Raw genomic sequence first — 72,089 nt, forward strand, 5'->3', positions numbered from 1 at the left:
ACTCTCTCGTTTACTTTCTCAGAATTCAGATTGTTTTGTAGAAGATTGAAACTAGAAGGCCATTTAACCGACATGTGATGATCGAAGGGATCGCTGTGTTAAAATGAAATCTACGGATACCTGCCACTGAATGCTGGCCCCAGTTTTGACTGGACAATACGTGGGATCCGTCCACCACGTCGGCCAGGAGGCCCGAAGATGACGTAATGCAGCGCTAAAACTGGTTGCTGAAATAAAATAACAACTGGAAAATTAGACGACTGAATGTTTGTGATTCGGCATTTTACCTTGAACAGCCGAGGTCCCGCAACCATCTGTATAAAGATAGACTTACAGAATGAACATCATGTCTCGGTCTGGGTAACAAACATTGGCAAAGACTTCTGTCACATCGGCAAGTACCAACATTGCCGAAAATGTGAAACAGCATTTCCAAGAGGAAAAAATGTTCTGAGCTTAATTACGCTTTCCCATAGACAATGGCTATTCACCTGCTTTAAAACAGACGTGCAGCACACTTGAAGTATATGGTAGAACATCCATACACCAATATTGAAATCGAAATAGTGAAATCTATTTAACCAAGTATGTCAGAAAACATATGTAATAGAATCATGTCAGGTTGTAACTCAAAGAGCTGCACGTCTGAACCAGACTTCGTGTTAGCGAACATTCCACATGTAAGTCTCTCTATTCAAAGTTAGCGAAGTTATCTGAAGATCCATTATTATGACAAGGTGATTACGTGATGTTACAAACTTCCAGGGATTATGCTGCAGGGTAAACGTATCAACCTGAAGTAAGGCACCCTGATCTGGGACGACCAAGTCGAAAATTATAAAGAAAATCGTTCTAATATTTTTGTGACAAAGTTATGCATCTACTGGTATTGTTGTGGTTACGATAGCGTGGCAGTCAGTCCCGATTAGGTGTGGAAGTTGGGATGATAGCCTAACTGAGCTAATCCAGTGCAGCTGGCATGAGAAATCTTTGTGTACAATGTCTGTGCTGTGGCATACTGCAGGTTGTGTTTACAAGTTGAATTTATTACAATCTAAAGTAGTAACGTCGATCACGCCAACAAAGTGGAATTGTTCCCGGTGACTCAATTTGCAGATATTATTTTCTTGCATGGGCAAGCAACCGGATAAGCAGAGCAGCGAGAAAGTTGTACAGGACAAATACCCCCGTAGAAGACACCCGGATCACATCAGGTTTCCAAGACTGTTCCAGTCATTAAGTGAAACAGTGAAATTGATAGCACAGTATAACAACCTAGGAGCATGAGGAACCACAGGACTCCCGACTTAGAAGATACACAATTTACTTAGTATGAGGCACCTGCAATTAGCACTCGACGAGTTGCACGCGAAATGAATGTGTAGCGAAATATTGTGGGAAATGCAGCTACACCACTACCATCCTGTCAGCAAACACATGCTTTGATGCTGCTGACTTCAGATATCGTTTCGTGCTCAGTCAGTGGTTATTGCAGCGTTTTGCAGTCGATCCTCACTTTCCTGTGTATGTACTTTTCACGATTGAAGCCTGTTTCACCAGTGAGTGAAAGCTAAATTGTCACTATAGCAAGAAAGAGGTGTAGTCTTTCCCGCCACTGTTCAATCTATACATGGAAGAAGCAATGATGAAAATAAAAGGAAGATTCAGGATTGAGATTAAAATTCAAGGTGAGAGGATGTCAATGATACGATTCGCTGATGACAATGCTTTCCAGAGTGAAACTGAAGAAGTACTGCATGATCTGCTGAATGGAATGAGCAGTCTAATGGGAACAGAATGTAGACTGTGAGTGACTTTGTGACCAAAGTAGATGCAGTTAAGGAATTCTACTACCTAGGCAGGAAAATAACCAGTGACGGACGGAGCAAGGAGGACATTAAAAGCATACTAGCACTGGCAAAAGGCATTCCTGGCCAAGAGATGTCTACTGGTATGAAACATAGCCTTTCATTTGAGGAAGAAATATCTGACAATGTACGTTTGGAGCACAGCATTGTATGGTAGTGAAACATGGACAGTGAAAACCGCAACACAAGAGAATCGAAGCATTTGAGATGTGCTAAAGACGAATATTGAAAATTAGATTGGCTGATAATGTAAGGGATAAGGAGATTCTGCACAGAATCGGAGAAGAAAGAAATATGTGGACACACTGACAAGGAGAAGGAACAGGATGTTAGGACAACTGTTAAGACATCAGGGAATGACTTCCGTGGCACGAGAGGGTGCTGTAGAGGACAAAGTGTAGAGGAAGACAGAGATTGGAATACATCCAGCAGATAATTGAGGACGTAGGTCACAAATGCTACTCTGAGATGAAGAGCTTGGCACAGGAGAGGAATTCGCGGCGGGCCGTATCAAAACAGCCACAAGACTGATGGTTCAAATGGCTCTGAGCACTATGGGACTCAAATGCTGAGGCCATTAGTCCCCTAGAACTTAGAACTAGTTAAACCTAACTAATCTAAGGACATCACAAACATCCATGCCCGAGGCAGGATTCGAACCTGCGACCGTAGCGGTCTTGCGGTTCCAGACTGCAGCGCCTTTAACCGCACGGCCACTTCGGCCGGCTCAAGACTGATGACAAAAAAAAAAGTGTGGGCGGGAATATTCAGTGATTACATACTTGGCCCATTTTTTCTTCCTGCCCTCTTAAATACACCGCAGTACACTGTGTTGATAGAGACATATAACGTTGGTTTTTGGAATATATCAGATTTGTTCTTCGCCAACGGATATTGTTCCAACATGACGGAGTTCCCTCTCACTTTGGACTGAGGGTAAGTGAATGTCTGAACAAGGCATTCCCTAGAAAGAACATAGGCTGAGGAGATTCTCTTTTTTGGCCAGAATTTTTACCTGATCGAGCCACTTTATTTCTTGTTGTATGGCAATGTGGAAGGTCTTGGGTACGAAACGCACGTCGATACTGAAGAGGATCCCCTGACAAGAACTGTCGCTGCCTCTGACACTCAGGAGATATTAATGGAGGTACGTCAGATTTTTGTGCGACGATGCCGTGTTTGCATGAATCTGGGGGACGCCATTTTAAGCAACTGTTGTAAGAGTAGCAACTTGGCAGGTAAATGTAATTCGTAATACCTGTAGCGTTGACCATGGATTTTCGGTCTCTCTGATATCCAGGTACACGTGTCGTTACTAGTTCATCAATACACGGGATTATATGAGGGTACTGGAGAGCATACAGTGGAAATTATCCACGTTATGATCCGTATTAGGAAACTGAGGTCCTAAGTTTGAGCTCTGCCTTAGACTAAGATGGAACATGAATAGATTTTCGCTTACAGTTTTTTACTTTGTCGTTTCCGCACTAGGGTTGCTTAACTCAAATTGATACAATTACCCTTCTCCGTCTGGTAAGAAGCAGGTAAATTGAGCTGTAAGATGCTGGGTGCATTACACCCACAAAACATAATTCAACACCCTTTATTAATACATTAACTAGGGTATACTTGACGGAAAATACCACAGGATTAATTAAGACAGAAAATTTGTTGCCTGTATCAGTGTTGAAATCTTGGAAGTAATTATTTTATAACTCACTAGACAAAATGTTAATTACAGTGTAAATGCACACGTTCAACAAACAACGCTGACGGTGTAACAATTCTGCCTGTAGATTGATTCACCTGTGATGCGTTGTTAACACTTCACAACCTTTGAAAAGAAAGGAACACAATGTTGTGCGAACAAGTCAGGAGGAGGAAAACGTACCTTAGTGAAGCTTGTAATGGCAAACACATTCAATAATAATAATAATAATAATAATAATAATAATAATAATAATAATAATAAAAGTACAGCACATACACATGAGCCGGCCGCGGTAGTCTAGCGGTTCTAGGCGCTCAGTCCGGAAACGTGCGACTGCTACGGCCGCAGGTTCGAATCCTGCCTCGGGCATGGATGTGTGTGATGTCCTTAGGTTAGTTAGGTTTAAGTAGTTCTAAGTTCTAGGGGACTGATGTCAGATGTTCAGTCCCATAGTGCTTAGAGCCATTTGAACCATACACGTGAAAACACAGTCCCTGAGTTTAGTGACGCAAATTAGCTGGCAATTTATCTTAAAATCCAAGTATGGACTACCAGAAAATAAACAAGAGCAAGTAACAGTAAATGCTACAAAAAGGTTCACTTTTGAGATAGCGGCAACGGCAACAGGAAAAAGATGGGAAACGGACAGTTAGCAAATGGTTCAAATGGCTCTGAGCACTATGGGTCTTAACACCTGAGGACATCAGTCCCCTAAAACTTCGAACTACTTAAACCTAACTAACCTAAGGACATCACACACATCCATGACCGAGGCAGGATATGGACCTGCGACCGTAGCAATCGCGCGGTTACGGACTGAAGCGCCTAGAACCGCTCGGCCACCGTGTCCGGTTCTGACAATTAGCAAGTCCACTCATTAGACACCGTCTAAATCCACGAGTCTATCATTCACCAGAAAGTGCAGTGCAGTCGTCAACGAATCCCCTGTGCATCCGCTCAACGAACCTTACTTGAAACTAGAGAGCCTCAACAGACAGTGTAGTTTCCAGTCTCGAACGCCGCCCTCGGTTGTGCTCAGCCGAACGTATAAAGATCCCATGCCACGGTCTTGCTCTCGCGGTCGAGCGCCACCTCAGACGTTTACCTTAACATCTCCGGTCCAGCTCCAGCAATCCTTACTCGACCCGCGCATTCAAACATAAAATCTCCTTTCTCCGCCAAATGTTCTGACCTCTCGCGGTCGGCCATCCGCCACAGATATTCCAGCCTGCGGCTATATAGCCAAGACCTCCAAAGGGATCGACAAAGTTGGCGCAGAGCATACTATCATCCCTAACAATTTGTAACCGCATCACCGAGACACCCTGTAAATAAAACAATCCTGACATATTTGACATTGGAATTTGACGTTATATAAATAAATATAGCAAAATTTATTGATTTGTAACACCTCTTAACACAAATCTATTACACATAATTCGTATTTTTATGTTGTTGTTACGGTCTTCAGTCCAGAGACTGGTTTGATGCACCTCTACATGCAACTCTATCCTGTGCAAGCTTCTTCATCTCCGACTAACTACGGCAAGCTACATCCTTCTGTATCTGCTTAGTGTATTCATCTCTTGGTCTCCCTCTACGATTTTTACCCTCTACGCTTTTCTCCAATAATAAATTTGTGATCCCCTGATGCTTCAGAATGTGTCCTACCAACTGATCCCTTCTTCTAGTTAAATTGAGCCACAAATTCTTCTTCTCCTCAGTTCTATTCAGCGCCTCCTCATCAGTTACGTGATCTACCCATTTAATGTTCAGCATTGTTCTGTGGTACCACATTTCGAAAGCTTCTATTCGCTTCTTGTCTAAACTATTTATCGTCCATGTTTCACCTTCATACACATGCTTTCAGAAAAGACTTCCTGAAACTAAAATCTATACTAGAAGTTCACTAATTTCTCTTTTCTTCAGAAACGCTTTTCTTGCCATAAACAGTCTACATTTTATATCCTCTTTACTTGGACCGTCAACAGCTATTTTGCCCCTCAAATAGCAAAACTCATCTACTATTTAGGTGTTGTTGTTGTTGTGGTGGTTTTCAGTCCTGATACTGGTTTGATGCAGCTCTCCATGCTACTCTATCCTGTGCAAGATTCTTCATCTCCCAGTACCTACTGCAACATACATCCTTCAGAATCTGCTTAGTGTATTCATCTCTTGGTCTCCCCCTACGATTTTTACCCTCCACGCTGCCCTCCAATACTAAATTGGTGATCCCTTGATGCCTCAGAACATGTCCTACCAACCGATCCCTTCTTCTGGTCAAGTTGTGCCACAAACTTCTCTTCTCCCCAATCCTATTCAATACCTCCTCATTAGTTATGTGATCTACCCATCTAATCTTCAGCATTGTTCTGTAGCACCACATTTCGAAAGCTTCTATTCTCTTCTTGTCCAAACTATTTACCGTCCATGTCTCACTTCCATACATGGCTACACTCCATATAAATACTTTCAGAAATGACTTCCTGACACTTAAATCTATACTCGATGTTAACAAATTTCTCTTCTTCAGAAACGCTTTCCTTGCCATTGCCAGTCTACATTTTATATTCCCTCTACTTCGACCATCATCAGTTATTTTGCTCCCCAAATAGCAAAACTCCTTTACTACTTTAAGTGTCTCATTTCCTAATCTAATTCCCTCAGCATCACCCGACTTAATTCCACTACATTCCATTATCCTCGTTTTGCTTTTGTTGATGTTCAACTTATATCCTCCCTTCAAGATACCATCCATTCCGTTCAACTGCTCTTCCAAGTCCTTTGCTGTCTCTGACAGAATTACAATGTCATGGCAAATCTCAAAGTTTTTATTTCTTCTCCATGGATTTTACTTCCTACTCCGAATTTTTCTTTTGTTTCCTTTACTGCTTTCTCAATATACAGATTGAATAATATCGGGGAGAGGCTACAACCCTGTCTTACTCCCTTCCCCACCGCTGCTTCCCTTTCATGTCCCTCGACTCTTATAACTGCCATCTGGTTTCTGTACAAATTGTAAATAGCCTTTCGCTCCCTGTATTTTACCCCTGCCACCTTTAGAATTTGAAAGAGAGTATTCCAGTCAACATTATCAAAAGCTTTCTCTAAGTCTACAAATGCTAGAAACGTAGGTTTGCCTTTCCTTAATCTTTCTTCTAAGATAAGTCGTAAGGTCAGTATTGCCTCACGTGTTCCAGTATTTCTACGGAATCCAAACTGATCTTCCCCGAGGTTGGCTTCTACTAGTTTTTCTATTCGTCTGTAAAGAATTCGTGTTAGTATTTTGCAGCTGTGGCTTATTAAACTGATTGTTCGGTAATTTTCACATCTGTCAACACCTGCTTTCTTTGGGATTGGAATTATTATATTCTTCTTGAGGTCTTCTGTTTCATACATCTTGCTCACCAGATGGTAGAGTTTTGTCAGGACTGGCTCTCCCAAGGCCGTCAGTAGTTCCAATGGAATGTTGTCTACTCCGGGGGCCTTGTTTCGACTCAGGTCTTTCAGTGCTCTGTCAAACTCTTCACGCAGTATCGTATCTCCCATTTCATCTTCATCTACATCCTCTCCCATTTCCATAATATTGTCCTCAAGTACATCGCCCTTGTATAGACCCTCTATATACTCCTTCCACCTTTCTGCTTTCCCTTCTTTGCTTAGAACTGGGTTTCCATCTGAGCTCTTGATGTTCATACAAGTGGTTCTCTTATCTCCAAAGGTTTCTTTAATTTTCCTGTAGGCAGTATCTATCTTACCCCTAGTGAGATAAGCTTCTACATCCTTATTTAGGTGTATCGTTTCCTAATCTAATTCCCTCAGCATCACCTGATTTAATTCATTCTATTATCCTCGTTTTGCTTTTGTTGACGTTCATCTTACATCCTCCTTTGAAGACATTGTCCATTTCGTTAATTGCTCTTCCACGTCATTTGCCGTCTCTGACAGAATTACAGTGTCGTCAGCAAACCTCAAAGCTTTAATTCTTCTCCATAGATTTTAATTCCTATTCCAAATTTTTCTTTAGCTTCCTTTACTGCTTGCTGAATATACAGACTGAATAACATCGGGGATAGGCTACAACCCTGTCTCACTCGCTTCTCAACCACTGCTTCCTTTTCATGCACCTCGATACTTACCATCCGGTTTCTGTACAAATTGTAAATAGCCTTTCGCTCCCTGTATTTTACCCCTGCCACCTTCAGAATTTGAAAGAGAGTATTCAAGTTCAAGTCAACTTGGTTAAAAGTTTTCTCTAAGTCTACAAATGGTGGGAACGTAGGTTTGACTTTCCGTAATCTGTCTTCTAAGATAAGTCGTAGGGTCAGTGTTGCTATGTGTATTCCGATATTTATACAAAATCCAAACGAATCTTCCCCGAGATCGGCTTCCACCACCTTTTCCAATCGTCTGTAACGAATTCATGTAAATGTTTTGCGGCCGTGGCTTGTTAAAGTGACATTCGATAATTTGCAAGCCTGGCAACACATGCTTTCTTTCGCCGGCCGGTGTGGCCGTGCGGTTCTAGGCGACTCAGTCTGGAACCGCGTGACCGCTACGGTCGCAGGTTCGAATGCTGCCTCGGGCATGGATGTGTGTGATGTCCTTAGGTTAGTTAGGTTTAAGTAGTTCTAAGTTCTAGGGGACTGATGACCTCAGAAGTTAAGTCTCATAGTGCTCAGAGCCATTTTTTAACCTGCTTTCTTTTGGATTGGAATTAGTATGGTATTCTTGAAGTCTAAGGGTATTTCGCCTGTCTCATACATCTTGCTCACTATACTATTTGTATATTTCGGCTAGAATAAAAGATATACGCTGATGAACAAAGACGTTACGGCGACTTTCTTAAGAATGGGTTGGTCCACATCTGAAACCTGAATTCGACAATTCGTTGGTATTTCTGAAAGTATGTGACACCAGATGTCTGCACACAGTTCACGGGGTTAGTGGGTACGGAGCCGCGCCTAATGTATTCCATGGCAAACAGATCAAGCCAATTTTGTGAGCAAAAAATCAGTATGAGTTTGCTTTCACACTCTTCAAACTGCTTTAGCACGATTCTTCGCTTCTTTTGACACGGACAGTTATGCAGCTGAAAGATTTGTTAGCATCAGGGATGACGTCAAGTAAGGAAGGACGCAGCTGATGCGCTATAATGTTCACATACTCTACTGCAGGGATGGTGCCGACGGTTATTACCACGTGTCCCATGGAAACCCAGGAGAATTTCCCCATCGGACTGCATCCATAGTGTGGTGAATGTTTCGAGCAGCAGTTCGCTTATTCAGGACGTGATTCCTCCCACCAGGTGAGATGTCTCTATTGATCCCATCTCGGTGATCCAGTGTCAACCGCAATCGTAATTTACAATGTCGTTGAGTCGTCTGCTGCAGAGCCCGAAGTTAAAAAACGTGTGATGGACGATATACTTAGAGACACTTCTCCCTGCATCAGTCCTATACTCTGTCGTCAGATTTGCAACAGGTCGCTTCCTATATTGTAGTACAGAGCGGGAATACCGCAGACCTCCGTGTTATGTCACGACGTTCGGACGTCCAACACATTTTGTCCTACTTGGAGTTCCACCGCCTAGATGTTTACGTCAACACCGTGTGACCAGACGACTAGCTTCGCCGTTTCCGATATGCCCTTTGTTGGAGTTATTTCCCATTCGTCTGTGTGTCGCTTACATCCTTTCCTCACCGTGGCACGTGCCGAGCTCGCCATCAAGCATTCAGTTTTGCGATGGGAAATGATCGTAATATAAATGATGAAAACCGCATCAGCTAATCCAAATGATATACAGAGTTAATCGCGACCAGCCTCAAGACATTATAGACACATCTTCAAGGAACATATCGTCGACCTTTTAATACCTAACGTCCTTAAAATCTTCGTAAGAGTAAAAAATAGAAGTCCCCTATCTCCCAGCATAATATTAGCGTCACTTAGCACGCAACCGTTATGAGTAAAATAACCAGTGGAACTAGATAAAGTTCAACAGCTTATCACCTGAAGATGAGACTATAATATCATGAAGCCAGTCGTGGTTAACAGATGATTTTGATGCAGTTGTTGCGGTTTTCATCATTTGACGTGTATCATCATAGCAGTTTCCCCTCATACCAAATGGTTTGTAAGTAGTCGTGAAGGGTTTGATCATCGGAGTGCATCGAACGTGCAATACACTACACTTGGACAATATACTCTATAAATAAACTCAATAAATGACATAAGTGTAAAAGGTAATTCAATCTGAAATTTTCTGAATCGAAACAATGAAAGTTATTAACATGCTATTATGTTACATCCTATGTAAATACAAGAAGACAGTTAGCCTGAAATGTCATACGTTAGTAGAAAAATAGATAGAAAAGAATCTTATCCTAAGCCATGGCAAAAACAATAAAGCTGAAAAGTATAAAAGTGAAGGCTCTGAGCACTATGGGACTAAACATCTGAGGTCATCAGTCCCCTAGAACTTAGAACTACTTAAACCTAACTAACCTAAGGACATCACACACACACATCCATGGCCAAGGCAGGATTCGAGCCTGCGACCGTAGCGGTCAGACTGAAGTGCGTAGAACCGCTCGGCTACACCGGCCGGCTATAAAAGTAAAGAATCATCATCAGTATCTCACATACATCCTGCATCATCCATGTCACACCTCACGAGTCCTGAATTTCATCTTCACTTCTAAAATTTCACAAACATCTAACCTGATGGACAATATTGTTATGACATTGTTTCATACATATGTAAAGTTTAACTGTTAGACAAAGAAAAGTGAGATTAGTTCCACAGGCATCAGTAGAAGTTAAAACTCCCGTGCATGTCGCTAAAGACAAATCAAAAATACGATATAAATCAGTATAAACAAGAAAATAGACACTACCACAAAGACAAATCATAAAAAGTTCAGTGTGGTACCATTCGCTAAGACAGTGTCACAGTACAGAGTAGCAATCAGTGCTCAGCCAGATCCTTGTAAAACATTTTTCGTGCTCAGATGGAGACAAAAATGTACGCTGCTCGAATTACTGTCAAATTTGAATAATATTACATGTTGTGTTGTTTTGATGAAAAAAACGATATTGTATGTTTAGTAAAAGCTTGAATAACTTGCATCAGATAATCATAAACTTCACATCCAAGAAATACCTTTGTATTCTCAAGTCACGTTACGTACATTCACTGTTGTCACCTATCCACATCTTTTAAAAAGCTTAGCCGGCCGCTGTAACCGAGCGGTTGTAGGTGCTTCAGGCCGGAACCGCGCTGCCGCTACGGCTTCAGGTTCGAATCCTGCCTCGTGCATGGATGTGTGTGATGTCCTTAGGTTAGTTAGATTTAAGTAGTGCTAAGTCTAGGGGACTGATGATCTCAGATGTTAAGTCCCATAGTGCTTAGAGCCATTTGAACCAGTTTTGAAAAACTTACCTTTCACGACTATAAATGCGAAATGCGTCCACATGGTACAAACATTGACTATAACCATTACCCATTTACTCTTTCTTTTCATTAATCTTCACAATCATTGCTTCGGTCTGTCACAGCGTCCATCATCAATCTCATAATTATCTCGTGTACTTAATAAACATAAATCTCATTATCTGATTGCAACAATAGCCGTTTTCACTGACTTCGTGTCAATATATAGTTCAAAGTATAATTCCCTGCTCTGCTCTAGCCCACTTATTTTCACATAAAAGACCCCTTATGGCTGTAATTGTAACTATTTCACTGCAGTGAACACAACTTCGCTGCCTCACAATAGATTCTGAAAGACTCCTCTTTCGAGACAATACCATTACCACAATTTCCATCCTAACAGTCAGTATACATCATCAAAAGTGGTACGAAATGGTTGTGCCTCTCTGTATTATCTTCATTGTATGTAGCCAAAAACTATTTCTCGAGTGAACAACACATGCTTGATAACTCGTGTATGCTCTCAGAACTGTCAAAAATACTGTCATTGTTTATTTTATTAGAAATTACTTGTTCTTATTCAGATTATAGCTGCAGTTTAGAAGTTCACAATAGTTTGTTTAGCGTGCGCGTCGTGGAACAAAACCTCTCGATTTGTTGCAGGATAAATGAAGCTTGTTGCGCGACAAAAGTCTCTCGATTCTTGTCAAAAGTTGCCCGCCGCGCGACAGGAGTTGCTCTGGCATGCGATGCAGTTGCATTGTTTATCGCTAAACGTTGCTGTGCGATGTAACATTTTAGAATTAGGTAACATTTTGTTGTACCCTGTGGGTACAGCCTTACTAAATAGAATCAAAACGCACAAATTTCAAAGTTTCGGTAGCGGTGTGTTTTGTGTGATCCAAATTATTGTTTTCAGCCGGAGTCGAGAGTCATTGTACTGTAGTGCTTCCTTGGCGTTGACTATCTCGTTAATTTTGTGATTGGACTTCAATTATTTCTCTCTGTTGCGTTGGACTTGTCCGTTGCAGAATTTCGCCGATGTGAATTATGGTGTTGATTACTGTTACTGTGTTCGATGCTGTTTGCATAACTGTTGTTGTGCCTGTATTTTTTGGATTTGATATAGCTTAATTGTTCCCATGAGAATATCCATGATTATCATGGCACCGATAGAGGTACTAAAAGTACCCTCCGCCACACACCGTCGGGTGGCTTGGGGAGTATGGATGTAGATGTAGATCATGTGAGCTAGAGTACTGTCTGTGATTATTTTGATTGTTGTGATAGTTATGACTACGCCTGTCCTCATTGCCGTAATTCTTATAACGTGTGTTATGTTCATAGTCAGAGCTCCGGAAATTACTTCGGTCACAATAGTCATTAGTCAACTGCGAGAATTGTACGTCATACGGACTTTGTAGGTACATCCATCTGTAGTTTTTTCTGTGGTTGTGCTTCTTATACGGGTTCACAAAGTTTTTGTTTTCACACGTTGCAAATACATCTTGCGTGTAATACTTCCTGTTGCAATTTTTACCATGTTTACTCGTTAAGCTGTTCTCACTCCAATACCCAGACCCTGAGGTAATGTTTGAAATGCTTCTAAATCATCTTTACATCTGCCGGTCAAAATTACTTCTCTCAAATGTGTAGTCAAATTCCTTAAACAAATGTAAATTAGCTCCGACGGACTTACAAAAATAAAAATAATATGCCCACCTTACAGTCCGTTAAATTCATTACCATCAATTTCGATTTTAAGTTTTTCGCAATTGTCATTCTACTACTACAGATTATTTTTGTTTTTCTCTCGTCTACCCACAATCCATATTCTGTAATCTTTAGGCTGTTCATTCCATTCAACAGATTTGGATTTTTTTCACTTTCACTAAAGACATAGATATCATCAGCGAATTTGATCATTGATATCCGTTCAGTCTGAATTTCAGTTCTCCTTTTGAACCTTTCTTTTATTTTCGTCATTGCTTCTACGATGTATAGATTGAACAGTACGGGTGAAAGACTGCATCCATGTGTTACAGCCTTTTTTATTCGAGCATTTCATCCATGCTCCTCCATTATTATTGTTTCCTGTTAGTCCTTGTGCATATTGTATATCACCCATCTAGCCCTTTGGCGTACTCCTATTTTTACTGGAATCTTGTCTACGGACGGACGTGTTCAATAAATAATATGCTACTACCTACGCCCCATATTTTCACTACTGGTATCTGAGTTGGCGATAGCTAATCAGACCTCTCTCTTCTCGGTTACAGAGGCGAAGATTGTGTTTCGACTACTATACAGCAGCAGTGACATATAATTTTCCTACTGTCCAGTATATTTGTCACCAAATTTTAGCCTATTATTTCTTGTCGTTTAAATAATTAAACTTGCTCGTTAAGCGCAGATTAGGATTCTTTCTTTGTTTCTTACGGATAGCAAAAGTCAATGCGGTAGGACAGATTCTTCGTGTATAAGAAAAAAAGGTAAATTCCTGCCAACATTTCGTCCTAGAAAAGTGTCGAATTTACTTCCCTGTGTATCAAAACCAATGGTCGCCAGCCCCACAAGTCGATGAGATTTCGCGAAAACAGATGCAAATTTTCTCTCCCTTTCAACAAACTTTGCAGAAACTTCCCTTCTGTCTCTTGAGTACAGGTAGCCGTTCTTTTTGCAGAAGTAATTGTAAATGTAAATGACAGACCGCCCTTATACGACGACTCTTTCGCGACTTTCCTCCAGTTCTGAAGGAAATTTTGCCACTTGGATAAGTTAACGATTCACACAGAGCGGCATCTTCCCTGGAACTGGGATGCCGCCAAGCATGGTGTAAGAGCTTTGCACTACAAATTGCGATGATAGCGTCTCTATTACGGTTTAGAGAGACTTTCACGCACGTGATCTGAATGCGTAACAAAATTACACTTTCCATTTAAGAGACTGAGAACTCACGCATCGCATCCAGGCACTGTCGATCTACACAGAAAGTCACCTTAGTTGATATTCAGGTCCAGCTCTGACATTTCTCTTTCAGGCTACAAAGAGCCTCACAACTCTCTTGTCGGCACGTGCCTGCCGGACACACAGCCCCAAGTCGCTGCAGTACTTACTCCATCTGCTGAGATTTTACCCTCTAACTGTAAGTTCTTTTTCTGACGGATTCTAGAACATTTTCCCTCGGTTACTCGTAGGATACCACTTAAGGTTTTCCTCAATTTGGTTCATTATTTTACACCACCTATTTCATTTAACTTCTATTCGTTTCCTCCTTCCGATTTTACCTGCAGTTTTTGAAACTGTTCCTATAGAAATGTGGAGACTGCTGTGAACTGCTCTGGAAGTTCACCACGTGTGCTACCACCTGTCTGCGTCAACTGACCACGTAGAGGGCACAATCTGACTATTTACTACCTCGATGTCTCCTTCTAGTAGTTGCAAAAGTATATTAGGCCACTTCGGCTGTAGGTCATCTCTGTCGTCGTTTTTGAAGTGTCATCTGCGCGAATGGCTCCCTGACCAGGAAGGAAAATGATAATCCTCTTTGTCTCTGGGATCCTCTCCTCAGAAATAGACAGACCAGCGACCCAACCTCACGCATTGGCTGAAGGAGCTATGGAGAATTGGTCCCAGAGCCGTCCGCTCCTCTTTGCATCCTATACTCACAGTGCCGGAACATTTACAAGATTCTCGACTGCCACAAGTAAAGAAAGTGAAAAAAGAAAAATTTTCAGCAGAAAGACACTCCGTTGGCCCCAGAGGCACCAGAACACCTTCACTCCTATGTCATCAGACTATCTGATTTAATGTTGTTACACCCCCACCAGTAACAGTGATGCTGGGGTGTGACCATTCTTCCAAGTTTGTTCACGCCCAACTACGCCACCCTTATCGTGGTAAGTCTGTGGAACAGCAGTGGATATTACTGTCATCTGGCAGAACAACAACACGTTTCCTCCGATTTGCGATCTTTTCTGCTCTCCAAGAAATGCATTTCATTGATGACCGTTCTCCACCTCTTCGAAATTACCATACATTCTATTCGAACTGGACTGGCCCAGACACAGAATATTGAAGAGTCTGCGCATTGGTTTGCGTAGATGTCATCAGTGTGTGTACTCTGGAGGACCAACTGCTACGTTAGTACGCCATGTGTGCGCAACATCTTTGACGCTCAGTAATCGATTTTGTCTGCCTTGTCTATATCTCTCCTCCGTTGCTGGGATATTGGACGCCGCTTTCTTACAAGAAGAGCAGCGGTGGACGGCGATATTGGGGTAGGCTCGGTAAGCAAGAGATAAGTGACTAGATAGTAGTGATGTGGACAGTTGGAGTTCCAGGTACACTTAGGGTGCGTGAACACTCCGTTGGGATGAACATGGCTGAAAGTTGAGGGTCTGGCGCGTGGAGTGTTACTGGTAGTACCACGCCGGTTGGAGATTGTGAGCTACTCAAGTGTTTGAGCAAGTGAATATGTTCGAGGAGCAGTTGGGGACTCAAAGCACAATTAATAATGATGAGTGGTAGATTAAAGTGAATCGTCTGGACGAATCAGTGTGGAAAGAAGTGGGCTACTGAAGTACTGAGGAATGATGAGGTACGTTTGGAGGTCTCTTTGGCTGTGATAATGATTACTACAGTATGCTGTTCAGTTGAAGAAGAATGTGCATCTCTAAAGAAGGCAATCATAGAAGACGGGCAGAAAAACATTAGGTCAAGGTACGTACCTGTGAAGACACCTTGGGTAACAAAAGAAATACTTAAGCTGATCGAGGACGGAAGGTAATACAAAGATGTTCTGGGAAAGACAGTGGTACGGCAATATGTCACCAAGGACTGAAATGAAACGGATGTACAGGAAAGTTGATGCGAAGTAACTGCGGGATAATGCGATGAAATCGAAATACAAAAGGTCATCGGAAACACTGATTTGGCATATAGAATATTCAGAACAACTATCGCTAGAATTAAAAGCAAGTGAACCAGTATTCAGAGCTCAACGGGATTCGTACTTTTAAACGCTAGGGAGAGAGCGGACAGAGTACCATGAATCTCTCTATGAAGTGCAATATTTGCGTGATTTCAAAGAAGAAGAAATGAGAATCGATATGGAAGACACATGGAATCTAGAATTAGATTCAGATTTCAGTTGTGCTTTGGAAGAATTACGATTATCTAAGGCTGAAGGGATACATATCATTTCCTTCTACTTTTTGAAATCACTGTGAGAAATGGCAACCGAACGAATAATCAAGACACGTTCGTATCATTTGTAGACGAAGAAAAAGCGGTCTGCAACGTAAAATTGTCAAGAAGTTCGAAATTCCGAGAAAACAGGAGTAAGGTCTAGGGAATGAATGGTAGTAGGCAACATGTTCAAAAACCAAACTTTGAACAATAAGTACTCGAATTAAAAATGGTGTAGGGTCGGGAATAGTCTTTGCTCGCATGATTCAGGACCTGTTTAATGGAATAAACAGTGAAAAGAGTATGTATTAGGTTGATGGATAAGTTCCTAATGGTTTTTCTATAACTTTAATAAACACATAATTAACGCATAACGTTGACTTTGGTCGCCAATAGTATATTGTCCTTCACTTTTTACAACGGTCTACCCTGGAGTAACTTTCCGATTCCACGATTGTTGAAATCACGTGGCTCTGAGCACTATGGGAGTTCATCAGTCCCCTAGAACTTAGAACTACTTAAACCTAACTAACCTAAGGACATCACACACATCCATGCCCGAGGCAGGATTCGAACCTGCGTCTGTAGCGGTCGCGCGGTTCCGGACTGAAGCGCCTAGAACCGCTCGACCACTGCGGCCGGCACAGCTTCTCAACCAAACCTCTGTATAGTGTTTTTTTGCATGTATAGTAGAATGCGGGTAGGCATTATTGTGGAGTAGCATCACTTTACGCAGTCTTCCTGGTCGTTGTTCTTAGATTGCGTCTGCAAGAAATCTCAGTTATTGACAATAAATTTCAGCGGTGATGGCTACACCTCGGGAAGCGATTCTTAGTATAGCACACTGTCGCTTTGCCACCACCGGCATAAAATTATGTTTTGTGGATGTGGGCAGATTTTTTGTATATGGAGATGCTGCTTTGTTTGGGATCAACTATTTCTTTCCTTTACTATTTCTAGTCACCAGTAGCGATACAGGGTAGGAAACGTCGGTGTTTTTCGCGCGGTATTTCATGACGATCAAGCAAATAATCACATATGGGCACCCGCTGAGCTTTGTGAGTTTGGCTTATAGCACGCGGTACCCAAACAGCCGACATTTCAACCTTCCCCATTACATGCAAATGTCGCACGATGGTGGAACGATCACAGTTCGTCACAATTGCCGGTTCTCGAATACTGTTAGGTGGATCATTGTGGAATAATGTGTTTAAATGATCTTCATTAAACCCCGACGGTCTTCCGGAACGTGGTGAGTCACTAACGTCAAAAACATCCTTCTGAAAATTAGAAAACGATTTTCTTGTCGTGATCTGTCCAATTACATTATCCCCACATATGGCACAGATGTGTCTGGCTGTCCCTGCTGGTGTCATTCATCCACTGAACTGAGAAGACTACGACGGAAATGTTCCGATTTCTCCACTTGCCTCTCCATTTTCTAGATGTCAAAATGAGAATATGTTAACTCAAATATCACCAGTAAACTACAAATAAGAAATGAGAATCTATAAATAAACCCGTACCAACCATGATACCAACATGTAGAACAAAAACGATATGAACTTATGTACCAACCTAAAAGTATGGATTGAGAGAAAATGTCAAGAGAGACGAAAAAAAATTGGATTATAAGAAATGTGATTAGCGATGACTTAACTTCATAAACGCTAACTAAGAAGTATACGATGTTAAGCAATTCCGCTATCTTGGAGAAAATAACGTATGACGGACGAAATTAGGATAATCAGGAATGGAAAGATCCTCCAAAGACTCTGCGAGAAAAGGGAGACACGGGAAACATTGGCAAGAAAAGGGACTGGACAATAGGACATCTCTTAAGACGTGAGGTACCAGATGGAGAGTAAAAGAGATAGAGAGTAAATGCTGTAGAAGAAGACAGATATTGGAACATACAAAACAAAAAGGTCAGGACCCAGAATTCAAGTGCGATTATGAGATAAAGAGTTCGGCACATAGTGGTATTTTCGTTGGGCCGCATCAAATCCGCCAGAAGAATGACACCTCAAAAACTAAATAAATAAATAGAAATGGAAAAAATGCTCCTTTCTCTCATGCAGTCACCTATTCTGTCATCTTTACCTCCGTCCAACAGCACTATATGATAACTACGTGTTCGCTTTGCACTTTTATTCCACTTTCTATTTTTTCATTTTCTGTTGTTTTATTGCTTCTTGTTACACACCCGAGCGTGACACACGGCAGCTCGGCACTACACTCTACTTATCACGAACTTTATTTTCTGGAGCCTTCACGTTTATTACTACCACATAGGTTCTCTAGACGTAGTTGAACAAAGATACGACAGATCATTAGCCCCAAACTTGTGAAGGTGGCGAACATCTTATTCCTCATTACACTGTATGAGGATTCTTTTACCCGGCCGCGGTGGCCAAGTGGTTCTAGGCGGTACAGTCTGGAACCGCGCGACCGCTACGGTCGCAGGTTCGAATCCTGCCTCGGGCATGGATGTGTGTGATGTACTTACGTTAGTTAGATTTAAGTAAATCTAAGTTCTAGAGGACTGATGACCTCAGAATTTAAGTCCCATAGTGCTCAGAGCCATTTGAACCATTTGATTCTTTTAGTTGCACAAATACTGGAACGTAAACTTGATATTTTTTCAGTCATCATTCAGTTACTAAGTGAAATGGAGATGATTACGGTCTCTTAATTTAGCCAGGAAGGAAAACCGGGAAGTGCTAGACCAATGGGGATTTTACACACTTCATTCACTGCCAGAACAAATTTATTGTACACAGTTTCAATTGCATAGCGTCCAATAAAGCTTTTATTTATTTACTTTAAATTGATTAACGGACTAAGTAATGAGAAAGTCAATTAATATTCAGTGCCAATACAAAAAATTTACAGCAAATGTAAAGTTGACTTTAACTCAAGATGACTTAATACTTCTTAAGGCAAGACGCGTCCTATAATTGGCATAGAATGTAATAACGCTAAAGCTGTAATAAAGCCCGACGTAAATCTAGGAAACAGAAAAGATAAGAACGGAATTTGTTACAAAATGGTGAGAACATGATATAACTTGTCTAATTAAAAAAAACTAAAACCATTCTTAAAATAACGAGAAACAATTTGATATTAATATCTAAGCAAGATAATTGTAAATCCTGATAAACACCTCAATTGAAACTTCCTGGCAGATTAAAATTGTGTGCCGGACCGAGACTCGAACTCTGGACCTTTGCCTTTCGCGGGCAAGTGCTCCACCAATTGAGCTACCCAAGCACGACTCTCGCCCCGTCCTCACCGCTGTACTTCTGCCAGTACCTCGTCTAGTATTTTCCATACTTTACAGAAGCTCTTCTGCGAAACTTGCAGAACTAGCACTCCTGAAAGAAAGGATATTGCGAAGACATGGGTTAGCCACATCCTGGGGGATGTTTCCAGAAGGAGATTTTCACACTGCAGCGGAGTGTGCGCTGATATGAAGCTTCCTGGCAGATTAAAACTATGTGCCGAAACGAGACTCGAACTCTGGACCTTTGCCTTTCGCGGGCAAGTGCTCTACCAACTGAGCTACACAAGCACGACTCACGCCCCGTCCTCACCGCCTTACTGCAGAGTGAAAATCTCATTCTGTAAACATCCCCCAGGCTGTGGCTAAGCCATGTCTCCGCAATATCCTTTCTTTCAAGAGTGCTAGTTCTGCAAGTTTCGTAGAAGAGCTTCTGTAAAGTTTGGAAGGTAGGAGACGAGGTACTGGCAAAAGTAAAGCGGTGAGGAAGGTAAGAATTCACTGAAAGGAAATAAAATTTAATGAAAATTAAATGTTGGTCTAGATGTAATAACTGTTGAATACAAAAGAGATGGCGAGCAAATGACAGGAATACTTCGGAGGCTCATAGGATGGAGAGAGACAGTTTTGGAATGTGACAGAGGTATGAGAAGTGGAAGTGGAAGAAATAGATGATCTAAAATAAATTTAAATGGTGTGAGCTCAGGCAAATTAGCAGGAGACGATGCTATGCCTCCGGAGTAAGTGAATTCCGTAGGAAGAGCAGAGGGTAGAAAGAAATTTTAGCTGTGTGTAAAAAATCGGTGACTCACACGTTATCATCACACTTCCATAGAAGACACTAGCTGAAGTGAAAATTATCGAATAAACTAACATTCATGCTTCTGTTAACCGGAATAATAAATAGGGGAATAAAAGGAAAACTACGCGTACTGGACGAATGTCAAGTGTGTTACAGAAAACGAGTAGGTCTGACAGGAGCAGTTTTAACAATGCACTTAGAGAGCCGTGACAGCTGTCTCACAATGTATCGATATGACTATTCTTATGATATTTGACTAACATTTTGCCACTGGAGCGCAGCACCCTCTCGAGTTGCGGCTCCGGGCGTGGTGACCGATTTTGGTGGATCGTGTGAGCTGAGGAACGAAGCTCTAACGAGATTCTGTTGGGCCTCTTCGGCGTGGTGTTAACTGTTGGCGGGAGACAGATATTGGGATCATGTTGTCCCGTGTAAGTTATCGAGTACCGATGTGGCTCGTGCTGTGATTTATCAGGAAGGCGCTGAGCTGTCACTGTCATTTGGCTCTGTCTTCCTTCAGTTTGTTGGGTGCGGACACTTGTGTCTCCATGGTATTCGAAGGGCAATGAGATTCCAAGATGTGGGAGATGTTTTAAACTGTTTCATTGGCTGATGTCTCATTATAATTTTCTTTATGTTTTAATCATATGTAACAGTGGCGCTTGTGAACCTTTAGTCAGTGTTAAGGGCAGTGTTGCAGAAGAAAGCTTATTTTGAAGGTTGGCGGTGTGCATTAGTATATGCGTTACCTGTTCTTGTCCGCTTGATTTTCAAAGTTATTGATCGGTCATGTAGTTTTCAGTTGGAGGCGCAGTGACATGTGTAGTATTACCAGCTACGACCGATGATTAATTTTTCATGTCAGAATAAGTGTCTGTTTTGCTATTTCATTGGCCTATTTGTAATTTGCTTTTGTTGTTATGGTTTCTTTAAAACTAATGCTAAAAGTCTGTGTTGTATAGGAAATTTTGTAGTGCATCTGTTTTATTTGACTCAATAAATCGTAGTCTGTTCCAGAACGCAATTTGTTCTCTATGAACCGCTATGTATTGATGCGTGTACGGATGAGTTTTGAGTATCCTTGTGGCTGCTTTAGTGGTTTCCTAGAAGGCAAAATTTTTCTGCTATTATTATTTTATTGCTGAAATAATTTTTTTTTAAATATTTGTAATTTGTCTCTTAAACCTTTTGGTTAACTTATTAAAAAGACAGTTGAATTGTTATGATTTTTGATATGAGCTTATATTAATTAATTCTACACCGAGGGCTATGTATTGATGCACAGCTGTGTATTGTAATTCTAATTAAAATTATTTGTGCTGGAGGAAACTGCCATTGCTGGTACATGTTACCCAAGACCGCTCCACACTTACTCACGCATCGTCGACTTGTTAGCAGGCTGTTTACGTCATTTGGAGAGCATACGCTCGGCAGCTCTTTCCGTTGTCTGTCTTTCGCACTGTTTCCTCCAGCCGCAGTCGCACTACTTACTGTTCCAGTTCAAGTCATGGTTATGCTTGGAATAATTCTGAATTTGTGCCTTCACCTTACCCAAATTTTTGAAGTGCGTGGGATCCCAACACTTACCTAAACTGTTGTAGCTTAATTCTGCGTATGTTAATGGAATATTTGTTAAACCTTCAATTGAGGTTGAGATTTTCACTCTGCAGCGGAGTGTGCGTTGATATGAAACTTCCTGGCAGATTAAAACTGTGTGCCAGACCGAGACTCGAACTCGGAACCTTTGCCTTTCACGGGCAAGTGCTCTACCATCTGAGCCACCCAAGCACGACTCACGCCCCGTCCTCACCGCTTTACTTCTGCCAGTACCTCGTCTCCTACCTTCCAAACTTTACAGAAGCTCTTCTGCGAAACTTGCAGAACTAGCACTCTTGAAAGAAAGGATATTGCGGAGACATGGCTTAGCCACAGCCTGGGGGATGTTTCCAGAATGAGATTTTCACTCTGCAGTAAGGCAGTGAGGACGGGGCGTGAGTCGTGCTTGTGTAGCTCAGTTGGTAGAGCACTTGCCCGCGAAAGGCAAAGCTCCAGAGTTCGAATCTCGGTCCGGCAAACAGTTTTAATCTGCCAGGAAGTTTCAATTAATGTGTTTATCAGGATTTACAATTATCTTGCTTAGATATTAATGTCAAATTATATCACATATTTATTGTTGACCCACTCCATTTTGGTTAAGCCTGTTTGCACCGTCTCTCAATTCATTCGCAAGAAACCTACACAGCTGTATCCTTTCTTTTTGAGCCATCTGTCTTCTGACTGGTTCGCAAACCGCCACGAATACCTCTCCTGTACCAGCCGGCACACGGCAGCACTTGCAACCTACATCCTTAATCGTTTGCTGAATGTGTTCCAATATCTGTCTTCCTCTACATTTTGTACCCTCTTTGGCACCCTCTGGTACCCCTTTTTCTTGTCACTGTTAACCATATATTCCTCTCCTCGCAGATTCTCCTGACAATCTCCTTATTCATTTCTTTATCAATCTACCTAATTTTCAACTCCACTCTGTAGGACGACATCTCAAATGTTTCGACCCTCTTCTTTCCTGTTTTCCCCACAGTCCCTGTCTCACTACCACACAATGTAGTGTTGAAAAATGTTCAAATGTGTGTGAAATCTTATGGGCCTTAACTGCTGAGGTCATCAGTCCCTAAGCTTACACACTACTTAACCTAAAATATCCTAAGAACAAACACACACATACACACCCATGCCCGAGGGAGGACTCGAAGGTCCGCCGGGACCAGCCGCACATATCCATGACTGCAGCGCCTAAGACCGCTCGGTTAATCCCGCGCGGCACGCAATGTTGTGCTCCAAACGTAACTTCTGAGGAATTTTCCCTCAAATTATGGCTAATGGTTGACACTGGCAGACTTCTCTTCTCTATAAATGCCCTTTTTGCAAGTGCTACTCTGCTTTGTTGCTCCATTTGTCATGATTTATTTTGCTGCCTAAATAGCAGAATTTCTTAACTTCATCTACTTCGTGATCACCACCCCTGATGTTATGTTTTTCGCTGTTATTATTTCTGCTACGTCTTATTATTTTCGTCTTTCTTCGAATTACTCTTATTAATATTCTGTGCTCATTCTACTGTTCATTCCATTTAGCAGATCTTGATTCTTCTTCAATTTCACTGATGATAGCAATGTCATCGGCGAACCCTATCACTGATATCTTTTCACCTTGAATTTTAATCATGATCTTGAACCCTTCTTTTATTTCCGTCATCGCCTCTTTGATGTATAGTTTGAACAGTACCGGCAAAAGACTACAATCCTCCCCACACCATTTCCATTTCGAACACTTCGTTCTTCGTCTTCCACTGCTATTGTTCCCTCTTTTTTCTTATATATATGTTATATTATCGGGGTTTTCCCTATTGTTTACCCGTATTTTTCTCAGGATTTAGAATCAACATTTGAAATTGAAGAAAACTTTTTCCAGTTACCAAAATCCTATCATCTGGTCTTCGTTTTCCCTTAGCCTTGCTTTTATTATCAACCGGAAAGTCTGAATTGCCTCTCTGGTGCCTTTACCTATCCTGAAGCCAGACTGATCCCCGTCTAACACATCCTCAGTTTTCTTTTCGGTTTTCCTGATTTTTATTCTTGCCAGTGGCTTAGACGCATGAGGTGTTAAGTTCATCGTATGATAATACTCGCACTTCTCAGCTATTACAATCTCCGGATTTGTGGATCGTGTGTTTCCAAAAGTCTGATGGTATATCAATATACGTGCTATACACCAACGTTAATAGTCTTTCTGTTGTCACTTCCCCCAATGGAATGTTATCTGTAACTTCTACATTATTCGAGCTTAAGCCTTTCAAAGCTCTTCTGATTCTAATACTGGATCCCCTATCTATTATATCGACTCTTGTTTCTTCTTCTATCACGTCAAGAGACAAGTTTTCCCCATCATAGAGGTCTTCAATATACCCTTGCCACAAATTACCTCTCCCTTTTGGATTTAACAGTGCAATTCCAATTCCACTTTTAATGTTACCAGCCTTAATTTCACCGAAGACGGTTTTGACTTTTCTGTATGCTGAGACAGTTCTTCCACCAATTACTTTTTTTCGCGATTTCTTCACAGTTTTCATGCAGCCATTTCGCCTTAGCATCCCTGCACTTTCTATTATTTCATTCGTAAGTGACTTGTATTTCTGTATTCCTGAGTTTCCATGATCATTTTTGTACTTATATGTAGATACTAACTGTTCTCGAAAGAACAGACACCATTGATGACCGTGCATCGTCTGCCATGTAAGCAGGAAATCTCGGGTTCGAGTCCCAGTCGGGGCACACATTTTCAGCTGTCCCCATCGAGGTATATCAACAACACCTGTCGACAGCTTACGGTTTCAATTAATTATCATTTTTGTACTTCCTTCTTTCATCGATTAACTGGACTGTTTATTCTTTTAGAAATGGTATTTCTCAATGACCTTCTTTTTGCCTATGTGTTTCATTCCAACGTCTGTGATCACCCCCATTAAAGATGTCCATTCCCCTTCAACTGACCTACCGACTGAGCTATTCATTATCGCAGTATCTATAGCCTCAGAAGGCTTCAAGCATATCTTTTCCACCATTAATACTTCTATGTCCTACTTCTTTGCTGATAGATTCTCCATGAATGGTCTTTTAAACGACAGCTTGCTCTTCATCACTACTAGATTGGATCTGAGTCTGTATCTGCTCCTGATTTCTCAATCCCTGCCTGGTCATGATGTAATCTAACTGAAATTTTACCGTATCTTCCATACTTTTCCAAGTGTACCTCCTACTCTTCTGATTCTTGAACAGAGTATTCGCTTTCAATAGTTGAAATTTACTGCACAGCTCAATTAGTCTTTCTCGTCTCTCATTCCTATTACCAAGCCCATACTCTCCCATAAACCTTTCTTTTATTCCTTCCCCTACAATAGCATTCCAATACACCACTATTATTAGATTTTCATCTCTTTTTGCGTACTGAATTATGTACTTTCTCCATCTCTTTATTTTCTGCTTGCAACGTCGGCGTGTGTACCTGAACTATCGTTCTCGGTGTTGGTTTGCTGTCGATTCTGACGCGAACAATCCTACCACTGAATCGCTCACAGTAACTCATTCTTGGCCCCATCTTCCTGTTCGTAATGAATCATACTCGCGTTACATCATTTTCTGATGCTGTTGATATTAATCTGTAGTCATCCGACCAGAAGTCCTTGTCTTGTTTCCATTTCACTTCACTGTCCCCCACTATATCTAGACTGTACCTTTGCATTTCCCTTTTTAGATTTTCTAGCTTCTCTACCACGTTCAACCCTCTGCCCTTCCAAGCCCCGACTTGTAGAACTTTAGCCTTTCGTTAGTTATTGAATCTATTTCTCATGACCACCTCTCGGCAGTTCTCTCCCAGATATCCGAATGGGGGACTATTCCAGAATCTTTTGCTGATGGAGAGATCTTCATGGCAGTTTTTCAAATACAGGCCACATTCCTTGTGGATACACTTTATATGTCTTTAGCCCAGTGGTCTCCATTGTCTTCTGTATCCTCATGTCATTTATCATTGCTTATTCTTCCGCATGGAGGAATTGTTTCCCACCCCAAGGGCATGAAAATTTTTTGTTGTAAGTTCCTATGGGAGGAAATTGCTGAGGTCATCGGTCCCTAAGCTATCTTCAACTAACTTACGCTAAGGCCAACACACACAGCCATTCCCGAGGGAGGACTCGAACCTCCGATGGGGTGAGCCGCACGAACCATGGCAAGGCGCCCTCAGACCACGTGACCACCCCGCGCGGCCCAAGGGAAAGAGAGTGCCCTGAAACTCTTTACGCTCTTCTGCCTTCCTATCTCATTCTAAAGATTTTTGTACGTTCTTCTTACCAATAAGCTCGTGTATTTTCTGAGTTCTCCATGGATTCATTTTCTGCTTTGCTATACCTGCGGCATTCTGTGTTACATTTACCTTTTTTCTCCAATATTATGCTCTTGTCTTCTTCTACTGAATTTATCCGTAATGTGCATTGCCTGCAAAAAATTTTCCCTTCGACTCACTCCATCCTAAATTTTTATTTCATTTCATATTTCTTTTCTTAATCTTCTTGTTTATCACAGACCAATGTAGTTGTCTTCGATATGTGTTATGCATATCTTTAGAAAGAAACGACTGTTGATCATTACATACCAAAATATTACAGGTACTGCGGTTCCAGCTTGAAGGGAAATCTTGATTTACACTCTTTGCTCAGCTGCCTATTTTCCACATTCCCCTGTTATTGGTCTCTAGCATAAAATACGTGTTTTACGTAAATAACGCGTTTTATTGAAAATTACTACACTAAAACTTTTGCAGCTGCACTGATTTGGAATCGTATGTGAAAAAATAAAATATTTAATTCGTGTTGTATATCGATAACTTCTGCCACCCTTGAATATTATCAAATGAATTATCACCTTACAGGATTTACTGAACTAAGAACACAATTTATTGTATATCTCACTCTTTAAAGCTTTATTTCTTGTGGTAAACCTTTGTCCTGCTGGATTTTAATCTGAAATGTACAGCGTCAGACAGAGACAGAATGGATTACTGAACAGTAGTAGGAATGAAAATTAGCTAGAGAAAACAGGTCATAAGCTACTATCTTTTATTTTGTCTTTGGTTGGTAACTGAATTTTCGGTACATTAAATACTAATAGAAAAATATTGCAGTGTGTAAGTTTCTAAATTACAACACATGTTTCTAATATCTGTCATGCTGGTGAGTTACGGAATTTATATTTGTAATATAATACTAACGGAGACGTGTTATACCACATAAATATTAGCTTGGAGATTTAAATCACAGCTCATAAGTCTAGTGGCCCTGTATTCACATTGTTTCAACCTTATAACAAAGTGTCCCGTACAGTAGTTACGTGACTATATTGGTACTTGATCCCTATTAGACGCCAGTCTAGTATTTCAGAATCTATGGCATATTGTATTCTAAAATAATATGCTCCTGCAGGACACGATATATGAGAATAAGAAGTTAGCGTTGTTTCCTCTTGCAGTTCCTTAAACAAATCCTGTATTTTCCGTAAATGTGTTTTTACACGTTTCCTGGTACTTCTTAATGTGAAAGGAGTTTACTACAACAATAATGGTATAATCTTTTATTATGTCGGACATGTAGCATTAGTCCTTACACTGTTGAGAATGATTTCGATCATTAGTAGTTAGAAATTTGACGACTGAAGTTGCCACGTAATTTTTATACATCATACTAATAGTCTACCTATAATCACGGTCTTCTACAGCCATAGCTCATATTATTGTAGTGTAAGTATGGACCATTTATAAAACGTTTCCTATAGTGTTGGGTGTTCGAAATTGGTTGTTCGAAGAAGTAAAAACTGAAACTCACTGGTTACAGAGTGTTATTGTTTCACTAATTTATACCACACAGTCATTGAAATATCCATCATTTTCATCAGATTAATATCAACTGGCTACAGTGTAGATCAGTAAAGAACAACTGACAAACTGTTTGTGAAGTTTCCCAAGTTCATTTGTGTGGGTAGATCCAGCTATAGTGTAAATTTAAGTGCTTCTAATTTACTTGTCTCGTATTTTTTTAATTAACGCGTTATAACTTTTTTAGTTTATGTATAATTTTCACAATATTTTAAGACGTGGATTTCGACCCTGTGATTCAGTAGTACTTTTTTATAGCATATGCGTTTCAGTTGTGCATAGTAGTCAGCATTTGTTATACTTAAAATTTTGCAGTTAGTTAGAAGGAACATCTGTTTCGTTATCCACCAAATTCTGTGGCAGAAATTAAGATTCTGGCTTCTCCGCCCTCTCCTTCATCCCCTAATTCCATTTTTAGCCGGAAATTGTTATCTGCGAAGTGGAATTTGCAGCAGCAGGAATTAACTCTTGTTTAAAAGCACGTAGAGAGATGAGGTTAACCCAGATTAAGTTTTAGTTTATCCGAGAATTAGCTCACGCGGCACAAATGAAGAGTTGTACAACGCGCAGTTTTCACTGAAAAATCGCGCTCTGGTGAACATCCGGATGGATGATACAGAGCGAAATACATATCTTTGGTAAAAAGTCGGGAGGCAAAAAAAAAGAAAGTACTGTTTCTTGTAGGAAACTATGTATAATCATCTTGTTGCTTCCGGAACATTTACAGCACGTAAAAGAATAGGATTCATTGATGTGATCTCTGAGATTCTCTCAGTGCAGTTGATTAATAGTTTGCCTCCGTCTGTTCTGCCGAATTACTGTGTCCAAATTATACACAATATTTGAACGACCGACTCATTTGTTTTCTTCAGTCTTGCAGTGAGTCAAATTACACCAAACCTACCACCACCTAAAGAAGATGGCTTCGGCCAAATATTGTGCATAAATTGGAAAGAGTAACGTGGCAAAACGCCAAGAACGACACGACTAGATTGGATTGATCTTGTGCTATTTAAATACATTCAAAGACGATACAAAAATTACACGCACCACGATAGAATTATCCGAATGGGACGGAAATCCGTGGATGTGGTGTAAATATTCAGAGTAACAAATGATTGCAATTTCAGAAAAATTGAATGCTTCATTAAAGAGAAAGAGCTTCACAAACTAAACGAGTCAGTAAAGCACTGGTCCACCTGCGGCGCTTATGCAAGCAGTGATTGGTATGGCTGCTAGATGTCCTCCTGAACGATATCGTGCCAAATTCTTCCGATTGGTGAGTTAGAAGGTTAAAATATCGATACGATTGAAAGGCGCTACCCACAATGCTCGAATGTTCTCAATAGAGTAGAGTCTCCAGACACATCGCTGGTCATCGGAGCTCAGTTCGAAACGGGAATCATCACGGAAGACAATTGTAGTCCAGTCAATGAGATTTCAGGCCGAAGACGTGTCTGGAGACGCCCTGAACAATAGGGGGATACCAACCTCACTATCGGCCGTCACACGGACCGAGAACCAGGAGAACCAGGATTTCTTTTCATACCAGGACCCGTTTTCCGGTCATCCACGGTACTCTTACAGCACAGCTGTAGATCTGTGATATTCTACACTCTGTTTCGTTGCTCTTTTTGACAAGCCATCCTGAGCTTACATTTCAGCAGGATAATGCCCGCCCATACGAGGTGATTTCTACTGCTGGTCTTTGTGCTTGCGAAACCGTACCTTGGCCTGTAAGGTCGCTGGATTTTTCCCAAGCCGGGAATATTTGGAGAATTATGGACAGGCCCCAACAACAAGATATGGATTTTGAGGATTCAGACCTCCAGTTCGACATAATTTGGCGTGATATCCCTCAGGGTGACAGCCAACAACTCTATTGATCACTCTCAACGCGTTATTGACTCGCTCAGATTGTGAAGGTGTGTCTCGTGAATAAATCTCCCAGTTTTTCTGAAATTGTAATCATGACTATCGATTTCCGTGCCATCGAAAAATTCCTTCATGCTGTGTTGGCTTCTTTGTCTTAGGGTGCAAATCCAGAAGACGCCATATAGTTCGATAAAAGTACGATATAAAAACCAGCTGTACCGTCAACAGTCAACACAGCGGCCACTGAGATTGGCTTATAAACGACAGTAACATAAATTGTTTTCGAACATTTATCCACTGTTTACCAGTCAAATATCTGAATAATCACTTTTAGCTGTATTGATCGCTGTGTGACATGAAGGGCGAGAGTCAGCGAGATTGTGGAAGGCATTGACAGGGATGTCGAGCCACACCGACCCCAGTGCTGTGGCCAGCTGTGCTAATTCGAGATGGTCTCACAGATTCCCAATTGGTTTTGAAACTGAGGAGGTTAGTGGCCATTGGAAACGGTACACTTATCCCGGTACTCTTCGAATCACGCATGTACAGTGCGAACTGTGAGACACGTTGCATTGTCCTGCTGGTAGATGCCTTCATGCCGAGAAAAATCAAACTGCATGTAGGGGCGACATGGTCTTCAAGGGTAGATTCATATTTGCTTTGATTCATTGTGCATTCCCTAATGATGATATCAGCCAGGCAATGCCAGGAATGAGTTCCCCAGACCATAAGGCTCTCTCCGCCTCCCTGAACCGTCTGCTTTCAGACGTTTCACACAGTACACGCCAACGGCCATCTGTCTGACAGAGCATAACACTTGATTCACCAGAAAAGGTCATCCTTCATCACCAAGTGGACGTGCAGTTGCGGTACTGGCGTGCAAATTCCATCCTTCATCGCCGATGAACGGCAGTCAGCATGGGTGTATGAATCAGGCGCCTGCTGCAGACTCCCGTACACAGCAACGTTAGCTGAACGGTGGTTCATCTCGGCGGTCAGCTGCTCAACAGCTTCATGTCTACTAGCCTGAGCGCGTCTCCATAGCCATCGTTCACTCCTGCCATCTATGGCCCTTGGTGTCCCATGGCTGCCTCGGCACCAGTTTAGGACAGGGCCTTCTTCCCAGGTATTGTATACTTAAACCACAGCAGCATATAAACAGTTTACAGACTTAGTCGTATCGGAAATGTCTCCACCCTTGACCTGAAAGCTAATTATTATGTCCGTTTCGGGTCAGATAAATCTCTTCATTACGACAGCGACTACACCGTTGTTGAGTCCCACACGTCCACCTCCCCCCTCCCCCCTCCCCCCTCCCCCCCTTACGCTTTTTATACCCTACACTGTTACTTCTACCACGACCCATCTATGAGTGGTTATTGAACGTTGAAGACGTATATAGGCAGTGATCACAGTAATGTGGGTGTACTGTACAGATGTAACTCCATTCAAAAAATGGTTCAAATGACTCTGAGCACTATTGGACTTAACTTTTGAGGTCATCCGTCCCCTAGAGCTTAGAACTACTGATTCCTAACTAACCTAAGGACATCACACACATCCATGCCCGAGGCAGGATTCGAACCTGCGTCCGTAGCGGTCGCGCGGTTCCGGACTGAAGCGCCTAGAACCGCTCGGCCACTGCGGCCGGCTAACTCCATTCCCATCCACAAGCACATACCTATGTGAGGAAAAACTGAACGGGTGAGGGCACTTAATTATGGCCCTATATTTAGAATTAAAAGAAAACGGCGTAGACTCTTTGCAGTGTTACTCAATTTTTTGGCATAAGATAGCCTCTACAGCTTACAAGGATCTGCTTAAGGCCATTATTCAATTACCTAGATTGGTAATTCCGGACTCAAAGTAATCAGTAACTGGATCGTTTTAAATACTGACGTTTCCAACTGCACGAGCACTCATTATTTTTAATTAATAAAACTGTAGTTAGAGAAATGAAACACTCTGTCCAAAGCCAGGTAGAGGCTTTAAGCAATGATGCTTGGAAATGTACGGCACAGTGGCCCAATAAATTACCACGAAATGATAGCTTGTGATCTCAGCTTAACTTCGACTCGGTGGCCGACTGATTCGAAAAATGTGAAAATCGTTTAAAAGATAACAGCAATGTACAAACGTTTAAAAAAGGTATTTCACCATGGCTCGCTAGACATTTACCCAAACAACGGATTTAGACTTAAAACTAAACTCGCCCTAACAGCGGATTCAACGTAATTTCAAAGTCATAAATTTTCAAGTGTTTTTACAAAGGAACAGTTAGAGAAATGCCAAACTTCTGACCAAAGGTCGTCTGTAGACTTTAATAGACAATATTTCAAATAGTACGACACAGTGGCCAATTAAAATTCAAAATGGAGACTAAGCTTTAAAGTTGCGGTCGGCACACGTTCCAATGTTGAAAAGCAAATTACAATATGAGCAAATTGCATTATGTAATGGTTTCATACACTGAGGGCATTAACGCATTTATATTTTAAACAGAGTTGTAGCACAAGTTTGAAAGTGAATTATATCCGCAGCTCGACTAACCAAATCAAACCAGATCAGAAACAAGTAAAACCTTTGAAAATGCCACACATAAATAAAAACAGAAGAACAGTTTTCATATTTAGAGTAAATCAGCGCAGTGGCAGTTTAATAACGAAGACAGGCTCTCCTAAGAGCCGCTTAAGGAAAGAAGTCAACACTTCTAAAACCTCAGTACCTGCGACCTTTAAACAGTAAACATAGGAACAGCACTAATTTTCACGTTACACTCTGTAAAGTTTTAAGCAATTCACTCAAGGTGAGACTTAGAATTAGAAGTTATCCCGGCTCCTCAGCCAAGTAACAATCCACAAGTAAACAGTAGACACAGATTATACTGCAAAAATACAGGGTTATTACAAATGGTTGAAGCGATTTCACAGCTCTACAATAACTTTATTACTTGAGATATTTTCACAATGCTTTGCAGACACATACAAAAACTCAAAGTTTTTTTAGGCATTCACAAATGTTCGATATGTGCCCCTTTAGTGATTCGGCAGACATCAAGCCGATAATCAAGTTCCTCCCACATTCGGCGCAGCATGTCCCCATCAATGAGTTCGAAAGCATCGTTGATGCGAGCTCGCAGTTCTGGCACCTTTCTTGGTAGAAGAGTTTTAAACACTGAATCTTTCACATAACCCCACAGATAGAAATCGCATGGGGTTAAGTCGGGAGAGCGTGGAGGCCATGACATAAATTGCTGATCATGTTCTCCACCACGACCGATCCATCGGTTTTCCAATCTCCTGTTTAAGAAATGCCGAACATCATGATGGAAGTGCGGTGGAGCACCATCCTGTTGAAAGATGAAGTCGGCGCTGTCGGTCTCCAGTTGTGGCATGAGCCAATTTTCCAGCATGTCCAGATACACGTGTCCTGTAACGTTTTTTACGCAGAAGAAAAAGGGGCCGTAAACTTTAAACCGTGAGATTGCAGAAAACACGTTAACTTTTGGTGAATTGCGAATTTGCTTCACGAATGCGTGAGTATTCTTTACCGCCCAGATTCGCACATTGTGTCTGTTCACTTCACCATTAAGAAAAAATGTTGCTTCATCACTGAAAACAAGTTTAGCACTGAACGCATCCTCTTCCATGAGCTGTTGCAACCGCGCCGAAAATTCAAAGCGTTTGACTTTGTCATCGGGTGTCAGGGCTTGTACCAACTGTAAACGGTAAGGCTTCTGCTTTAGCCTTTTCCGTAAGATTTTCCAAACCGTCGGCTGTGGTACGTTTAGCTCCCTGCTTGCTTTATTCGTCGACTTCCGCGGGCTACGCGTGAAACTTGCCCGCACGCGTTCAACCGTTTCTTCGCTCACTGCAGGCCGACCCGTTGATTTCCCCTTACAGAGGCATCCAGAAGCTTTAAACTGCGCATACCATCGCCGAATGGAGTTAGCAGTTGGTGGATCTTTGTTGAACTTCGTCCTGAAGTGTCGTTGCACTGTTATGACTGACTGATGTGAGTGCATTTGAAGCACGACATACGCTTTCTCGGCTCCTGTCTCCATTTTGTCTCACTGCGCTCTCGAGCGCTCTGGCGACAGAAACATGAAGTGCGGCTTCAGCCGAACAAAACTTTATGAGTTTTTCTACGTATCTGTAGTGTGTCGTGACCATATGTCAATGAATGGAGCTACAGTGAATTTATGAAATCGCTTCAATCATTTGTAATAGCCCTGTACATGAATTTCGGAGCTGTACCGCTACTCTGAGGAGGCGCGCCGCATCGATGTTCCACTCGAAACGTGCAAGGTCGGCTGTTGGCTCCAATAAGACCAAAACAAACCAGTCAGTCGCCACACTTATGACACTGAAAGACACGAAATGCGCGTCTAAATTTCGGGCTACTACTTTTCGGTAGCACACCCACGCACGCACTTAACCCACAGTAAGACACTCAAACAGTCTGAAACTACAGGTACAGATCATAGAATAATCAGTAACAATAATCAAAGAAAACGCCATAGGAAACACAGGTTCATTAAATTAGCGTGAACACTGCTGACCGAGGCGGGAAGGCAATCGCAAGAACAAGAAGTCTGGAGGATGAGAAGCGAGGGAATGTGATATGGCCACACTGTTAGAGACTGGTGATGATGATGATTGGTTTGTGGGGCGCTCAGCTACGCGGTCATCAGCGCCCGTACAAGGTCCCAGATTTTTCACAGTCCAATCAAGCAACCGTCACGAATGATGATGATGAGAATGAAATGATAAGTACAACACAAACAACCAGTCCCCGGGCAGAGAAAAATCCCCAAACCGGCCGGGAATCGAACCCGGGACCCCGTGATCCACAGGCAACAGCACTAGACCACAAGCTGCGTACTATTAGAGACTGAATAAGTCAATTTGCACTACTACGAGAAATCAAGCGACGCTCCCACGAAACTCCCCTTTCTCGATGTGGGAGGTCGAATCGGCACTGTCTGGGACTCGTGATACTGCACCTGGTCCTGACTAAATCCGGTACTGCACGCCTCGACATTTGCGTCAAAGGATGTCCTCCTCAGATGTTTTATTCTTATATGGGAGACAGGCAAATTCTCGAACCCATGGAGGAAGGCGGTTTTGATACCTCTCCTGAAATCAAGAAAGGTCCGTACGTGTCATTAACGAGAGCAAAAAACGGTCATGGCAAGCGATCCTGGACGCCACCAACCGTTCCACTTGATCTACAAATGTACGGGAAGCCATCCGAAGGGTATACGGTAAACGCAGTCGTTTACAAATATCAGCAGTGCTGGGACAGCGGGTGTCTCCAAACGACGCCTAGGGACATAGCTCAAACACTGGCCGATCATTTTGCACAAACTGCAACCGATGCACGCCAGGACGTGGAATTCCTTCGCTACCGTGCAACTGTAGAGAGGGGGAAAGCTGGACTTCAGATCCAACTGTTCTGAGGCATGTAGTGCGATACCAGAGTTATTTTAGATTTGGTGCATACAGGAGTTACAGAACTCCTGCTTCGGTTTTTAATGCAATATTTTGTGACATTTTATGTGAGCACCACGACTGTGTCGCTGTTTTAAGGATGGGTTGAAACAGGGACATTCTGTTGGTCCTCTGTTGTTTTCCTGGATCTTGTCCCCAAGGACCGACTGGCTCAAGCCTCTGCTGTCTTAGACGCAGAATTGTGTGCGCTCTTGCGGGCACTGGAGCAGATGACACTTTCTTCAAGTGCTAAGATCCTTATCCCTTCCGATTCTCTGAGTACCCTTCACTCTCTGAAACGCTTGTAGCCGGCAGATGAAGTAGTCCAGACTATCCAGGATAGACCCCTCCAACTACAACAGCTGGGGAAGGAGGCGTCTTTCTACGGGCTGCTAGATAACCTGGGAATTGTGCGGCATGAAACATTCCCGCTGCGTGCTATGACCTCGCTGTTGAGCTCCAGAGTCTTGGGCCGGGGGAGGATGAGTGGCTGAAAGCAATCGACAATAAGCTCCGTTCTATGAAGTCCACAATTAGGCCGTGGTGTTCCTCCTTCGAGCCACGTCGACGGGACGAGCTGCTCCTCACTCGCCTTCGCATAGAGCACAGCCCTATTAAGCATGGCTTCTTGATCCGGAGGACCCTCTGATGTATGGCACTTGGCCCGTACAAATCACTGTGTGCCGCATTTTATTAGGCAGTATTTTATTTTCCAACAAGCGGGACGTGCTTGATTTTCCGACGGATCTGCACTATTTAAGATAATGATCAAACGATTGTGGCTCGTGTTCTAAAGTTTTGTGAACTGTCCAATTTTTTTACGAATATTTTAGGGAGATGGGGTTTAATGTTCACAGGGTGACTGGCTCGCCCATATTTTACGTAAGTGGCCGGCTAGCGACATTTTCCTGTGCATCCTTTTAGCTTCTTCGTCTTTTTACTTGTGTTTTAGTCTCCTGTATAGCATCTTTTATTCTTTCCTGTTTGTCTTAACGTGTGTAGACACATTTTACTACTTTTCTCCACATTCTTTCCTTTTAATATCAGGAAGGGCGCTGCTAACCTCACCGTTGAGCGCCCGTAAGCCCTAAACACACACACACACACACACACACACACACACACACACACAAGCCTGTTTAGTCGACCTGTAGCATTTTCTAAGTGCTCCGCTAATAACTCGCTGTCTTTGGCTCGCTTTCCCCACAGCATTATCTGTGTATCTGTGTCTCACGCTTTACATTATTTAGAGTCATTGCACATTTCGCACCATACAGATATACTGTCTAAATCATTTTTAAACTGATATTGATCATCTGACATTCGTACAAGACGATAAATCACAGAATCGTCTGCGAACAGTCTAACTAAACTGCTCAAGTTCTGTCCTAAATCATTCTTGTACCTCAGGAATAGCAGAGGGTCCATAATAGTTCGTTGTGGAACGCCAGTTATTTCTTCTGTTTTAGGCGACGCCTTTCGTTAGTTACTACGAACTGTGACTTTCCGAAAGGAAATCACGAATCCAGACTCACAACTGAAACGATGCTTTGTGGACACACAGTTTGGTTAGAAGTCGCTTGAGAGGAACTACATCAAAAGGCTTCTGGAAATATCAAAATATGGAATCAATTTGACATCCCCTGTCGATATCACTCATTATTTCGTGAGAATAAAGGACTAGTTGTGTTCCACAAGATCGAGATTTTCTGAACCTGTGATGCCTATTTGTCAATAAATCGTTACCTTCGAGGTGATTCATGACATTCGAGCACAGTATTTGTTTCAAAAACGTACTCAAAATCGACGTAAGTGATAATGGTCCGTAATTCAGCGGATTACTCCTATTTCCTTTCTTGTGCTTATGTGACTTCTGCAACTTTCCTGTCTGCGGGTACGGATCTTTCGAAGAGAAAGAGGTTGTGTCTGGTTTCTAGGTATGGAGCTGTCGTATCTGTATACTCTGGGAAGAAGTTGAACGGTATATAATTTGTGAAGGAGGCTTTGCTTTTATTAAGAGGTTTAAGCTGCTTCACTACAGCAAGGATATCTATTTTTAAACTACTCATGTTTTCAATTGTTGTTGATGCGAATTTCTGAATATTTACTACGTCTTTCGGTGAGGGGATTCCGAGAAACTGTGTTTCGTAACTCTGCTTTAGTGGCAGTGTCATCTGTAACATCATCATTTCTATCGCGCATTGCTTGCGTCTCGCCACTGGTGTACGATATACGAACAGGCTCTCTTTGCGTTTATTACCAGATTTCGAGACAGAGTTTCGTTGTGGAAACTATTAAAAGCATCTCGCTTTGATGATCGCGCCATATTTTGAGTTTCTGTGAAACTTCCAGAGTCTTGGGTGTTTTGCGTTCTTTTATATTTGGCAGCCTTTTTTTAATGCTTCTGCAGCATGCTTCTGACCTGTTTTTTGAATCGTGGGGGGTCAGTAACATTTCTTATTAACTCATTTTCAGCAGATACCTATGTCAGATAGTTGGTTTATTGCACGGTAATGTACCAATACACTATGAATTGTAGTAGTGTCTAGTGGCACACGAGAATATTTTATACGAGCGCTCAAACACTTCAAATTACCGTAGACCTCAGCTGCATTCTACCGGAAGCGAACACATCGTGCTGCTTTTCTGAATCAGGGAACTCTGGCTAACTCCGATATTATTCCGTGTATTGCTGTTGAACCGATGGAACGTATTTACTCTGTGGATATGAAGCTCGACTACAGCACTGTTGATTCACTTTTAATGGCCGTAGACCAGTGTTTGCATCGGATTTCCGACGGTCGACCTTTTCCACCGTAAAGCGAAGTGCTGTAATAGTTTCCAATTTGGCAGCCCACATTCCGATGGTGTACGTTCTATTAGGAGTCACGCAAGCGACTGTATATGATTCTGTCTGCATGTGTAGGACTGAATGTGCTACTAACTCCCACTACGAGCGAGCAGTTTATTATTAACTGACAGATTTGTTATACTATGGCGATGGCACGGTGGTTTTTTCCGTGTGTTGCATTGCTTTCCTACTTTTCTGGGGTTGGGGGGGGGGGGGGAGCGATAACCACTTTCCAGATTGGTCTGATACGGCACACCACGATTTCCCAGACTGTGCCAGCTCAGAGTAGAGTACCCCTTAAACACCACCCGCTACATTATTTGTTTGCTGTATTCAAATCATGTCTTCTTCTACAGTTATTTCTCTCTGCGGCTTCGTTTAGTACTAATAGTGCTATTTCTGTATTGAATCTTGTCAACCTGCTTCTCCTTCTAACCAGTGTTTCTCACATATTCCTTTCTTCATGCACTCTGCAGAGAACAAGCTCGTTTTCATATCAGTGCATTTACGTTTCAGCATTCTTTTGTAATATCACTCTCAAACACATTGATTCTACTTGTTATGGATTTCTCGCAACTCTTGCTCCACTTGAAGATTATGCTGTGCTCCAGACATACATTTTCTGAATTTTCAGCCTCAAATTAAGACTAATTATGCAGGATGGAGCAAACAAAGGTGACCAATAGAACAGAGACCCAGGGTACAAATAAACACAGCAGAGGAAACAAAATGCAGCACTAACCTGACTGTATCAAATGTTGAAAGTGACCACTATTCATTTCTTAGCACTTTTGGACGCTGGCCAGAAAATTTCCGAAGGTGGATCGAAGCTGGACTGCTGGAATTGCTGAAGTCTTATCAGGAAAGTTCTTCTGAAGCTCTGGAAGACTATGAGGGTTGTTGTGATACACTACAGACTTGAGGGATCACCACAGAAAGTAACCACAAACTGACAGATCAGGTGACCTGGGTGGCCAGCTAGAGCACGACCAGACTGACCTCTGCTAACAACTCTATGAGGCGTGAATGTGGCGCAAATGTGCTCAAAGATTCGGCCAACTGTACGGGCAGTTGGTCCATCCTGTTGGAGGTAGCTGACGGTCTTTTCCTCGACCGTTAATGCTGCCACAGACTGACGTACTCACTCATCCGGACCACTTTCAATTTGGCCCATCCTGTACTAGAAGTTTTCTTTTAGCAAGGAATGCCATCTTTACCTGTATTACTCTGGTTTTTACATACTTCTTGTTTCGTCCGTCAAACTTAATTTTACTTCGAATGTAGAGACGTCTACTAACGGTTCACAGTTTGATGTTAATTTTGACGCTATCCTCTTTTCTGACCCACCACCTTAGTTTCACCTTTATTTATTACGGTCCAAGATCCGTGCTCAGTACCTTCTCAGTTCATCGAATAGGTTCTGTGATTCCCATTTCACTTTCACTGAGGACAGCGATGTAATCTGCGAATTTTGGCATAGATATCCTTTTACCTTGACTTTTAATCTCACTCTCGTTTAATTCCGCCACTGCTTCTTCGGTGGGAATGTTGAACGGTACAGTAACCTTTTTAATCCGAGCTCTGCTCTCTTCGTCTGCCAATCCCATTGCTCCCTTTTCGTTCTTGTACATATTGCATATTACCGTCTTCCCTACTCACCTGAGAACTTCACACATCTGGAATACGTTGTCAACAGATGTCTGCTTCTGACCTAAGCACTCGTATCGACGTCTAAGACTTATTATGTCGAAGACATCCTTTATATGTTCAGTGTCTGCTATAATCAGCAAATTCTTACACCCCACCTATCACTGTCTCTATTGTCCTTCACATTAAGTTGGATAACAAAATTACTCGTCTTCACTCATCCAGAACTTCCAAGTAAATATGCCCTTTTAACTCCACTTTACATAGTTGATTATTCACGTATACCAATGCATCAGGAATCGCTGAAAAGACAAAATTGCCTTCCCATTCCACTAACCTTCTGAAGATCCAATAATATTCCTTTTTCTGTCAATTCTTCTTCATCATACAAGTCGGCTCCTCAAATTTCAGTATCACTTTGCAATTTTTCAACACTTTAATGCTTTCTGCGCATTGAATTTTTGTTTACATTGATTGTAATTTTCACAACACACAAATTTTCGTAAAATTTAAATGAAAAACTAAGTCACCCACGCTGCAATATATTCTAGTAAGTCGAAAACGATGCCATTGACACCTGGTGGCTCTTTCAGTTTATGTCACCTCACATGATCTCAGAGTACAGCATAGGATCGACAGTTATTTTACGTCAGTCACTTTATCGTAATCCACTTAGTTACACCGCAAATCCTGTTCGTCAGATCGCCTTCAACACGTTCGGTCATTTTATTAGGTCTTTCCAATAACGTTACTTGTATTTTATGATAAGCGGTTATGTAAACACGTTACCTTCTTGCGTCGTCGATAATAGAATTCATGTTATGGTTACGTTAACTGACTTCCGTTTGTTAATGGTGAAGTATTTTATACATTGTGAATGAAAAACATGTGGCATTCACATAACAAACTACAATACTATAAAGCGGCTATACTTTGACTGTTGTGGTTACTTTGACCACTCTTACATCAAAATTTTACAGTTCGCCTCTGTCTCTCACTTGGGTGTTTAATATACAGGGTGAGTCATCTAACATTACCGCTGGATATATTTCGTAAACCACATCAAATACTGATGAATCGATTCCACAGACCGAACGTGAGGAGAGGGGCTAGTGTAATTGGTTAATGCAAACCATAAAAAAATGCGCGGAAGTATGTTTTTTATCACAAACCTACGTTTTTTTTAATGGAACCCCGTTAGTTTTGTTAGCACATCTGAACATATAAACAAATACGTAATCAGTGCCGTTTGTTGCATTGTAAAATGTTAATTACATCCGGAGATGTTGTAACCTAAAGTTGACGCTTGAGTACCACTCCTCCGCTGTTCGATCGTGTGTATCGGAGAGCACCGAATTACGTAGGGATCCAAAGGGAACGGTGATGGAACTTAGGTACAGAAGAGACTGGAACAACACATTACGTCCAAATGCTAACACCTTTTTATTGGTCTTTTTCACTGACGCACATGTACATTACCATGAGAGGTGAGGTACACGTACACACGTGGTTTCCGTTTTCAATTACGGAGTGGAATAGAGTGTGTCCCGACATGTCAGGCCAATAGATGTTCAATGTGGTGGCCATCTGCAGCTCTGGAAGACTATGAGGGTTGTTGTGATACACTACAGACTTGAAGGATCACCACAGAAAGTAACCACAAACTGACAGATCAGGTGACCTGGGTGGCCAGCTAGAGCACGACCAGACTGCAATTGCAATCTCTGGCGTAATGAATGTCGTACACGCCGCAGTACATCTGGTGTAATGTCGCCGCAGGCTGCCACAATACGTTGTTTCATATCCTCTGGGGTTGTAGGCGCATCACGGTACACATTCTCCTTTAACATACCTCACAGAAAGATGTCCAGAGGTGTAAGATCAGGAGAACGGGCTGGCCAATTTATGCGTCCTCCACGTCCTATGAAACGCCCGTCACATCCTGTCAAGGGTCAGCCTAGTGTTAATTGCGGAATGTGCAGGTGCACCATCATGCTGATACCACATACGTCGACGCGTTTCTAGTGGGACATTTTCGAGCAACGTTGGCAGATCATTCTGTAGAAACGCGATGTATGTTGCAGCTGTTTGGGCGCCTGCAATGAAGTGAGGACCAATGAGGTGGTCGCCAATGATTCCGCACCATACATTTACAGTCCACGGTCGCTGTCGCTCTACCTGTCTGAGCCAGCGAGGATTGTCCACGGACCAGTAATGCATATTCCGTAGATTCACTGCCCCGTGGTTTGTGAAACCCCACTTCATCGGTAAACAGGTAGAACTGCAACGCATTCTCTGTTAATGCCAATTGACAGAATTGCACTCGATGATTAAAGTCATCACCATGTAATTGCTGATGTAGCGACACATGAAACGGGTGAAAGCGGTGACGATGCAGTATGCGCATGACACTACTTTGACTCAGTCCACCGGCTCTCGCAATGTCCCGTGTACTCATGTGTGGGTTCATGGCAACAGCAGCTAACACAACAACAGCACCCGCTTTTCCTGTGACGGGCCTGTTACGGACCCGTTTGCGTGCTACGACCATACCTGTTGCATACAGTTGGCGGTAGATGTTTTGCAATGTGCGGCGCGTTGGATGCTCTCTGTCCGGGTACCGTTCTGCATACACCCTGCAGGCTTCAGCTGCATTTCGTCGACACTCGCCATAGATGAGTATCATCTCTGCCTTTTCAGAGTTCGAATACACCATGGTCACAGTTCCTACAACACTACACTATCACAGACGTCTGGTAACAGGGTGTACTACAGTTGGTCTGCGTGCGGAGACGAATGCAGAATAACAATAGCAGCAAGCGCTACATGCGGATACTGCGACAGCTAGACCAAACCACAACAGTGCACTACAGCCACACTCGTAAACACGGTCGTCATCGTAAACATGTGCCTGCAGATGCTGCTCGCCGACCGTGGCCCGTGTTTGTTACAACACGCAACTGAACGTCGGAGGTTTCAAGTGTCAACTTTAGGTTACAATATCTCCGGATGTAATTAACGTTTTACAATGCAACAAACGGCACTGATTACGTATTTGCTTATATGTTAAGATGTGCTAACAAAACTAACGGGGTTCCATTTAAAAAAACGTAGTTTTGTGTTAAAAAAACATACTTCCGTGCATTTTTGTATGGTTTGTATTAAACTGTTACTCTAGCCCCTCTCCTCACGTTCGGTCTGTGGAATCGGTTCGACTGTATTTGATGTGGTTTACGAAATATATCCAGGGGTAACGTTAGGTGACTCACCCTGTGTATTGTTTGGTGCTAAAGTTCCATCAGTGTACGCTAAATGGCACCATGTAGTGCCGAGTTTCTTCCGCAACAGTTGACGAATCTGTTGCGACTTATAATTGTACACGAAAAAGTTTGTTGAAATAAGATTGTGCAAAATTCACCGATTCACTTAACTGCAAAGCAATCTGTGTTTTCAAGTATATCGTGTATGTTACTCGATTAGGTTCAAATGGCTCTGAGCACTATGGGACTTAACTACTGTGGTCATCATCCCCTAGAACTTAGAACTACTTAAACCTAACTAACCTAAGGACATCACACACATCCATGCCCGAGGCAGGATTCGAACCTGCGACTGTAGCAGTCCCGCGGTTCCGGACTGCGCGCCTAGAAGCGCTAGACCACCGCAGCCGGCTTACTCGATTAAAGTGCGCGTCATTTATGTTGGCGGCCGAGTTTAGGTTCGTTCTGCTCATCTGACGTCACAAGACACGGTCAGCCAATGAACAGAGAACGACGTTGCCAAATCTCGACTGCAGTGCAGAGCGTGGACGAGTGTCTTTAGCTTTAGAAACGTTCAGTCATAAATAAAGTAATAGAACAAAAATAACGTCTTGATAGCAGACATTCCTTTATAGAAAGTTTGGAAAAAGCATTCTTTATATCAGTTGCTTCATATTCTATTAACTAATTAAACCAAACAAGCAATAAGACTCCTAATTCAGGCGATAGCAAAGAAAGGTGTTTGTATCACTCTCACGAACCGCTTTTCCGCAATAAAGAACAGCGGTAATTGTTTATTTCCTATTGTACTTCGACGAAGCGTGAGTAATTCATAGTCATACCAACAATGTTTATAAGTAGTTGCGTGAGCTGTTAGACTCCTTATGGAGTTACACTGTTCAGTGAGCCGATGTAGCAGAACGGTCAAGGTGTTGGGCTGCTAAGTGAAAGGTTACGGGTTCTAACCTTCTGTGGTGCTTAATATTTTCTTTATTTAAAAACAATATTGGAGTTCCTTACTTCACGAATTTTATTCGTTTGAATGAAATTTCTAGTGCTTTGCCTCTTCATTAACTTTTTCGCTGCTGCAGACACGTGCTCCCCGCATTCCGCGCTGTGCGCGATTTTGTCATCACTGCACTTCTCGCCTGTGCAGACACATGGTGTTCCCACTGCTTTGACACACTTATCATTCGATTTCACAAAAACTATTTGGCCAAAAAATTTGATTTTTACACGTCTTCTTGACTGATACCTTCCCCCCGTAAATGACTTAATTTTGTTTCGATGTTCAACGCAGTTATTATGCAGCATTAAATGTAGTAAACCATTGCATGAAATTTTGAAGAGTTTGCAGAGGTAGAAGTCCATAGCGTATACTTTCTGTATGGTCAATTTTAGTTGCCACAATGTTGAGAGTGAAATGTGGACAAGATACCTAAATTTCATATAAAATTTACTGTATAACAATATCTCATTTAATTTAAGTACGACATAGGTGTCGTATGTAATATTGAGAAATATTCCGTCTTTCCTGACTGTAATACAAGTATTATTTACACAGGACGCGTTTGGCTTTATTTTAAAGCACTTCAATCAAGGAAAGGTATGGCACATACACAATGGTACTCATGTTCTCTTTCTTGTTTTTGTTCCACAGCCGCAGTTTTACCTATGGTACTGAAATATATTCCTCTTCTGCAACTGTAATAAGAGGCTTATTTAGAACAGACGCGTTTCTCTCTTTTGAAGCATCTTCAGTGGACAGTATTTTGTCTCCTCCATTGCCAAGTCACCTTGCGTAGTTTTGTGCTGCGGTAACACAATATTCAACGTTTGTGTTGGCAGATCAGTGTTTTAGCAAATAAATGATGTTTGTGTGTGTCACACACAAAAATTATATTTGACATAGCTCAGAGCACTTCACTGATAGACGGTATATTCAAGTCCTAATGTTTTTGTAAGTCCACAGTTTTGTTTAATGTATTTTGCCTACTTCCTTTTGATTGATTGAAGTGCTTTAAAATAAAGCCAAACATGCTCAGTGTAAATAAAACTTTTGTTACAGTCGCGAAAGACGGAATATTTCTCAATATTACATACGACACCTATGTGGTACTTAAATGAGCTATTGTTATACAGTAAATTTTATATGAAATTTAGGTATCTTGTCCACATTTCATTCTCAACATTGTGGCAACTAAAATCGACCATACGGAAAGTATACTCTGTTTTCTTTTACCTCTGCAAACTCTTCAAAATTTCGTGCAATGGTTTACTATATTTAATGCTGCATAATAACTGTGTTGAACATCGAAACAAAATTAAGTCATTTAGGGGGGGGAAGGTATCAGTCAAGAAGATGTGTAAAAATCTAATTTTTGGGCCAAATAGTTTTTGTGGAATCGATTGATAAGAGTGTCAAAGCAGTCGGAACACGATGTGTCTGCACAGGCGAGCGGTGCAGTGACAAAATCGCCCACAGCGCGGAATGCAGGAGGCACGTCTTTGTAGCAGCGAAAGGGTTATTGCGGCCGTGGTGGCTTTACTTCGTGAACCTGTGCGCTCCCCCTTAAACGTAAGCTTGCGAACTACGCTATACTATGGCGCTGCTTCTATTGGCGCGTGCGTCGTGTGCAACTGGCAACGCAGCAATCTCTCGCATCTGGGCGGGCATGCGCGAGCCGCCAAGATAAAAGAATTGAACTATAGTTCTCAAGACAGACCACTGATTAGTTTTCTGTTCACATGTATGTATATTACGGTTTCTAAAATCCTCTGAATGGTTTCTCTAATTCGGATTACTTTGACGACTCTGTAGTTAGCCCAGGATTACAGAAACACAATTTATGAAACAACGTTGATGCCAATGACCATGTGGAAATGAGGAATACATATATTAAGCGTCGGTATATATACGAGGCTGATTTGTAATTGTTAATGTGCCTACAACCGAGAAAAACTAATGTCAGTCATATATTGCTCGAATTGCAAGCTGTTGTGGTTAGGCAGTGGTTCAGGTACCATACATAATTTCAAATATGGGAACAAGGAATGAAATTTATTTGGGTACAAGTGCCGTATTTTGTCTCAGTGAATGAAGAACAGATAACTTTAATTCTAAAGGAAATGGATCTTCTGAATTGAGGATTTTGGTGTAAGATGTATTAAACTTAGGGTATTAAGCTGAGCTATATTTGGAACCTTGTACGTGGCTCTCCATCTTAGTAAGTTCTATCGAATTTCTAATTTTGGTGATCGATCGCACTGATTTATGTACCGTACTAGGATTTCTTCTTTTGTGAGTCTTAATAATTAGGTTAGTGTATTTATTTCTGGGTACTTAGTTTTATTGTCTTTCTTTTTTGAATTATTGACCACAAAGAGGTGGTGACTGATGGCTGTGGTGGAAGTATAGGCCAATCCATGCTAACTCTGACCCCCTGAATTTTTTTCCATTTCTCTCTCCGCATTTTAGAAAACATTTTACTAATTAGTATGTAATCCATTCATAAAAGTCCCTATGTTCACTAACATAAATATCGTAGAAGTTAAATACTAATTCCTTCCTTCCTTTTTCACGCACTTCTTGTATACTGTGATGATGTGCTCATTACCTTGGAATTGCAGCCCAAACATCTGTGCCACCTGATGATGTGGTTCCAGCTATTCTAGATATCCCCTCTGTATCTCACTTTACGTTGTTAGTATCTCTCTTAACATATTCCTATCGTTATTCAAGTTTAAAATTTATACTTCAGCTTGTGTTAATTTTATTCCTTTCTCTCGAGATAAATCTCCCTGGGAATTTCGCATCTGGAGAAGCGGCTGAGAGCTACGCAACTTTCGGAGGTTTTCCAGATGAAGCCAGTGTGTGATTAAAAAGATTATATTAAGAGAATCTGTTTCTTTACTAATAGTTGTTCTATTATATTTTATGATTGTGTTACAGGATATCTTTCACTAACTCAAGTTCTCCATTCTTAAACTCTCTGAGATGTCTTGATGAGTATCTTTTAATTCCAATATGTCTTACGCGATTCGAAACTGAGTCCTTGTCAAAGACTTTATCGTTGAGGAATGTAGACCAGATACTTTTCCTTTGAGAATGACGTACTGTCGAAAAGCGTAGGCCATTTTGGACTAATAAACTTGTGGTCAAGAAATCTCGAAATGTTTTAGTGCATCCAATGGCCGCTTCTTCTCAGTGTGCTTCCATGCAAATTGTAAATTCTACAGTATGTTGTTAGACAGCCAAATCGAACTTAAAATTTGTCTCCACTGGAAATCATCACACGCATATCGTGTAAAACAGCCTGAGGCCTTTCATCACGAAATGGAATTTTTTATAGTGATCATGTGGAGGACCTCATATTAACAATAGTTTACTATCAATAGCCTGGTCTTCCATCATTGCAGATGTCTTATCTCAAATATTTTGAAATTTATTTTGATCTTTTGATAATTAGAGGGTAAACGACAGCATCATCTGCAAAAAAGGCTGCTGAAAATGTTTCCCAAATCGTCTATACAGACTGAGAACAGCTGAGGGTCTGTAACTTTTTCTTTCGGAGTCCCAGATGTCACATTGGTTTCGCAACATGACTTCTCATCAATTACTGCTTACTGTTCCCTTCTGACAGACAGTGAAGAATCAGCTCGCATTGTTGCCACTGTTTTCCAAGGGTTCCACGCTTTCGAGGAGCAATGTCAGAAGCGATTTCGAAACCCATAAATATGTAATCACCCTGAGATACTTGTCAATAGTACTCATTGCGAATATTTCTTGTGAATAAAAAGACAGCTGTGTTTCACAAGAACAATATTTTCTTACTATTTGCTGGCTGAGTGTCATTAGATAGTTCTCCCCGAGGTATGTCATTACATCTCGATCTGTACGTATACCCACTAGCCGTCTTACGGTGTTTGGAGGGGAGTACTTCTAGTACGACTATATTTTTCTGTCATTCCTGTTCTTGTCACGAATAGTAAGAATGACTGCCGATAAAGCTACTTATGACATCTATTTTTTTCTGTTTTTCTCTCCGTGATCATTTCGTGAGACATGTGTGGAAGAAAGTAATATGCTACCCAACCCTTCTTGCACGGTGGGCTCTAGTTTTTGTGCGATGTCTGGACTTCTTGACAAAATATTTTGATTGAGATCTTAATGAGCTGTAAAGTGGTTTGGTCACCCATTATTTGTGTGTGGTCACCCAGCCACAGTTAACTATTTTTACCTATTTTGTACTGGTTTTTTTATTTTTAGTTTTATCTAACTGTTTTGATGTGCTGTGTCCAATCTTGAAATTTGAGCATTTGCCATTCTCGCAAAGATCGGCTCTGAATTGATCCTTGTTTAACAGATCTTTGCTGCACTCGTTAACATTTATTTTGGGAACGGGCGCTGATAACCTCGTTGTTGTGCGCCCTAAAACACTAATCATCATCATCATCGAAACTACAACGATAAACCCCGCCGTGACGCACAGTGCTTCTCTTGTAGATTCTGCCACTGCAGTCTGTTGAGCATTCCTGTTAATACTCTGCAGCTGAGGAAAAGACCCCGTGACGAAACGCGCAGCGCTTCCTGTTTGTGGGCTTCCACAATCGTGTGGCAGCGAAACTTGGTAGATATGCTAATGGGCTAATGCGGAACAGATTTGGGTAGGAAAAAAATTAGTTCAGTTTTGGCCACTAAGTGCAAATCTGGCGCTGTACAGCATCTCCTTGACGCCCCCGGTGCTGTGTACTGTGTATGGCTTCCAGACTGATGAACAGTGCTGGAAAATCGATCGAACGAGTATTTTGTGAGCCACCCCCAACGGTAATGATCAATGATTCTATGAGATTCTTCAAAAGAAACTGAACCTCACATCTGCGTGACCTCCTATTTCTTTCATATGGACATTCCACCATAGGTCGCAGCGAATGGTTATTCCTAGTTATTTTACTGTAGATACTTCTTCCAGTGACTTTACGACAATAGTGTAATCGAATATAAGTAGATCTCTTCGTCTTTTTAAGCTCAATACGTTACATTTATTTACGTTTACGATAGGCCAGCAATCGTCATCCTCTGTCGGTCTTCATGCATTTTGCTACAATCTTTTCTCATTGCAACCTTCCTACAGACAACAGCATCATCCACGAGAATCTTCACGTAGTTTGCAACGTTATCCACTATATCATGAACCCCAAAACAAACTGGTGGTTGTAACTAAAGTACAGCTAGACAAGGAGTTTCATTGTGGGCTTCAATAATCGTGTGGCAGCGAAACTTGGTAGGTATGGTAATGTGTTAATGCGGAAACGATTCTGGTAGATAAAAATATTTTGGCCATTAAGTGCAAATCTGGCGCTGTACAGCATCTCCTTGACGTCCCCGGTGCTCTTATTAAACAAATTATCTGAGAGACTCAATAATGATCCAAGGGACATCAATAATAAAACCATTATTATACCTTTCTCACTTATTTGACATTTTCTGCTGTTCTTGATGCTTTACAGGTGGAAACATGTCTGCAAGTCTTTCTTGCATTCACAGCGCTAGATTTGCACCTGGTGGCCAAAACTGGAACAAATTTTCTCCAGAGTAAATTGGTTCCGCATTAACGCGTTAGAAATTCTACCTGGTTTCGTGAATTGGTACAGTCCACACTGTACCTTGCGAATAGCTGCAGTGTAATTACAACCGTCCGGTACCTTGACATTTGTCGTTTTTGTTCGGTTAAAAGTGTTGAGTTCTGTCTGCAAGTAAGTCTTGTACACAGTCCCAAATCGGAATCGATATTTGAAAAGCTCGTATTTTGTTCACTAAAAGACAAGGCGGAACGGAAACAGATACATTCAGGGAATGAAGATGGCGTCCACGAGAGCATCTTTTCCTATGGCACTCAGTATCTTGTGAACGAACATAAGAAGACTAGTTTGGCAAAATTCCTGTTTGCAGAACCCATTGTGATTGTTATGCAGAAGATTTCTGTTCTCTAGGAATGTCATAATGAGCATAAAATATATTCCCTAATTATACAGTACTCTGACGTCAGTGACAAAGGCCTATAATTATGCGCGTCTGTCAGACGGCCGTTCTTATAAACGGAAATGGCAAGTGCTTTTTTCCAGTAGGTGGCTGCTCGTAATTTCTTCAAATGGTTCAAATGGCTCTGAGCACTATGGGACTCAACTGCTGAAGTCATTAGTCCCCTAGAACTTAGAACTAGTTAAACCTAACTAACCTAAGGACATCACAAACATCCATGCCCGAGGCAGGATTCGAACCTGCGACCGTAGCGGTCTTGCGGTTCCAGACTGCAGCGCCTTTAACCGCACGGCCACTTCGGCCGGCGTAATTTCTTCAGTGACCCACGAAAAACACATGCTAGAAGTGAAGCGAGTTCTTTCGCATAACCTCTGTAGTACCTTACAGGCATCTTATGTGGTCCAGTAACCTTTCCAGATTTCAGCTGATTTTCTGTTTCGCTAACGCTTATCTTAATATCTGTCACTGAGGAATTAGTGTTATCTTTGGAAGCAAGAATCGTTTACGATCTCGCGGAGTGAAACAGTTTAGGAAGACCGATTTCAGCATTTCGCGCTCTTCTTTATGTGTTTCGGTGCCCGTGTGGTCACTGAGCGATTGATTGGCTAATTTCGAACCGTCCTCCGACTTTACATTAGATCAAAACCTCTTAAGACTATTATTTTGGCAAAATTATTCTGAGAAATTTATTGAATGCTTCTCGCATGGCTTCCTCGTGCTTATTTTAGCTTCTGTTGGTCCGTCTTGTTCCATAAATACAAGGTGGGTATGAAAATCTCGGTAAATGTACTCACAAAATAGTTAAAAAGGAAACACTTTTACTGCCTTTCAAAGTAATCACCATTAGCAACAACACACTTCTGACATCGTTTGTAAATTCGTTGTAAAAGGTCAGCAAACATTTCTCGTGGATTCACTCGAAGCACGTCGTTCTCGGAGTGTTGGATATCCGTAACGTCTGCGAATGTTAGCGAACAGCAGTGCTTTCACGGTCTTTGCTTACGTTCTACTCCTCTTTCCTCATTGTCAACGATGGACGCCAAACACCACAAGCATATGTTCGCAGTCGTGTCGTTGCAAACTGGAGCAAAGTGTGAACATGCTGTTTTGCAACCAATTACGGAAAACGGCGACTTTGAATCATGGGATGTTAGTGAGAGTGTGCTGTGCTGAAACAGCACAATCCCAGGCAACATCGAACGAGTGTGACGGATATTTTGCTGATGAATAGTGGATGCCTTTTCGATCAAAAGAGTTGAAGGTAAGAAAGGCAGTGAAAGGGCTACTGTTCATGGGCAATGACAGACGTTCTGTGTATCCAAGAACGCCTTACCATGGAGCTTCAAGGGATTCCTGAGGAAGTGTTTGCTGACAGTTCAACAGCTATACAAGCGAGATTAGTGGTGTGTAGTGTGTGTGATTACTTTGAAGGTAAAGGTATCTTGTATGTAACTCTTGTTTCGTGTATTTTACGAGACAATTCACCCAACTATTAAGACGCACCTAGTAGTTGTCTATGAGAAATTGAGCAACGCTTTACATTATATCCATTTGTGCTCCATATCGTCGTCCTCCCAGCTGAATACTTGATGTTGACGATTCAGATACCCTTCAATTTGAGTCTTGTCACTTTTGCTAACCAATAATAGTTTCCTACCTTTTTTAACATTTCATCATTGACTCTATCACAGACTAATAATCAGCGATGCTCTCCTCGGCGTTAATTGATCCGAAAATTTAGCGTTTTCTACTTTAGGAAGGCTAAGACGTTGCCCTCAGATATTGGTTCTTTAAATATTCAGACTAAGAAATTCTCAGAGAAGACGTTCAGACTATTCGATTTCTCTGGAATCACTTTTAGTTGCTTGACTCCCCCATTCTGCAGGTGGTAAGTTGGATAACCACATATCAATAGCATGATCAGCAAACATACCGGCGATATTCTCCAAGTTTCCTGTGAAGTGCTGTGCCTCTGCAGCTCCTAACACGGGTGGTCACCTAAATCATCTATGCGTCATCTTTGACCCGCTTCCGATGCTTACCTTTACCCAGACTATTTCACTTCCGGAATCCGTAATAACCTTACTAAATATTATCGCATTCTGTAATGCAATAAATACTCCAATGCCATTGGCCGACGCCATTGGTTCCTAACCTATCTTTGCAGCATTTATTTCTGCCTGAAGTTAAGATTTAGTCGCTTTTCAGTTTCGATTTCAATCAACTTTCCGTTCCTAATATTATCTGAGCATTATCACCTTCAATAAGTGATACCAACCCTGGAAACTTAACATGGATGCTCTTGGAGTTTACCTACGTTAACCTTTTCTGTTTCCGATCTGCGAGGGCGAACGCTCTCTGTGAATAATTTGGGTAATCTATCTTCGATTTCGGCAGAAAATTCAGCACTGATCCTAACGAGGGGGTCCTCTCACTTAAATAATTCACATGTGCGCGCAAAATGCAAGAAACGTACCAAACTCTTTTAGTCTGTCTCAGTCACAGAAGAAATGCGGGAAAGCAATAGCCAAAAATTCAGTTATAAACTTTGTTGCACTTTTTATATCTTGCTCAATATTTTTAATGGTGTAAGTGTTCTGCTTGGTTTTATGTTCTACGTCTAAATCTATCTTCAGTGTTAGGCAGAAGCTGCCTCATGAGTATTATCTCTGCATACCTAGGTTTTTGTCTTCTCCTACAGACTTGGTCGTCCGCTGATCGCTAGATTCACTAACTGCCTATTCCTGGACGTCTGGTCATTTTGTCTTGCTAGACAGCCTGTGTTATGTGGCATTATTGAAGATTGCGACTTCTTGTGAGATGTAGCTAATAATATTCTGTTTGTTTCGACTTTCACTCTGTCCACGATTTTATTGAGCGCAGAATTGTAGATCCGTCGTATAATTTTCACTGTTCTAGGCCTCAGTTGGAGCGCTGCAAAAAATTAAAAAAAATAAAGACTTACATTGAACCCGCTGATTCTAATAGGGGCAAGATATACAAGTATAGCTTTTGTAAGCTGCCGATGTTCGCGACAGAGTGTGGTGGGGTGCTTTAATTAAATATTTAACTGTATATTTTATTACGCCCTCGATATCAGACAGAAAGAAATATTTACGCACCAAACCTATGATAAACGATTTCATCTGACTGCGAAATTTGAGAGGACATTCAATTAACAGCTTAGCACGCATTAAATAAAAAGAATTTTTTTAGCAATCATTGAGAATAATAATGTAACGCCTAGACAAATCTGAACAAGGGATCTGGAATGTGATTCAAATGAATGTGTATCTTATAAAACATTTACATTCACTTAAGTCATAGCAAGACTGCCAAAAGTTAGTTTATAGCGATAGAAAGTGCTACAGAAAGATATACATCGGCATCTATTGTCAGATTTGAAAACATTTTGACGCTCTATCTGCAAACAAGTCCCCACAAAAAAGATTGAAGTTACTGAACATCTTCAAAAATCGTTCGACATTCACTACAGTTCGCTCTGTTATTGCGGCTGGATCTTACCAAACTCGTATTCTGCAAGTGGCAGCTGCAATGGCTACGAAGTCAGTCATTAGCTCTGTACCAACAATTATTCTCCATCTAAGTTCGAATCAACTGGATGAGAGCCTCTCGTCACAGATGAGCTGGAGAGGTCATACAGAAGTGAACTCTGGCCTATAAGACGCTGCAGTAAGATCTAACTTTCTGCATTGTGCTTCCGACAAGGAAGACTCTGTTCTCCACACTTTTCTGTCATCGAGTAATTTCTGTTGGCTCCGTCATAACGCGCTTTTCTGGTGTCGAATAATTTCTATTGGCTCTGTCATAAAGATTGTGAGTGTCTACTTGTAAGAAGTAGTCTTACAAGACGCACGTTAGCGTCCCTTCCTCAACGTTTGTCTGCCGGCCAATAAGGGTGCGCCTCTCTAAGCACAACCATACTTCTTACCCCCCACTTGTAAATTATTTACGTTAATATTTGGAGGCCATTTTTACGTTCCCTTAAGATTCGGATTTTTGTGGGACCTAAGCGTGATGTTGGTGCCTCACGGTCTTCAAAGAAACCCTCAACTTTCTGTCCACATTTCACGCTCTAAGATTTTATCTTGACACCCTTGCTTGTTTGTAAATTATGCCTGCCTGCATTTCTTCCACACAATAGCAGTGCTGCCGAGACTCTGCCAAAAACGGGGCGTATCCCATGGCCACTCACAGCTCACTACAACAGTCTCTGTTGTCCCTGCACATGCAGGAGATATAAACTGCCGTTTGACTTTGGTCGGCTAATGCCAAGGTGACTTTCCTTCAAGGCTCTGTCCGGCCCAAACGCCTGGCATGCTCCTTCATACGTGTGCAAGCAGGATTTCCGTAAACTCTGCTCCAGCTAATTCTCTGCCGTTTTTATTGCCCTATAGCGTGTCCCCTCGCCGGTAGCCAAGTAATACTTGCTTTCACAGTGGCGTCTTATTTAGGTGTAAGCGCTATGCAACACAGAAAATGGTAATTTAAGTAGTTAAATATTTCCTATCACTGGTACTGACTCATATTTCATTTTCCGGTCGACATTATTGTACTCCGATTTAATTTGACTCCTGTTTCGGGTTTTACATAAGTTATGGGACAGTTTGAGAAAAACGGTAATGTAATACCTCCTTCTAACAAAAGCAACTGACTGGGGTCTGGTGACTTTCTGTTGTAACCAACGTATGATAACCCTGTCTCTTTTGTTAAGACTGACGAAAATCAATTACGTAATTTCAGTACCATTATCATGTCAACTCCGATTGGGTCTTACGTCTTCAACGATAACATAAATTTGGCAGCACACTAAGAAACAACACATATTATTCAGTAAGACTAATCCAACCTGGTGGTCTAGGATTAGCAAATTTTATTAACAATCAAAACTTCCTCGGTCCCGGTACGAAGCCGGACGTGGCATAAATTTTGATTAATAATCAGCAGAAGACTTATGGTATAAGAAGTCACCCTTATTATCCCAAAGGCCTTGTCAAAGATGGCGGAGAAGTGACAGAGCTTCAGGGCACTCTCTTGTCCTTGGGGTGGGAAACTGCCCCTAAAGGCGGAATTGTCATCAATGATCGACGGCATGAGGATGTAGAAGGCATTCGAAATCATTGCATTAAAGGCACACAATATGTATCCACAGGACACGTGATCTGAAACTGGAAAACCCTAATGATGATCTCTCCATTGGCAAAAGATTTCAGATTCATCCCCCATTCGGATCTCCAGGTGGGTACTACCAAGGAGGAGTTCCTCATGAGAAAGAGCATGAACTACCAACGAAAGTATAACGTTCTACGAGTCGGGGCGTGGAATGTCAGAAGCTTGAACGTGGCAGGAAAGCTATAAAACCTAAAAATTGAAGTGCTTAGGCTCAATCTAGATGTAGTAGGGGTCAGTGAAGTGAAATGGAAAGAAGACAAGGATTTACGGTCAGATAAGTATAGGGTATGGGAATGGTATCACGGGAGTAGGATTTGTTTCGAATAGGAAGGTACCGCAGTGTGTGTTACTGTGAAAAGTTCAGTGATAGGGTTGTTCTTGTCAGAATCGACAGCAAACTAGCACCGACAACGGTAGTACAGGTATACATGCTGACGCTGCAAGCTGAATATGATGAGATATAGAAAGTAGATGAGGATATTTAGAGTTTGACAAAGTCGGTAAACGGAGATGAAAATGTAATAGTCATGGGTTACTGGAATTCAGTTGTAGGGGAAGGAGTAGAAGAAAAGGTTACAGAAGAATATGGGCTTGGGACAAGGAATGAAAGAGGGGAAAGACTAATAGGGTTCTGTAAAAATTTCAGCTAATAATAGCGAATACTCTGTTCAAGACTCACGAGGAGGAGGTATACTTGGAAAAGTAATGGTGATATGGAAAAATTTCAGTTACATTACATCATGATCGAACATAGATTCCGAAATCAGATAAAGGATTGTAAGGCGTATCCAGGAACAGATATAGTCTCAGATCACAATATTGTAGTGATGAAGAGCACGCTGAAATTTAAGGTATTACGCAGGAAAAAATCAACAAGCAAGGATGTGGGATACAGAAATACTAAGGGATAACGAGGCCTGCTTGAAGTTCTCTGAGGCTATACATACAGCAACAAGGAATAGTTCAGTAGGCAGTACAGTTGAAGAGGAATGTACATCTATAAAAAGGGCAATAACATAAGTTGGAAAGAAAAGCATAGGTACAAAGAAGGTAGCTGCTTAAAAACCATGGGCTGCGCAATCAATACTTCAGTTGATCGATGAAAGAAGGAAGTACACAAATATGCAGGAAAATTCATGAATACAGAAATATAAATCGTTGAGGAATGAAATATATAGGGAGTGCAGTGAAGCCAATACGAAATGACTGCAAATGTCAAGAAAACGAAAAATAAGTGATTTGTCAGCATACAGGAAAGTGAAAACAATTTTCGGTGACAAAAAAGGCAACAGTGGTAACATTAAGAGTGCAACAAGAATTCCTCTGTTAAATGCAGAGGAGAGAGCGGATATGTGCGAAGAGCTTCTATGAGGAGGAAGATTTGTCTGATGTGATGAAAATAGTTACAGGTGTCGAATTAGAAGAGATAGGGGATCCAATATTAGAATCAGTACTTAAGAGTGTTCTAGAGGACTTACGATCAAATAAGGCAGAACGGGTGGATAACATTCCATCAGAATTTCTAAAATAATTGGGATAAGGGGCAAGAAAAGTCTGTTCGCATCGTCGTGTTGAGTGTGAGAGTCTGCTGACATAGCATATAACTTGGGAAAAATATAATCCACACAATTCTGAAGACTGCAAGAGCTGACAAGTTAGATAATTATAGCATGGTCAGCTTAACAGCTCACGCATCCAAGTTGTTAACAAGAATAATATGCAGAAGAATGGAAACGAAAAGTGAAGATTTGCTAGATGACGGTCAGTTTGGCTTTAGGAAAGGTAAAGGCACCAAAGAGACAATTATGACGTTGCGGTTGATAATGGAAACAATACTGAATGGTGTAAGATGTTCGAAATTCTAAGAAAAATATGGGTAAGCTATAGGGAGGCACTGGTAATATACAATATATGAGTGGACGATTAAGAACGAAGTGCTTGGATACAAAGGATGTAAGACAGGGACGTAGTGTTTCGCCCATACTGTTCAATCTGTACAGCGAAGAAGCAATTCTGGTAGTAAACGAAAGGTTCTGAGTGGAATTAAAATTCAGTGTGAATGGATATCAGTGATACGATTCGCTGATGACATTGCTGTCCTGAGTAAGAGTGAAGAAGAACTACATAATATGCTGAATGTAATTAACAATATAATGAGTACAGGATATGGACTGAGAGTACATCGAGGAAAGACGAAATTAAAGAGAAGTAGCAGAAATGAGAACAGCGAGAAACTTAACATCAGGACTGACGGTCACAATGTAGGTAAAGTTAAGGAATTCAGCTACCTAGGCAACTAAATAACCCACGACGGATGGACTAAGGAGGACATCAAAACCAGACTAGCACTGGCAAAAAAGGGCGTTTGTGGTCAAGTGAAGTCTATTAGTATCAAACATAGGCCTTAATTTGACGAAGGAATTTCTGAGAATGTACATCTAGAGCACAGCTTTGTATGGTAATGAAACATGGACTGTGGGAAAACCAGAACACTAGAGAATCGAAGCATTCGAGATGTGGTGGTATAGGCTAATGTTGAAAACTAGGTAGACAGATGAGGTAAGGAATGAGGTGATCCTGCGCAGAATCGGAGAGGAAACCAATATGTGGAAGACACTAATAAGGAGAAGCGACAGGACGACAGTACATCTTTTAAGACATCAAGGAATGACTTCCAAACTACTATAGGGAGCTGTAGAGGGCAAAAACTGTAGAAGAAGACAGAGATTGGAATACATCTAGCAAATAATTGAGGACGTAGTTTGCAATTGCTTCTCTGGATTGAAGAGACTGGCACAGGAGAGCAATTCGTGCAGCGCCATGAAACCAGTCAGAAGAATGACGGCTCAAAAAAAAAAGAGAGAGAAAAAAAAACAGAGACAGAGAGAGCGTACGTTTCGAAATGGTAGATAAGTTCGGTACACTTCGATGCATGGCACTTGATGCCCTAAGCCTATTACAATGTTGTCTCAATAACTTTTCTGTCTCTTTGCCATATATGGTATTTTTACTATAATTGCTAATAATGCAGAAACCCTTTGTTAGTGGTCCAAATCTCCACAACTATCGACTGGTAAGTAGGAAGAAAGTCTTTAGAATGCCGTACTGACCTGATTGCAGCACTGAACCAACCTATCCAACTGATGCTAAGGAACTTTCAGAGTGTCTGCAGCGTATTGTGTTTTGATGCATGTTTGCAGAAGGATTTACACATATATGAGTGTAGGGCAGAAGGGATGTAGTCTGTGGGTGACAGCGCTCTTCTTCCAGCTGGCCACACTCTTAGCAGACGCATGTGACACACTAGAGAAAGTGTACGGAAGCAGGAAGAGGGTTTGTAAAAACCATCTGGAGGCCGCTACTCAGTTGATGCATGTTGTTGCGACAGTACCATACATCAGTGCCTATCAAATACGTCTCAAATTCATACCGTTGATGGCAGTTGAGAGATTTAAACCAGTTACGTTAATAACAAGGGTAAAATTTCTCCATGGTACATATGCCAACTAGCTCTGCAGATGACGAAGAAATTGAAGAAATGTATGATGAAATAAAGGACATTATTCAGATATTGAAGAGAGACGAAAATTTAATAGTCATGGGTGACTGGAATTCGGTAGTAGGAAAAGGGAGAGCAGGAAACGTAGTAGGTGAATTTGGATTGGGGCTAAGAAATGAAAGAGGAAGCCGCCTGGTAGAATTTTGCACAAAGCGCAACTTAATCATAGCTAACACTTGGTTCAAGAATCATAAGAGAAGGTTGTAGACATGGAAGAAGCCTGGAGATACTGATACGTTTCAGGTAGATTATATAATGGTAAGACAGAGATTAAGGAACCAAGTTTTTAATTGTAGGACATTTCCAGGGGCAGATGTCGACTCTGACCATCATCTATTGGTTATGAACTGTAGATTAAAACTAAAGAAACTGCAAAAAGGTAGGAATTTAAGGAGATTTGACATGGATAAACTGACTAAACCAGAGGATGTACAGAGTTTCAGGGAGAGAATAAGGGAACAATTGACAGGAATGGGGGAAAGAAATACAGTAGAAGAAGAATGGGTAGCTTTGAGGGATGAAGTGGTGAAGGCAGCAGAGGATCAAGTAGGTAAAAAGACGAGGGCTAGTAGAAATCCTTCCATAACGGAATAAATACTGAATTTAATTGATGAAAGGAGAAAATATAAAAATGCAGTAAATCAAGCAGGCAAAAAGGAATACAAATGTCTCAAAAATGAGATTGCCAGGAAGTGAAAAAGGGCTAAGCAGCGATGGCTAGAGGACAAACGTAAGGATGTAGAGACTTATCTCACTAGGGATAAGTTAGACCTTTGGAGAAATTAGAACAACTTGTATGAACATCAAGAGCTCAGACGGAAACCCAGTTCTAAGCAAAGAAGGGAAAGCAGAAAGGTGGAAGGAGTATATAGAGGGTCTATACAAGGGCGATGTACTTGAGGACAATATTATGGACATGGAAGAGGATGTAGATGAAGATGAAATGGGAGATACGACACTGCGTAGAGTTTGACAGAGCGCTGAAAGACCTGAGTCGAAACAAGGTCCCCAGAGTAGACAACATTCCATTAGAACTATTGATAACCTTGGGAGAGCCAGTTCTGACAAAACTGTAGCATCTGGTGAGCAAGATGTATGAGACGGGCGAAATTCCCTCAGACTTCGAGAAGAATATAATAATTCCAATCCCAAAGAAAGCAGGTGCTGACAGATGTGAAAATTACCGAACAACCAGTTTAATAAGACACGGATGCAAAATACTAACGCGAATTCTTTACAGACGAATGGAAAAACTGATAGAAGCCGGCCTCGGAGAAGATCAGTTTGGATTTCGTAGAAATATTGGAACACGTGGGGCAATACTGATCCTAAGACTTATCTTAGAACCTAGATTAACCAAAGGCAAACCTACGTTTCTAGCATTTGTAGACTTAGAGCAAGCTTTTGACAATGTTGACTGGAATACTCTTTCAAATTCTGAAGGTAGCAGGGGAAAAATACAGGGAACGAAGGCTATTTGCAATTTGTACAGAAACCAGACGGCAGTTATAAGAGTCTAGGGACATGAAAGAGGAACAGCGGTTGGGAAGGGAGTGAGACAGGGTTGTAGCCTCTCCCCGATGTTATTCAATCTCTATATTGAGCAAGCAATGAAGGAAACAAAAGAAAAATTCGGAGAAGGTATTAAAATCCATGGAGAAGAAATAAAAACTTTGAGGTGACTTCTGAAATTTTCCCGGCGTATTTCTTCTTCTAATAATTTCCGGGTATGCAGCCGGACGTCTCTGGGCCGAAATATCGTGGCAGAATGTCGACGGGATCCGGCTGCATACCTGGAAATTATTAGAAGAAAAACTTTGAGGTTCGCCGATGACATTGTAATTCTGTCAGAGACAGCAAAGGACTTGGCAGAGCAGTTGAACGGAATGGGTAGTGTCTTGAAAGGAGAATATAAGATGAACATCAACAAAAGCAAAACGGGGATAATGGAATGTAGTCGAATTAAGTCGAGTAATGCTGAAGGAATTAGATTAGGAAATGAGACACTTAAAGTAGTAAAAGAGTTTTGCTATTTGGGAGCAAAATAACTGATGATGGTCAAAGTAGAGAGGATATAAAATGTAGACTGGCAATGGCAAGGAAAGCGTTTCTGAAGAAGAAAAATTTGTTAACATTGAGTTTAGATTTAAGTGTGAGGAAGTCTTATCTGAAAGTATTTGTATGGAGTGTAGCCATTTATGGAAGTGAAACGTGGACGTTAAATAGTTTGGACAAGAAGAGAATAGAAGCTTTCGAAATGTGGTGCCACAGAAGAGTGCTGAAGATTAGATGGGTAGATCATATAACTAATGAGGAGGTATTGACTAGAAGAATGGATCGGTTGGTAGGACATGTTCCGAGGCATCAAGGGATCACCAATTTGGTATTGGAGGGCAGCGCGTAGGGTACAAATCGTAGAGGGAGACCAAGAGACGAATACACTAAACAGATACAGAAGGATATAGGTTGCAGTAGGTACTGGGAGATGAAGAAGTTTGCACAGGATAGAGTAGCATGGAGAGCTGCATCAAACCAGTCTCAGGACTGAAGACCACAACAACAACAACAACAACATAAAATAGGTCAGGAAATTGTTGCAGAAGCAAGGGAAAAAGGACACATGCTCTTCCAAGGTTGGCAATCGTTGACAGACGCTCAAAAGTTGCCGTGGGTTTCATGTAGAAGTAGATATCCATGGTACAGCAAAGGAGCTTAAATCACCTAATAAAGCCTATCGTATACAACTGTTCACTTAACGAAATATCCGTAGCTGAAGACTCAAAGGTTGCACGATTCACACCAACGCTCAAAAAAGTAAACAAGACTAGTCGGGTGAATTACAGATCCATGTTACTGACGTTGATCTGTGGTAAGTTTTCGGGACATATACTGTATTCGGTTATTTCGAGCTACATTAAAGAAGGGTTTATTGACACATGGTTAGTATGGATTCAGAATTTATCATTCTTGTGTAACACAATTATCTCTATTGGCGCGAAATACTGAGTTCTGTCGACAGGGAATCCCAAATTGATTCAATATTTCCAGATTTCCTGAAAGTTTTTCATACATTTCTTCACAAGAGATTCCTAATCAAAATTTGTGCATATGGTGTACCGGCTAAGTTGTAGGAGTCGATGCATTGTTTACTGTAGAAAGGTAGAAGTAGTAATCGACGGAAAGTCATTGAATAAAATACGGGTGATATCTGGTGGTCCCCAAGGAAGTCCCTCTGTCATTCCTGATCTATATAAAGGATTTAGGAGACAATCTGAGATCCATTAGAATTCTGTTCCAAAGTAGATCACACCAATCTAAATACTGTCAATCCATCTAAATACCTAGTGGTGTGGAAAAGGCGAACCAGACTGCGTGTTGTTGGCAGAGCACTTAGACGATGCAGCAGCTCTATACTCAGCTTGACCGTCCCCTGTTAGCGAATTGCTGTGCGGTATGGGAAACTTACCATATATGACTGACAGAAGAAATCGAAAAAGTCCGAGGAAGGACAACACGATTTGTGGTGTCGCGGAATAGGGGTGAGAACGTCACGGACGATAATCGAGTTTGGATACCAATCGTATAATAAAAGATGTTTATCGTTGCGACGACGTCTTTTCATGAAATTTCAGGCACCAACTTTCTCCTGTGAATACGAATATACAGGGTGTTACAAAAAGGTACGGCCAAACTTTCAGCAAACATTCCTCACACACAAAGAAAGAAAATATGTTATGTGGACATGTGTTCGGAAACGTTTACTTTCCATGTTAGAGCTCATTTTATTACTTCTCTTCAAATCACATTAATCATGGAATGGAAACACACAGCAACAGAACGTACCAGCGTGACTTCAAACACTTTGTTACAGAAAATGTTCAAAATGTCTTCCGTTAGGGAGGATACATGCATCCACCCTCCGTCGCATAGAATCCCTGATTCGCTGATGCAGCCCTGGAGAATGGCGTATTGTATCACAGCCGTCCACAATACGAGCACGAAGAGTCTCTACATTTGCTACCGGGGTTGCGTAGACAAGAGCTTACTAATGCCCCCATAAATGAAAGTCAAGAGGGTTGAGGTCAGGAGAGCGTGGAGGCCATGGAATTGGCCCGCCTCTACCAATCATCCATCGGTGACCGTATCTGTTGTTGAGAAGCGTATGAACACTTCGACTGAAATGTGCAGAAGCTCCATCGTGCATGAACCACATGTTGTGTCGTACTTGTGAAGGCACATGTTCTAGCAGCACAGGTAGAGTATCCCATATGAAATCATGATAACGTGCTCCATTGAGCGTAGGTGGAAGAACATGGGGCCCAATCAAGACACCACCAACAATGTCTGCCCAAACGTTCACAGAAACTCTGTGTTGATGACGTGATTGCACAATTGCGTGCGGATTCTCGTCAACCCACACATGTTGGTTGTGAAAATTTACAATTTGATCACGTTGGAATGAAGCCTCATCCGTAAAGAGAACATTTGCATTGAAATGAGGGTTGACAGATTGTTGGATGAACCATTCACAGAAGCGTACCCGTGGAGGCCAATCAGCTGCTGATAGTGCCTTCACACGCTGTAAATGGTACGGAAACAACTGGATCTCCCGTAGCACTCTCCATACAGTGACGTGGTCAACGTAACCTCGAACAGCAGCAACTTCTCTGACGCTGACATTATGGTTATCGTCAACTGCACGAAGAATTGCCTTGTCCATTGCAGGTGTCCTCATCGTTCTAGGTCTTCCCCAGTCGCGAATCATAGGCTGGAATGTTTCGTGCTCCCTAAGACGCCGATCAGTTACTTCGAACGTCTTCCTGTCGGGACACCTTCGTTCTGGATATCTGTCTCGATACAAACGTACCGCGCCACGGCTATTGCCCCATGCTAATCCATACACCAAATGGGCTTCTGCCAACTCCGATTTGTAAACATTTCACTGACAGCAAAACCACGTTCGTGATGAACACTAACCTGTTGATGCAACGTACTGATGTGCTTGATGCTAGTACTGTAGAGCAATGAGTCGCATGTCAACACAAGCACCGCCGTCAACATTACCTTCCTTCCATTGGGCCAACTGGACGTGAATCGAGGAAGTACAGTACATACTGACGAAACTAAAATGAGCTCTAACATGGAAATTAAGCGTTTCCGGACACATGTCCACATAACATCTTTTCTTTATTTGTGTGTGAGGAATGTTTCCTGAAAGTATGGCCTTACCTTTTTGTAACACCCTGTATCTTACGTACGCCCAACCTACGTAGAGAGAAATGATCATCACAATGAAATAAGACAAATGAGATTTAAGAGTGTATTTATCCGACGTGCTGTACTGTAGACAAATAGCCTGAATGTCACATACATTCCCGTTAATGTAACATCCACAGCTATTACGTAAAGCGATGATCGAAGTGATTACCGCATAAAAAATCTGCTGATATCAGTCACTGAATGCTGCCCCTGTTTTGATTGGACTGGAGGTGGGATTCTTCCTAGACGTCGGTCTCGAGGACTGAAGATAGCGTAATGTAGTGCCGAAACTGGTTGCTCATATAAAATAAGAACTGGAAACTAAGGCGGCTGGAGGTATTTTGATTCGACATTTTATGATGAACAGCCGACGTCCGGTGACCATCTGTATAAAGATGATCTGATAGAGATCTGAATGTAAATTTTTCCTAACTGAAATTTTGGTTACATTTTTACGTTCTAAAGGTGGTTCAATAAACCCTCTACAAGGCACTTAAGTGTTAACTGCACAGTAGTCGTGTAGATAAATGCTAGGCGCGAAACACTGTATCGAAATATGACAGCAATTCCAAAGAGGTCTTGATCGTTTGTGAAGTATACCAAAGGGAAGAAACAATCAATAACTTCACTGAACATTAGAAATAGTAATGTTACTGGCGACGGTATCAATACGGTGGCGTTACTAAACACAGGAGTGGTGAATATTAGGTCAGTTATAACACGCGGAGATACAATCTTCCCTCGCTGCATCTGTGAATGGAACAGGAAAAATCTCTAGTAACTGGTGCAATTCGATGTACCCGCTGCCATGCACCGATGAAATAACTCCATTTTTAGGAATCACATACATCCTCCTACTGGATGAATGATCCTCAACTAAAGACTGAAAAGTTGCAGAGGTCACGCCTATACACAAGAAAGAAATAGCAGTATTCTCTGAATTCTAGTCTCATACCGTCGACATCGATAATTATTGTGCTTTTGACATGTATAATGTGCTCCGCCAAATTATTGTTCGTTAGCCATATCACTGAGTTGAGTGACTGCTGTTGTACTATTAGAGAAAATAGATCGTTTCTCCTAGGTATAATTTGGATAACATGTTAATTCCGATTTCAGCTACATACATAGTTTCCTACGCATTTCATAAAAATAAGAGAAATACACTCTGTACAAAGGTTATTAGCTCTTGCACACCTTGTAATCAAGCAGTACAAAGTTTTAACCAACGAGTACATAATTACAAATCTATCACACTTGTGCACTGCAATTTGATCGGACTACACGCCAATGTTCAAATTACATTTTGTGTAAATTGCAACTCAGTGTCACTCGTTTTAATTTACTTGGCCATTCTTTGTATCCGTAATCTAATCTCTCTCAAAAGACCGAGCAAGGTGGCGCAGTGGTTAGACACTGGACTCGCATTCGGGAGGACGACGGTTCAATCCCGCGTCCGGCCATCCTGATTTAGGTTTTCCGTGATTTCCCTAAATCACTCCAGGTTAATGCCGGGATGGTTCCTCTGAAAGGGCACGGCCGACTTCCTTCCCCATCCTTCCCTAATCCGATGAGACCGATGACCTCGCTGTCTGGTCTGGTTCCCCAAAACAACCAACCAACCATCTCTCAAAAGGTTAGACTAGTAAGGCCAATTTCTCGAATCGGGAAAGTAGACTTGCGAAGCTTATTCTAACAAAATAAAGTTCACCAATGATCCCGTATTTTGTAACACGTTATTTATTACGGGCAACACATGGTACTGCAACGTGATTTCAATACCTAATTAGGCTTTGTTGTGGACTATCATTATACTTGCAATCACCTCAATTTACTTGATGCAGCTCAGCGTGTATGCATTACGCCCTGTTAATTGACTTTCAAATGACCTGTGGCACCATTCATCGAGACTCCATGTAACGGGAGATTCTGATTCAGCAAAAATCTAATGACTGTAACAAGAATACCATAATGATAGACAGCAGCAATGGTTTGTTATCAGAAGCTGTCAGGGTCAATCAAAAGCCTCCACACATTTATTTAGAAGTGTGCTGGACTGAGTCAAGAGACAAGCAAGTGAACAACTGCCGAATGGTGTAGAACTGAACGGAAATTGTAGGTGATGAGCTTACAGAGGTGTACTTACGGTAACGAGCCAGGACAGAGGAGATCTGATAAGTTTAGAAGAAAGCAAAAGGACAACATTCACAACTGTGGAATGGCATAGGACTGAACGGTCATCGTAGATGGTTATGTAATAATAAATTGTGGATGTAATTATGGTGATGAGCCAAGACACAGGAGATTTGAAAAGATTTAGCAGAAAGCAAGATGCAGAAGGCTGTTGTTGTTGTTGTTGTTGTTGTTGTTGTGGTCTTCAGTCCTGAGACTGGTTTGATGCAGCTCTCCATACGATGTATTACACCTCTAGATCTCCACGTAGCTTTCAGTAATCTGTTCCAGGCGGTTCCCTATCACCCTCTGCCTGCAACATCTGACCAGATTTCAGCTGTGGTAATCCGTGTAGACATCAGAGCCAGTCGAAAAATCCTAGAATGTTCTCGTTGTGTAGTCATCTGGAGAGCCCCTGCCCTTGCGTCGATCTTATCACATCCGTTCTACAGTGCTACAGTATTCAACCGTCACTGCTTTAAAGCCAACTGTCGGCGTGTTTATGATGATCCGAAGACCCTCATTCCAGTGGTTTGATCTGTCTGATAGAAATCTAGCGATGTCCTGTAGGCATCCTGTACTGTGATATTTACCTCAGACGTTACATACATCTTGTAGTGTAGATAACCTCGCATAAGAATGAAATTTTGATGAAATCCTCCCATAGGCATGGAAATACTACAGCTTCAGGCAAAATCACGTCACGATATTCGTGGTGTAACATTTCCCATTTCCGTCAGTGTATGTAAACTGCGAGAAGGAAGTAATGGGTCACTATTTGGAAACCCAGTCATTTTCCGTCACATTGGCTTCAATTTTCACCTTAAGTCCTCCCAACACCTCCGTGGATGTGTCACGTGATAGGAAGGTCGTCACAACTCCGCTTACCTACATTTAACGCCTTCTATTCACGCCTCTGCAATGGATGCCATGTACAGCATAACTCGCATGGATTTTTAAATGGGTGGCCTTCCATTTCCATCTCGCTCAACCCCGTTTTATCACACCAAGGGTGGGCGCGATCAGGAAGCCGGAAAATGTATAGCAAAACATAATTTTCTACTTTGGATCACGTTCAGATTTCGTCGAATGGTTCTGCACGGTCCCTACTTGGCCCACCCCCTATACGAGAGTAAAAAATTGCGTCTGCACTTCACTTCAAAGTGGTCAAATCATACTCAGTGGTGCTGCAGCCACACGGTGTCCTTAGAGAATGTTTATTCGCCTGGATGGTATGAGTCAAATGTTGTCAGCTGCGAAATGTGTGGGAACAAATGCCTCAGATTAAGGTGTGGTTTCGTTGACGTCCTTTATGCCACATTGTGGGGCTTTTTCATGTCAGTTCTGAGCGGCGGCAGACCTCAGGTTTTCCTCGTCCACTCATAAGAAAACCGCTTGAGTTCAACGCTGGACATCGCAATTCTGACCTTCATCGCGGAGGCGTTAAGAGAAGTGGTTAAATATATGCGCAGGTATGACTACCTTCCCACTGTGTGACAAGTTCACGGTGGCGTTGGGAAGACTTGTGGCAAAATTTGGGGCCACTGTGACATAATCAACCCACTTTACATCTAAAATGAGCTCTAGCCACCATTTTTTTCACATGTGTCGACACCGTGCTGTTAGAACCGTCACCGAGTTGGAGTTTGACGTCGCAGGGCCCTACGATTTCAAAAGGTTACAATTGAAAGTTTTAGGCGGCTCGGAACTAAATTTCACACTTCTTCATCGTAATGGCGGAGAATGACGGCATTTGAAAAAAGTAGCTCTTTAGTTCTTTTGCACAGTGTAGATACATTATTACTTAGTAAATTTCAAAGATAATAAAATTTAGAAGGTATATACCAACAGATCGTATAGTATAGGCTTTCAGTGAAGTTGTTTATAACTACGATAGATACCTCGTATTATAATATGCTTAGTTGAAGCCTGCATGAAGTGGTGGCAGACTTAAGTTACTATGCAATACCTCACGTCATTTCGTTATGTCATTACCAAGTATAATATAGTGGCCTTCTACGGAAGAAATGTATTGCGACAGGCCAGTGTTGGTACTTCTTGAATGCTTAGTGCTCCTCACTTTTTCAGCAAGGGTCGTCGTATTGCCGTACACGCTTTGAAACGTGTTACCCGGAAAAAAATTAACTTCGTAAATTTATTGGCCACTCTTTGTCGTTACTCGAGGAGTTAGACTGATGACGGTTGGTTCATGAGCCTAAACCCATTAACTTGGCAGCACCCATGAAGCAAAATTAAGATAGGTTTAAATTGTTTGTCTTCGTTATTTAAATGGTAAGTAAATAACCAAATATATCCCGAACACATCTATATCCATACTTACATCTGCGTTCGTGCAGTTTATATAATTATAACACCTAGGGTCAATACGCAGTTCTTGAAATATATACATCAGTAGATTACCTTTTCGAGTATGTACGCAATTTCCTTCAACTATAGTTGGAATATAGGTTATCCGACAGTGGGAACAAGATACATTTATAGTTACTGAACTCTGCAATGTTCTCCAACACTCGTGGTGAGTCAGCAGGAAAGATACATGCTTTGAAGGGTGATAGCATTTGTGATTCTGAACAAGAAACTGTAGATGAACATATGTCCTTTTCTTAACCATATCCGGCATACAGCCGTTTGAAATTCATGGACCTAAGTCGCATGTCCTTCACCAGCGCTCACATGCGTATACAACCAAAGCGACATTAGGGTATGTAGTGCTGTCTTTACTGACCATTCCAAGGCGCACGTTGCTTCGCATGGTGGGGATGGCTGGATCGGTCACAGATTCATTTCTTGGCTGCCGAGGTCGTCCAGTTAGATTTAACAATTAGACTGGTAAGAACGAATTCTATAAGCGCAGAGAGCGCACAAATGAGGAACTTCTGGCTCGTGTCTTACATGCGTGTGCTCGGGTAACGGACCTTAAGAATCAGCTCTGATCAGCAACACAACAGCTGTCTACAACAGCTGTAAAATGCATTGCAGTTGACGGTAGACTTTTTGAATACGTTTTGTGAGCAAACGTAGGTACACAACTAAGTAAAAGATTATATCATAATGTTTGATTTACTCCACTCTGTTGTTTTCATTAGTTTCCTCGGTAACTGCTAAGAGCAGGACATCTATTTATATGACTGTTTTTTTTTTTTACAACCACTAACACTATCAAGTATTAGATAATATATCCTGCCTCTTCACTCACCCTATATACGTTTATTACCAATTTACCTCATAATGTATTATTAAGTTTTTGCTAGTTTACAGAAATTATCAGCACATGCTATCAGGCAACAATACTTACGAGTAGCTGCTGTGTCACATGTAAACCCTTTTGTTAATAACGTGATTTACGACCCTATAATTTGTATTTTTTCGTGCTTAGACCGAGTGTTTAAATGTGCTTAGGAGGAAAGAGCACCCATTATCTAGGGGTGGCGCCTTTGAAAGTAATCAAAACGTCCTGAGTCCCTGGTTCAATTCTGGCCACGACTTTAATATTAATCCTTGAATTGTTGTGTGCAAGCCCATCAAAGAATTTTTATGGGGGCAAGGATCCTATTGCCACCCAGAGCTGTGGAGGTAAAAATTTGGTGGCGTTGCTGTTGTGGTCTTCAGTCCTGAGACTGGTTTGATGCAGCTCTCCATGCTAATCTATCCTGTGCAAGCTCCTTCATCTCCCAGTACCTACTGCAACCTACATCCTTCTGAATCTGCTTAGTGTATTAATCTCTTGGTCTCCCTCTGTGATTTTTACCTTCCACGCTGCCCTCCAGTGCTAAATTTGTGACCTCTTGATGCCTCAGGACATGTCCTGCCAACCGATCCCTTCTTCTAGTCAAGTTGTGCCAAAAACTTCTCATCTCCCCAATCCTATTCAATATCTCCTCATTAGTTACGTGATCTATCCACCTAATCTTCAACATTCTTCAGTAGCACCACATTTCGAAAGCTTCTATTCTCTTCTTGTCCAAACTATTTATTGTCCATGTTTCACTTCCGTACATGGCTACACTCCATACAAATACTTTCAGGAATGACTTCCTGACACTTAAATCAATACTCGATGTTAACAAATTTTTCTTCTTCAGAATCGCTTTCCTTGCCATTACCAGTCTACATTTTATATCCTCGCTACTTCGACAATCATCAGTTATTTTGCTCCCCAAATAGCAAAACTCCTTTACTACTTTAAGTGTCTCATTTCCTAATCTAATTCCCTCAGCATCACCCGACTTAATTCGACTACATTCAATTATCCTCGTTTTGCTTTTGTTGATGTTCATCATCTTATACCCTCCTTTCAAGACACTGTCCATTCCGTTCAACTGCTCCTCCAAGTCCTTTGCTGTCTCTGACAGAATTACAATGTCATCGGGATTCCGTAGAAATGTTGGAACACATGAGGGAATACTGACCTTACGACTTATCTTAGAAGAAAGATTAAGGAAAGTCAAACTTACGTTTCTAGCATTCGTAGACTTAGAGAAAGCTTTTGACAATGTTGACTGGAATACTCTCTATCAAATTTTAAAGGTGGCAGGGGTAAAATACAGGGAGCGAAAGGCTATTTACAATTTGTACAGAAACCAGATGGTAGTTATAAAATTCGAGGGGCATGAAAGGGAAGCAGTGGTTGGGAAGGGAGTGAGACAGGGTTGTAGCCTCTCCCCGATGTTATTCAATCTGTATATTGAGCAAGCAGTAAAGGAAACAAAAGAAAAATTCGGAGTAGGTATTAAAATCCAGGGAGAATAAATAAAAATGTTGAGGTTCGGAGTAATTTCAATCAAATCTTGTATATAAGACCTCATTATTTGTATAAAGATATAGTAGGGTAGATATATACCCACCACCCCAAGAGGTGGGCGTGACAATGTGTTGAGTATTCAACAACGACTGATGTTAGTACCAAATACATACTCTTCGGTGTCTCTAGACTTACTGTTGGCAGTCAGTATCACGTTTCACCCCTGGAGATGAGGGCAGAACGCGCAGAGGTGCCAAGACAGTCCTATATCAGCACATATTTCTAAAGCCCGAATGAATTTCTACCAAAACTGGATCACGTATCACGTGCTGCCCGGGAAAATTTACTGTTGCTATAAGACACTCCTAGCAACGTTATTGTTGAGGATTTGGAGCGAAAAGTGTGATATGAAGGTATAACTCAGGAATGCCTTGAGTAATTTCAACCAGACTTGGTGTATACTTGACTCATTACTTATAGAAAGATACTTTATCAGCAAGATACCGCTACTACCGCTAGAGGAGAGGCTGAATATGATAGGGAATGACGTGGAGAAACGTACGACAGTGACACCTGTTGGCATTCTTATCCTGCAGTTAGTTTACTGGAAAACTTTAAAAGTACGAAGCGCCGTCTCTCCCTTATTTGGATTATTAAGTGCATAAACGACAACATGCTAATGAGCGCTGCAGAGAGTCAATAACTTTTCCAGCTTGTTCCGCAGCCAAAGGTCATGCCACACAGCTTAATACGACAGATACACTTAAGGTCCTCTCTAGAGTCGCAAGGTGCAAAAGAGCGGAGAACCAGATAGTTGCCAGCGACAGTTCTCTTCCTCGGAACGACAACCAGATAGCTTCAGAATTACAATATTCTTCAGATTTCAGGTGAAACTGCAGGGAGAAATTCAATAGTAGTAGTGATAAAATAATTGGGTCGGCTTTGTACATGATTACCTAGTCAGGAAAATAGGCATTGGAAAGTTTGCTGGGCGCAGCCAGTTTTGAATAAATATTATGAGAAGTAGCGGCTAAAAAGTCACCCTCATTCTGCCGACGGCCTTTTTAAGAGGGCGCCAAAATGGTCAGAGTATGACAACAACAGCTTGCCCATTTGGTGAGACACTGCCTCCCAAGAGTAGGAAAAATCGGCAATGACTAAAGGAATCACGAAGCAGAACGCATTTGAAACCACTGCCTTACAAAC

This window comes from Schistocerca piceifrons, chromosome 6 (assembly GCF_021461385.2).
Source record: "Schistocerca piceifrons isolate TAMUIC-IGC-003096 chromosome 6, iqSchPice1.1, whole genome shotgun sequence".
NCBI lineage: Eukaryota > Metazoa > Arthropoda > Insecta > Orthoptera > Acrididae > Schistocerca > Schistocerca piceifrons.